The 63,426-nt window shown below is 45.9% G+C and overlaps 2 protein-coding genes across 2 annotated transcripts; one reads left to right on the top strand and one right to left on the bottom strand.

Annotated features, from left to right (window-relative positions):
• The first annotated feature begins 22,502 nt into the window (after window positions 1-22,502).
• LOC116968853 (keratin, type II cytoskeletal 8-like) lies at window positions 22,503-37,034 on the top strand. Its single transcript, XM_033015824.1, has 9 exons — window positions 22,503-22,816; window positions 23,311-23,519; window positions 26,231-26,291; window positions 26,383-26,478; window positions 28,431-28,595; window positions 29,893-30,018; window positions 32,223-32,443; window positions 35,192-35,247; window positions 36,254-37,034. Exons 1-9 carry the CDS (start codon window positions 22,589-22,591, stop codon window positions 36,397-36,399), a joined length of 1,308 nt encoding a protein of 435 aa, XP_032871715.1. The 5' UTR covers window positions 22,503-22,588; the 3' UTR covers window positions 36,400-37,034.
• Window positions 37,035-48,242: 11,208 nt separating this feature from the next.
• Window positions 48,243-55,838, bottom strand: LOC116968854 (keratin, type II cytoskeletal 8-like). Its single transcript, XM_033015825.1, has 11 exons — window positions 55,706-55,838; window positions 55,626-55,660; window positions 55,273-55,529; window positions 54,945-55,153; window positions 54,519-54,579; window positions 54,340-54,435; window positions 54,087-54,251; window positions 53,861-53,983; window positions 53,186-53,406; window positions 52,524-52,573; window positions 48,243-48,522 (listed from the first exon to the last, which is right to left on the bottom strand). Exons 1-11 carry the CDS (start codon window positions 55,768-55,770, stop codon window positions 48,359-48,361), a joined length of 1,446 nt encoding a protein of 481 aa, XP_032871716.1. The 5' UTR covers window positions 55,771-55,838; the 3' UTR covers window positions 48,243-48,358.
• Window positions 55,839-63,426: the final 7,588 nt, after the last annotated feature.

The raw sequence follows: 63,426 nt of genomic DNA on the forward strand, positions 1-63,426 counted from the left end.
TAAAATCACGAGGGAGAAGAGATTGGGTAAAAACACGAGGGGTTTGAATAGGGGCCACCACCCTCGGGGGCAGAGAGTTTCACGGAGTCATTACTCTCTGTGAGAATAACTTCCTATACAATTCATCCTCTCATCTTGTGTCTAAGTCCTCGTGTTTGGAATTCTCCCACAAGGGGAAACCTCTCAACATCCCACCCAGTCACATCTCCTCAGGATCTGCGGCGTTTCCACTAGAACACCCCTCATTCCGCTCAATTCTGCGGCGCAGGCTCGAAGGGCCGAATGGCCTCCTCCTGCACCTATTTTCTATTTTCTATGTTAAATCTAGCGGATACAGATCTAATTTCTTCAGCCACTTGTGATGGGACCACCCTCTCGACACAGGACAGGCACAAAATGCCGGAGTAACTCAGCGGGACAGGCAGCATCTCTGGAGAGAAGGAATGGGTGACGTCATGAGGAAAAGGTCATCACCGACGAAGGGTCTCGACCAGAAACGTCACCCATTCCCTCCCTCAAGAGCTGCTGCCTGTCCCGCTGAGTTACTCCAGCACTTTGTGTCTATCTTCAGCAACAGACTGGTCCCACCAAGATGCAGCACAGAACGCCACAGAAGATCCTTCTTCCCTGTCAAACTGTACAATTCCTCCCCCTTCTGTCGTGGGGTAGACTGACCCCCAATCCTTTCCACTCGTCACTTTAATTTCATGTTTCATGTATGGGGGTATGGAGAGAAGGCAGGTACGGGATACTGAGTTGGATGATCAGCCATGATCATATTGAATGGCGGTGCAGGCTCGAAGGGCCGAATGGCCTACTCCTGCACCTATTTTCTATGTATCTATGTATCTATGTATCTCGTTGTGCTTACGACTGTTGACAGACCAATTTCCCTCCTGGGATAAATAAATTTCCATCGTATCGTATGAAATCCCAAATGTTTTGCTCTTCTTTGGAAAAATGCCTGGCCTAGCAATAGACAATAGACAATAGGTGCAGGAGTAGGCCATTTGCCCCTTCGAGCCAGCACCGCCATTCACTGTGATCATGGCTGATCATCCACAATCAGTACCCCGTTCCTGCCTTCTCCCCATATCCCCTGACTCTGCTATCTTGAAGAGCTCTATCTAACTCACTCTTGAAAGCATCCAGAGAATTGGCCTCCACTGCCTTCTGTGGCAGAGAATTCCACAGATTCACAACTCCCTGGGTGAAAAAGGATTTCCCCTCATCTCCGTTCAAAATGGCCGACCTCTTATTCTTAAACTGTGTGGCCCCTGGTTCTGGACTCCCCAACACTGGGAACATGTTTCCTGCCTTTAGCGTGTCCAAGCCCTTAATAATCTTATATGTTTCAATATAAGAGGGCGGTGGAGGCCGGTTCGCGGGATGCTTTCAAGAGAGAGCTAGATAGGGCTCTTAAAGATAGCGGAGTCAGGGGATATGGGGAGAAGGCAGGAACGGGGTACTGATTGGGGATGATCAGCCATGATCACATTGAATGGCGGTGCTGGCTCGAAGGGCCAAATGGCCTACTCCTGCACCTATTGTCTATTGTCTATATAAGATATGCTCTCATCCTTCTAAATTCCAGTGTGTACAAGCCTGTAGAAGGATGAGAGGGCATCTCATTGAAACATATAAGATTGTTAAGGGTTTGGACACGCTAGAGGCAGGAAACATGTTCCCGATGTTGGGGGAGTCCAGAACCAGGGGCCACACACACAGTCTGATGGCCTTTCCTAATTCTGACACTTCATCACCCATCCCTTCCCTCCAGAGATGCTGCCTGTCCCGCTGAGCTACTCCAGCATTTTATGTCTATCTTCGATTGAAACCAGCATCTGCAGTTCAGCTGCTGCTGAAGGTGCTCCTCAGGTTGACCAGTGTGTCTTGGAGGGGGGTGGGCTGTATTCGCCAAGATGTTCCGCGTTCTGTTTTGCTTTTTTTCTCTAGTTTAGGGGGTGTTTTGTCTATTCCTTTTTTCTCTTTTTTTTCCTTTTTTTTCTTTTTATCTTTAAATTTTTTTATTTTTTTTAACATATATAAGTTTTCTTTTAAATATTTAACGATCTTTGCATCGAGACCGGGAGGTGTACTTTGATACTGGACTCATATTTAGGTTATACCTGTTATTAATGTAATCCTAGGTAGACAAAAATGCTGGAGAAACTCAGCGGGTGCAGCAGCATCTATGGAGCGAAGGAAATAGGCAACGTTTCGGGCCCAAACTCTGAAGGAAATAGGCAACGTTTCGGGCCCAACCCCTGAAGGAAATAGGCAACGTTTCGGGCCCAAACCCTGAAGGAAATAGGCAACGTTTCGGGCCGAAACCCTGAAGGAAATAGGCAACGTTTTGGGCCGAAACCCTGAAGGAAATAGGCAACGTTTCGGGCCGAAACCCTGAAGGAAATAGGCAACGTTTCGGGCTGAAAACCCTGAAGGAAATAGGCAACGTTTCGGGCCGAAACCCTGAAGGAAATAGGCAACGTTTCGGGCCGAAACCCTGAAGGAAATAGGCAACGTTTCGGGCCGAAACCCTGAAGGAAATAGGCAACGTTTCGAACCGAAACCCTGAAGGAAATAGGCAACGTTTCGGACCGAAACCCTGAAGGAAATAGGCAACGTTTCGGGCCGAAAACCCTGAAGGAAATAGGCAACGTTTTGGGCCGAAACCCTGAAGGAAATAGGCAACGTTTCGGGCCGAGACCCTGAAGGAAATAGGCAACGTTTCGGGCTGAAAACCCTGAAGGAAATAGGCAACGTTTCGGGCCGAAACCTGGAACGGGTTTCGTCCTGAAACGTTGCCTATTTCCTTCACTCCATAGATGCTGCTGCACCCGCTGAGTTTCTCCAGCATTTTTGTCGACCTTCGATTTTCCAGCATCTACAGTTCCTTCTTAAACACATTAATGTAATCCTGATCCCTATCCATCACTATCATTGTTATGTTTCTCATTATTCTTTTTTGTTGTTGTTTTGTTTTTGTTTTTGGGAAAAAAACTAATAAAAATATATATATATTTTTAATACATTTTTATTAGAGGCATTTGCATATCATAATCCAAAGCAGTACATAATTTGTTTAACGGTTACATATTAAATATCCAGGGACCCAGTTACCAAAGTAGCTGGGATCCTCCTATATCGGTTACAATATTAACATTGCCTCTGATTATTTATTTATATTTATAGATAGGAAAAAGAAAGAAAGAAAGAAATGAGAAAAATAGGATGAACTATCAATAATACAACTTGCGAGATAGGCTCGTAGGTCAGAGAACATAACTATTCATCTAGTCCTGGGTTCAGGCTTCAGTCCGGCCTACGTGCCGGTCCGATCTACCCCTTCAAGCAATCTATAAATGGAGACCATATTCTAATGAATAATTCTGGCTTGTCAATTAAGACATATCTACTTTTTTCCAAATGTAAGGTCTCCGACATCTCCATCATCCACATCTTGATTGTGGGGGTTGTTGGGCCTTTCCAAAATGTTAATATCAATTTTCCCCCAATTATTATACTGCAATCAAGGACATTTCTTTGGTTTATTGTGAGTTTTAGGTAATGTTCTGATAGGCCCAATATTATTAATTTGGGGTCGGGATCCATTTGGATATTGACGACTACAGAGATAAAAAGATTTCAAAAGAAAGAAAGATGCTCCGCAGTTTGAGCTTTGATCTGGGGAGGCAGGAAGCTTATTGTTTGCGAGGTGTGTGTGTGCAGCAGAAGGCCTCCTCCAGCAGTAATTACCTGCGATTTGAATGAGAGCAGCAATGCCTCGGAGCGAGGCAGGTGCTACCGGCAGTCCAACCTGTTCATCCACAAACAGCTCCACGATACTGAACAAAAATGCAACCAAACCCTCCTGAGTTAAATGGGCCGTGCCCGTAAAATTACCCTGCGTGCTTTATTAATAACCAGATGTTAATAAACATTATATAATGGAGGCTGGAGGAACTGCAGATCAGTCTGAAGAAGGGTACTGATTGGGGATGATCAGCCATGATCACATTGAATGGGGGTGCTGGCTCAAAGGGCCGAATGGCCTACTCCTGCACCTATTGTCTATTGTGTATTGAATGGCGGTGCTGGCTCAAAGGGCCGAATGGCCTACTCCTGCACCTATTGTCTATTGTCTATTGAAGGGTCTCGACCCGAAACGTCGCCCATTCCTTCTCTCCAGAGATGCTGCCTGTCCCGCTGAGTTACTCCAGCGTTTTGTGTCTATCTTTAGTTTAAACCAGCATCTGCTGTTATTTCTCACACATGCAGATTAGTTTAGTTTAGACATACAGCACGGAAACAGGCCCTTCGGCCCACCGTGTCCGCGCCGACCAACGATCCCCGCACACTAACACTATCCTACGCACACTAGTCACAAGTCAAGTCACATTTATTTATATAGCACATTTAAAAAACAACTCTCGTTGGCCAAAGTGTTTTACATTTGTTATAAGAATAGTATAAACAAACAAACTACATACATATATACATGTAGCCCTCGCTCAGTGGACGTCAGGAAACGCTTGGGAGTATAGATAAGTTTATAGTCTTGACTTAAAGGAGTCGATGGAGGGGGCAGTTCTGATGGGAAGGGGGATGCTGTTCCACAGTCTAGGAGCTGCAACCGCAAAGGCACGGTCGGTCGCCCCTGAGCTTATGCCTAGACCGCGGGATATTCAGCAACCACAAGTCGGCCGACCTGAGGGACCTGGAGGTGGAGTGGTGGGTGAGAAGACTTTTAATGTAGGAGGGGGCAAGCCCATTGAGGGCTTTGTAGACATAGAGGAGGGTCTTGAAATGTATACGGAACCGCACAGGGGGCCAGTGGAGAGAGGCCAGGATCGGGGTGATGTGGACCCTTTTTCGGGTGCCCGTCAGGAGTCTCGCTGCGGCGTTTTGGACCAGTTGCAGGCGGGACAGGGAAGATTGGCTGATGCCAGTGTAAAGAGAGTTGCAGTAATCTAGGCGGGAGGAGATAAATGTGTGGATGATCTTTTCGAGGTCATCAAACTGGAGGAATTGTTTTATTTTAGTTATCATCCGAAGCTGGAAGAAGCTAGCTTTTACCACGGCATTGACTTGTTTGTCGAATTTCAGTGCTGAGTCAAATATCACGCCGAGGTTTTTGACGTGAGGTTTGAGTAATGGAGTAAGGCTTCCAAGGCTGCCTGCTATCATTTTGATTGAGTCCGAGGGGCCGAGAAGGATGACCTCAGACTTACTCTCATTTAGTTGGAGGAAGTTCTGGGCCATCCAGCACTTTATATCCTCGAGGCAGCGGGTAAGGTTAAGTAGGTTTGATTGGTTTTTGGGCTTCAGGGGGAGATAGAGTTATGCACTAGGGACCATTTACAATGACATCATCCAAATTGTCGATGTTTCGGGTCGAGACCCTTCTTCAGACTGAGAGTCAGGGGAGAGGGAGACACAGAGATAAGGATGTGTAAGGTGTGAAAACAAGACATCAAATGGGGTGCAGATCAAGGTAAATGTAGAATAGATCATCGTTAGCGAGGAGCTAACAACAAAGCAAACAGAGATAAAATGTAATCGGGGGACAGTCAGACTGGTCGGAGAACTGGGAATGGGGGTGGGGATGGAGAGAGAGGGAAAGCAAGGGCTATCTGAAGTTAGAGAAGTCAATGTTCATACCACTGGGGTGTAAACTACCCAAGTGAAATATGAGGTGCTGTTCCTCCAATTTGTGCTGGGCCTCACTCCGACAGTGGAGGAGGCCCAGGACAGAAAGGTCAGTGTGGGAATGGGAGCGGGAGTTAAAGTGTTCTAGTTTTGGTGCCTCCTGCCCGACGGTGGCAGTGAGAAGGGGCACGGCCCGGATGGTGGGCATCCTTGATGGTAGATGCCGCCATCTTGAAGCAGCGCCTGATCTCGATGCTCTCCATGGTGGGGAGGTGTGTGTCTGTGATGGACCAGGGCTGGGCCTAGCACTCTCTTCAGCCTCTTGCCTTCCTGTGCGTTGGAATTGCCGTAGCAGGCCGTGATGCACCCGGTCAGGATACTGTCTGAAGAAGGGCCTCGACCAAAAACGTCACCTGTTCTTTTTCTCCGGAGATTAGATTAGATTAGATATAATTTATTGCCACACAGCCAGGCTGGTGGAAATTTGGGTTGTCTGCAGCGATACAATAATAAAGAACACACAACCACAATAAAACTGTAACACAAACATCCACCACAGCATTCATCACTGTGGTGGAAGGCACAAAATTTGGCCAGTCCTCCTCCATTTCCCCCCCGTGGTCAGGACCAGAGTCCAGAGTCAGTCCAGGATCGGCTCTTCCTCACCGGAGACATGCTTTAAGTTGTTGTAGGCCGCAGGCCGGCGGTCGAGATTTAAAGTCCCCGCCGCAGCCAGAAGCACCGTAGACTGCAGGGCCGGCGGTCGAAGCTCCCCTCCAGGGGTGATGGTAAGTCCATGCCGGACCCGCGGTAGAAGTCGGCCGCGGGCCGGCAGTGATGGCTTCTTCTTCCCCCGGGTCCCCCACGAGGGATCCCGGGCTGTAGACGCCGCGCCAGCTGGAGCTCTACAGACCGCACGCGGCTTCAGGCTGCGACTTCAGGCTGCCGGCTGCCCCGGGTCAGCGAAACGGAGCGCTCCCCTCCAGCGAGGGCTCACCCGCTCCACGCCGAGAGTCCACGCTGCGCCCGCCGCTGGAGCCCCGGGCGTGTCTCCGGGAAAGGCCGCGTCGATCCTTGATGTTAAGCCACGGGGGAGGCGACCTGGAAAAACTCGCCTCTCCGTGGAGGAGGCGACCGAAGCGGTTTCCCCCTCACCCCCCCACACCCCCCCACATAAAACACACAAAGAAACATTAAATACACACTTTAAAACATACTAAAAAAATAAAAAAAGGTTGAAAAACTGACGAGCTGCATGACATGGCTGCTGCCAGAGCAGCGCCCCCTACAGAACCTGCCTGACCCACTGTGACCCACAGGATGCTGCCTGACCCACTGTGTTTACTCCAGCATTGTGTGTCTACTTTCTACAGTGGCGTTCTGTAGACGTTCGTGAAAGTATTAGTTGACGTGCGGAATGTCTTTAAACCTCTAAGAAAGTATGTGCTGGGCCTGTGTGCTGACAACTGGATGTTAACACCCAAGAATCCAAAGCTTTCAGATGATCTTCGAAAGGACAAAGTATCTGAGGCAAGAGTTTCACCTGTGGAGTGATACAGCGTGGAAACGGGCCTTTCATCCCAACTTGCCCACGCCGCCCGACATGCCCCATCTACACTAGTCTCACCTGCCTGCGTTTGGCCCACATCCCTCTAAACCTGTCCTATCCTTGTACCTGTCTAAATGTTTCTGAAACATTGTAATAGTCCCTGCTCTCCATGTCTCATTATCCTGGTCAGTCATCAGGTTAACACAGGAACAAGAGAAAGTCATTGTTCAATTATTCTTAAGGGCCTGTCCCACTTGGCGATTATTTTCGGCGACTGCCGGCATCATCGGCTGACGTATCAGGTCACCAAAATATTTGCGGCGTGACGCGGCGTGATCACGTATGACGCACGGTGTTTTTTCAAGTGTCGCAACATTTTTTGTGTCACCGATGGATTTTGAAATGTTCAAAATCTTTTGGCTACACTGATATGATGCCAGCAGTCGCCGAAAAAATCGCCAAGTTGGACAGGCCCTTAAATGATTCCTTTCCTCATGACCTTATTAGCAGACCAGAACTGACATGCTACACCCAAGTCATATCATCCAATTCAAAAATTACTTACAGCTATCAATTAGAAACATAGAAACATAGACAATAGGTGCAGGAGGAAGCCATTCGGCCCTTCGAGCCAGCACCGCCATTCAATATGATCATGGCTGATCATCCCCAATCAGTGCCCCGTTCCTGCCTTCTCCCCATATCCCTTGGCTCCACTAGCCCCTAGAGCTCTATCCAACTCTCTCTTAAATCCATCCAGTGACTTGGCCTCCACTGCCCTCTGTGGCAGGGAATTCCACAAATTCACAACTCTCTGGGTGAAAAAGTTTTTTCTCACCTCAGTCTTAAATGACCTCCCCTTTATTCTAAGACTGTGGCCCCCTGGTTATGGACTCGCCCAACATTGGGAACATTTTTCCTGCATCTAGCTTGGCCAGTCCTTTTATAATTTTATTATCAATTATAATTCACGCCTTGGCGATGACAGTTGATGTCTGCAAATGAATTCTCAGAATTGTTCCGTGAATTCTTTCAGTTATTGATATGCAACGTCTTAGATTGCCATCGACGTGACTGGGTGTCTGGATATAGGGTTCTCAATCAAGGAGCCAGCCGTTTGAGACTGAGATGAGAAGAAATGGTCTCAGGTGGAGGATAGTGAATTCATGAAATTCTCATTGCTATTGAGGGAGTGCAGCGTTGGTTTACAAGGTTAATTCCCGGGGTGGCGGGACTGTCATATGCCGAGAGAATGGAGCGGCTGGGCTTGTACACCTTGGAGTTTAGAAAGATGAGAGGATATCTCATTGAAACATATAAGATTGTTAAGGGTTTGGACACGCTGGAGGCAGGAAACATGTTCCCGATGTTGGGGGAGTCCAGAACCAGGGGCCACACACACAGTTTAAGAATAAAGGGTAAGCCGTTTAGAACGGAGACGAGGAAACACTTTTCCTCACAGAGAGTGGTGAGTCTGTGGAATTCTCTGCCTCAGAGGGCGGTGGAGGCCGGTTCTCTGGATGCTTTCAAGAGAGAGCTAGATAGGGCTCTTAAAGATAGCGGAGTCAGGGGATATGGGGAGAAGGCAGGAACGGGGTACTGATTGAGGATGATCAGCCATGATCACGTTGAATGGTGGTGCTGGCTCGAAGGGCCGAATGGCCTACTCCTGCACCTATTGTCTAATTCTCTACCCTTGTGGGTGGCACATGGCGGTGCAGCTGGTAGTACTGCTGCCTCGTACCTCCAGCAACCCAGGGTCGATGTCGACCTCTGGTGTCTGTCTGTCCGTGTGGAGTTTGCACGTTCTCCCTGTGACCATGTGGCTTTCCCCCGGGTGCTCCAGCTTCCTCCCACATCCCAAAGATTTGGTGGATAGTTGGCCCTCTGTCGCAAGTGAGTGGGTATGTGGTGGAATCTCGGGGGGGGGGGGGTTTAGTTTAGAGGTACAGCATGGAAACAGGCCCTTTGGCCCACTGAGTCCATGCCAGCCATTGATCACCCGTTCACACCAGTTATCCCACTGCGCACCAGGGGCAATTTACAGAGGGCCAATTCATTAACCTACAAACCTGCACGTCCTAGGGATGTGGGAGGAAGCTGGAGGAAACCCACGCAGGTCACGGGGAGAACGTGCAAACTCCGTACAGACAGCGCCCGTAGTCAGGATTGAACCCGGGTCTCTGGAGCTTTGAGGGAGCAACTCTACCCGCTGTGCCACCGTGTCGCCCGGTTCTGCCATTGGGCACTGTGGCACGTTTTGGAACATTTCCCATGATAGGGGGATCACCATTACATTTACAACGTGCTTGCAACTCTGTCCAAGTTGGACCAAAGCTGCATTTTAACATAGAAACATAGAAAATAGGTGCAGGAGTAGGCCATTCGGCCCTTCGAGCCTGCACCTCCATTCGATATGATCATGGCTGATCATCCATCTCAGTATCCCATCCCTGCCTTCTCTCCATACCCCCTGATCCCTTTAGCCACAAGGGCCACATCTAACTCCCTCTTAAATATAGCCAATGAACTGGCCTCAACTACCTTCTGTGGCAGAAAATTCCACAGATTCACCACTCTCTGTGTAAAAAATGATTTTCTCATCTCGGTCCTAAAAGACTTCCCTCTTATCCTTAAACTGTGACCCCTAGTTCTGGACTTCCCCAACATCGGGAATAATCTTCCTGCATCTAGCCTGTCCAACCCCTTAAGAATTTTGTACGTTTCTATAAGATCCCCCCTCAATCTTCTAAATTCTAGCGAGTACAAGCCGAGTCTATCCAATCTTTCTTCATATGAACGTCCTGACATCCCAGGAATCAGTCTGGTTAACAGGACTATATTCAGTTTGGAACCCAGCCAGTTATTAGCTGATGGCTGTAATTTTTTTTCTATTTAAAGAATCATATTGTTCTTCTATTAACATTAACAAAGTTCATTTATTTTCTTAACTAGCCTTAAAATAAATGATTTAAAGTTCATTGGACATTGGAGCAGAATTAGGCCATTCAGCCCATCGAGTCTACTCTGCCATTCAATCATGGCTGATCTATCTTTCCCTCTCAACCCCATTCTCCTGCCTTCTCCCCATAACCTTTGCCTTACTTAGAGTGATACAACATGGAAATCGGCCCAACTTGCCCACACCTGTTTCATTATGTTCTGTCTCTATCTGGACTATACATAATGGTCGCTCAACCTATCCTATCTATGTGCTTGTTTAAGAAGGAACTGCAGATGGTGGAAAATCGAAGGTAGACAAAAATGCTGGATAAACTCAGCGGGTGCGGCAGCATCTATGGAGCGAAGGAAAGAGGCAACGTTTCGGGCCGAAACCCTTCTTCAGTTCTCAAGCATTTTTGTCTATCTCTGTACTTGTCGAATTGTTTTTTAAACGTTGCGATAGTCCCTGCCTCAACTACCTCCTCCGGCAGGTCATTCCACACATCCACAATCCTCTGTGTGAAAAAGTCACCCATCAGGTTCCTACTAGGTCTTTCCCCCCCCAGCCCCTCACCTTAAACCTATATCCTCTGGTTCTTGATTCCCCCACTCTGGGCAAGAGACCCGATCAATTCCTCTACTGATTTGTATACCTCTATATGATCGTCCCTCACCTTCTGGCATTTACTAATCAAAGTCGTGCAGAGTAACCCCCTGGAAGAATGCAAATTAATAATTAGGTGCATATTTGTTTCTTCAGTGAGATGGTAATTTCGACAGAAAGAGATTTGCTTCAGGCATTTAGTGCCTCACCTGTAAAGTGAGTTCCACCCAGACCAGCTATGCATAGATAATAGATAATAGATGCAGCATCTTGTTGTTTTTCTTATCGAGCCATCAAATTTTTGCATTTCATTTCCTTATCCCTGACCAAAATGTAAATATTCAGTCGACACAAGTCCTGTATTAGAAGCAAAATGGAGTTTTGACACTGGCTGTAAATTAGGGCGTATACTGTGTGCAAAATTGGGTCAGCGTAGTAGTCATACAGCATGGAAACAGGCCCTTCGGCCCAACTCGTCCATGCTGTCCAAAGATGCTCCATCCAAGCTCGTCCCATTTGCCCATATCCCTCGAAACATTTCCTATCCATGTATAAATGCTGCTCTAGTCCCTGCTAGTCAACTACCTCCTCTGGCAGCTCGTTCCATACACCCACCACCCTCTGAATGAAAAAGTCGGCCGGCCGACTTGGGGTTACTGACCATCCCGCGGTCCAGGCATAAGCTCAGGGGCGACCGGGCTTTTGCGGTTACAGCACCTAGACTGTGAAACAGCATCCCCCTTCCCATCAGAACTGCCCTCTCCATCGACTCTTTTAAGTCTAGACTTAGAAACATAGAAACGTTGAAAATAGGTGCAGGAGGAAGCCATTCAGCCCTTCGAGCCAGCACCGCCATTCATTGTGATCATGGGTGATCGTCCCCAATCAATAACCCGTGCCTGCCTTCTCCCAATATCCCTTGATTCCACTAGCCCCTAGAGCTCTATCTAACTCTCTCTTAAATCCATCCAGTGACTTGGCCTCCACTGCCCTCTGTGGCAGGGAATTCCACAACTTCACAACTCTCTGGGTGAAAAAGTTTTTTCTCACCTCAGTCTTAAATGGCCTCCCCTTTATTCTAAGACTGTGTGACCCCTGGTTCTGGACTCGCCAACATTGGGAACATTTTTCCTGCATCTAGCTTGTCCAGTCCTTTTAATGATTTTATATGTTTCTATAAGATGCCCCCTCATCCTTCTAAACTCCAGTGAATACAAGGCTTTTCAATCTTAAAACATATTTCTATTCACAAGCGTTTCTTGAGGTCCTCTGAGGGAGCGCTCTATGTAGGTATTTATGTATGTATTGTTAGATCTATGTACCATTGTATGTAGCACTTTCGTATCAGCGCTGATGTAAAGCACTTTGGTCAACGAGAGTTGTTTTAAATGTGCTATAGAAATAAAATTGACTTGACTTGACTTGAAAAAGTTGCCCCTCAGGTTCCTATTAAACCTTTCCCCTCTCACCTTCAACCTATAGTTCTTGATTCCCCGACTCTGGGTAAACGACTGTGAATTTGCTCCATCTATTCCCCTCATAATTTTACACAGCTCTACAAGATCACTCCTCATCCTCCTGCGCTCCAAAGAATAAAGTCCCAGCCTGCTCAACCTCTCCCTGAAGCTCAGGCCTCTGATGAGACCCTGGGTCAAGTTGAGGAGGGATTTATTCAGCCAGAATGTGGAATAAATTGCCGCAGAAGGCTGCGGAGGCCAAGCCCTTGGGTATTTTTAAAGCGGAGATTGAAAGGTTCTGGATTGGTCAAAGGATGTCAACGGCTACAGGGAGAAGGCAGGAGAATGGGGTTAGTGTGGATGGGCATCTTGGGTTGGCATAGGCAAGTTCAATGGTGCAATGGTACTTTATGTCTCACATGTACTGAGGTAGCGTGGACATGTAACACTGTACATAAGCAGACACAAAACGTTGGAGTAACTCAGCGGGACAGGCAGCATCTCTGGAGAGAATCGATGGGTGATGTTTCGGGTCGAGACCCTTCTTCAGACTGGTTAGGGATGGTCACCCAGTCCTTCTCTCCAGAGATGCTGCCTGTCCCGCTGAGTTACTCCGGCTTTTTGTGTCTATCTTCGGTTTAAACCCGCATCTGCAGTTCCTTCCTGCACAATACAGAAGTACTTAGATATAGCTTAGATAAGCATCTCAGGTACAGTACAAGTGTAAAGCAGCAGCACGCTGAGCCAGTGTACAGAGACGGCAGTTTGACGCCATTTTCAAGTCCCAGTTGCTGTAGGTGTAGTTCTTAACCTGGCCACGAAGGCCTGTTGTCCTGGCGGTGTCGCGGGACCAGCCTGGCCAAGCGTGGCCATTGGGATAGTCGGATAGTTGGGCCGAAGAGCCAGTTTCCGTGCTGTATGACTCTATGACACTATGTCTGGGCGTCCATTTTGTGGAGCGCCTGCACTCTGTCCACGGCAGCCACCTCGAGCTCTCGACTGCACGTTATTTTAACTCGCCTTTTCCCTCCCGCGCCTGTTCCTGGCTTTCACCATCGCTATGGAGAGGCCGAGCGAAAATTGGAAGAACAGTATCTCATGTGTAGGAAAGAACTGCAGGTGCCCGGTTTAAACCGAAGATAGACACAAAAAGCTGGAGTAACTCAGCGGGACAGGCAGCATCTCTGGAGAGAAGGACCGGGTGATGTTTTGGGTCGAGACCCTTCTTCAGACAATAGTATTCTCTCATATTCCCCTTGGGTCAGCTTACAACCCAATGCTATGGACACTGACCTTCCAATTCAAGAGAAGAACTGCACACAAAGCCCAGCCGGCGGGTCAGCTGAGGAGTTTTGGCCCGGGGGCTGCGCGCAAAGTCCAGCGCCCCATCCGACACGAACCGATGATCGGCCACGAGAAGGAGGGGTGGTGGTGGTGTCGGCGGTAAGCGAAGGTCCGAAGGTCGTACAGCTGGCCGGGCTGCCGACCGACCATGGGCGAGGCGCTGCTGCTGCTGCTGCTGCTGCTGCTGCTGCTGCACTCCATGGGCTGCACTACATCGGGATGGGTGAGGCGCGGCCGGACACGGCGCTCCAATCCGAGAGTCCCCTCGACCCGAGTAGTAGCAGTCAAATACGGGATAAGGGCGGTGCCGTATGGGACAAACCAATTTAGCCCAATATACTGGATGTCCCGGCTAATACGGGACAGTTGGCAACCCTAGCATAGAGGACTCAAGAACCGGCGGACATAGATTTAAGGTGAGGGGGGCAAGATTTAAAGGGAACCTGAGGGGCAACGTTTTCACTCAGTGGGTGGAGGGTACATGGAACGAGCTGCCAGAGGAAGTAGTTACTATAACAACATTTAAAAGATACATGGATAGGAAAGATTTATAGGGATATGGGGTAAACGTAGACAAATGCGCGCACCACCCTGGCCACGCTCTCATTTCACCCCTGCCATCCCGGAGAAGGTGCAGGAGCCTGAAAACTGTAACGTCCAGGTTCAGGAACAGCATCTTCTCTACAGCCATCAGGCTATTGGACACTACAACCTCTTAATAAAGCTCAGAACTACATAGACTATTATTGTTTTTAGTGCACTATTATTCATTGCTTGTTTGTTTTTTATGTGTACGTATGTATCAGTATATCTATCTCTCTCTCCATATATATATGTGTGTGTGTGTGTGTAAGAAAGAACTCCAGATGCTGGTTTAAATCGAAGATGGACACAAAATGCTGGAATAACTCAACGGGTGAGGCAGCATCTCTGGAGAGAAGGAATGGGCGGCGTTTCGGGTCAAGACGTGTGCGTGTGTGTTGTGTGTGCGTGTGTGCGTGTGTGTGTGTGTGATGCGTGTGTGTTGTGTGTGTGTGTGTGTGTGCGTGTGTGTGTGTGTGTGTGTGTGATGCGTGTGTGTTGTGTGTGTGCGTGTGTGTTGTGTGTGTGTGTGTGTGTGTGTGTGTGTGTGTGTGTGTGTGTGATGCGTGTGTGTTTGTGTGTTGTGTGTGTGTGTATGTGAGTGTGTGTGTGTGTGTATGTGTGTGTGTGTGTGTGGTGTGTGTGTGTGTGTGTGTGTGTTTGTGTGTGTGGTGGTGTGTGTGTGTGTTGTGTGTGTGTGGGTGTGTGTGCGTGTGTGTGTATGTGTGTGTGTGTGTGTTGTGTGTGTTGTGTGTGTGTTGTGTGTGGTTGTGTTGTGTGGTGTGTGTGTGTGAGTGTGTGTGTTGGTGTGTGTGTGTGTGTGGTGTTTTTGTGGTGTGTTTGTTGTGTGTTGTGTGGTGGTGTGTATGTGTTTGTGGTGTGTGTGTGTGTGGTTTGTGTGTGTGTGTGTTGTGTGTGTGTGTGTGTGTGTGGTGTGTGTGTGTGTGTGTGGTGGTGTGTGTGTGTGGTTGTGTGTGTGTGGTGTTTGGTGTGTGTGTGTGTGTGTGTGTGTGTGTGTGTGTGTGTGTGTGTGTGTGTGTCCAGGATTACGTCCGCACCCGGGTGGTACTAGAAAGGGACTACGCGCTGTCCATGGGCACCCTGGGGGATTTCGGGACCGTTGGGCACTGAGCGGGTTTGAATGTATCCAGGACAAGGATTGTGAAACAGTTGTTTAGTAGTATATTTGTTTTGTCTTGTACCATTGTTCTGTTTTGTTTTATTGTGTTGTATATATTATTTTAATATTTGAATCAATATTTTTGATTAAGAAAAAAAAGGTGGGGCCCATTGACTGTGTTTTGTGCAGGAAGGAACTGCAGATGCTGGTTTAAACCGAAGATGGACACAAAATGCTAGAGTAACTCAGCGGGACAGGCAGAATCTCTGGAGAGAAGGGATAGGTGATGTTTCGGGTCAAGACCCAAGAAGGGAAAGATATTGAGCTGGGCGTTTGGGGAGAAGTTACTTGCCCTCCATCAGAGTAGCAGTGAGAGATTCCCATTTACCCTGGGAGAGCAGGCAGGGCCTTTGATTTAACGTGTCATTGGAAATATGGGTCCTCTGACAATGGAGCACTCCTTGGATTGTGCACCATGGGCCTTGAAAGATAGATTCAGAAACCCTCATCTAGACTAGGTTGGCCCATGCACCAGGGGAAGTCAAGTCAAGTGAGTCAAGTCAAGTGAGTTTATTGTCATGTGTCCCTGTATAGGACAATGAAATTCTTGCTTTACTTAGCACACAGAACATAGTAGGCATTTACTACAAAACAGTGTGTCCATATACCATAATATAAAGGTCTGAAGAAGGGTTTCGGCCCGAAATGTTGCCTTTTCCCTTCGCCCCATAGATGCTGCTGCACCCGCTGAGCTTTTTTGTGTACCTTCGATTTTCCAGCATCTGCAGTTCCTTCTTAAATACCATAATATAAATATATACACACACATGAATAAATAAACTGATAAAGTGCAAATAACAGAAAATGGGTTCATAATAATCAGAGTTTTGTCCGAGCCAGGTTTAATAGCCTGATGGCTGTGGGGAAGTAGCTATTCCTGAACCTGGTTGTTGCAGTCTTCAGGCTCCTGTACCTGTAAGATGTTCTAACCACAAGGTGAAACTACAAGGTTGTTTTGACACTCCTTATAGTTTGGCAACCAGCCACCTCAAGATGATCCTGCCTTGGTGTGCAGACTGGAGACATATTTTCAGATGTATATAAGGGTACCACACCCTCTCAGTAACTTGGTCAAAACCAGTTTGCACAGTTGAATTCAATGGTTGAAAAAATGTGGGAGGCATATCTACATCGAAACAATTAAAAAATCATGCTTGATTGGATTCTATCTCCGTGCTATCAGCAAAATCACTTTGCACATGGCGCTTGCAAACCTGCCCAGGCGGTTGGACTACACACCTGTCTGCTTTGTTCCCAGAATGAGCTTTGAAGAAAATATTTTCCATTGACTCGTCTGATTACCTTAAAAATGAAAAGCATTTGCTGAATCGCTTGTAAAAACAGGAGTAAGTATTGCAGCAGTCTGCGAGCAATATGTGAGCATGGTACCTCAGGGCAACGCGTAGATTTTCAATTCGAAATTACGCTATTGTATACACACTCACAGGGTGCTGGGGATATGGTTACGAGCTGTCAGAAGAGGTAGTTGAGGCAGCTACTATAACAATGTTTGAGGTGACACTTGGACACGTACATGGATAGGCAATAGACAATAGGTGCAGGAGTAGGCCATCCGGCCCTTCGAGCCAGCACCGCCATTCAATGTGATCACGGCTGATCATCCCCAATCAGTACCCCGTTCCTGCCTTCTCCCCATATCCCCTGACTCCGCTATCTTTAAGAGCCCTATCTAGCTCTCTCTTGAAAGCATCCAGAGAACCTGCCTCCACCGCCCTCTGAGGCAGAGAATTCCACAGACTCACCACTCTGTGAGAAAAAGTGTTTCCTCGTCTCCGTTCTAAATGGCTTACTCCCCATTCTTAAACTGTGGCCCCTGGTTCTGGACTCCCCCAACATCGGGAACATGTTTCCAACCTCTAGTGTGTCCAAGTCCTTAACAATCTTATATATTTCAATGAGATGCCCTCTCATCCTTCTAAACTCCAGAGTATACAAGCCCAGCTGTTCCATTCTCCGATAATAAAACATTAGGAAAGTTTTAGAGAGATATAGGACAAATGCGGGCAAATTGGATGAGTTTAGATGGGGCGTCATGGGCGGCATGGACGTGTTGGGCCGAATGGCCTGTTTCTGTGCTGTATTACTCTGTATTGAGGAAGTTTAGAAGGATGAAGGGGCGGAACCTCATTGAAACTTACCGAATAATGAAAGGCATGGATTGAGTGGATGTGGAGAAGATGTTTCCACTAGTGAGAGACTCTAGGACCAGAGGGCACAGCCTCAGAACAAAAGGACGTTCTGTCAGAAAGGAGATGAGGAGAAATTTCTTTAGTCAGAGGGTGGTGAATCTGTGGAACTCATCACCACAGAAACCTGTGGAGGCCAAGTCAATGGGTAAAGCGGAGATTGACAGGTTCTTGATTTGCAAGGGTGTCAAAAGTTATGGGGAGAAGGCAGGAGAATGGGGTTGAGAGGAAAAGATAGATCAGCCATGATTAAATGGTGGTGTAGACATGATGGACCGAATGGCCTAATTCTGCTCCTATTTCTTATGAACTTATGAATTGAATTTGGGAAATCGGCAAGACTGGTGGTGGACTCTCCGATAATAAAACAATATGAAAATTGTGGCAATGGCAATGGAGGAGGCCCAGGACAGAAAGGTCGGATTCAGAATGGGAGGGGGAGTTGAAGTGCTGGGCAACCGGGAGATCAGGTTGGTTCTCGACCCGTAACGTCGCCTATTCCTTCTCTTCATAGATGCTGCCTCACCCGCTGAGTTCCTCCAGCAGTTTTTGTCTACCTTCGATCTTTCCAGCATCTGCAGTTCCTTCTTAAACAGCTCAGAATGTCATGTCTTCTCCACACTCAGGCTGCCATTTTGTTTTCCAAGAGAGAAATGTTAAGATATTGCTCACGAGAAGCATTGATTTTAGACTTGAAAGTAAGAGCCGCACATTTGAAGCCATTACTATATGTTTGTATCAATGGTGTAGACATTTGTTGTCCCTTTTTGTCACTCGATGTGCAGCAATGGAATCAAGAGGCCCCAGACGTACCTCAAAACTAGGCCTCATTTGAAGAAACAGGTCGCTCATTAAGAGGATTGAATTTTGGACCATGTACCTCAATGAGTAGGAGGCAACACAGTGGCAGAGCTAATCACTGCCTCACAGCACGAGACTCGGGTTGAAACTGGTTGCCAATATTACCCCGCTGCACAAGAAGGGAGCAAGTCAAGTCAAGTCAGGTTTATTGGTTACATACACATACGAGATGTGCAGTGAAATGAAAAGTGGCAATGCTCGCGGACTTTGTGCAAAAAGACAAACAAACAAATAACCAAACAAACTACATACAGAATGGAACAGAATCACATATTCTTTTACATATTAAATATTGTGGGCGGAAGGAAAAAGGGAAAAAAAACAGCAATTTTTTTTTAAAAGCAGTAGAATGGTTCAGTAGAGTTAGTCCCTGGTGAGATAGGAGTTTACAGTCCTAATGGCCTCTGGGAAGAAACTCCTTCTCAACCTCTCCGTTCTCACCGCATGGCAACGGAGGCGTTTGCATGACCGTAGCAGCTGGAACAGTCCGTTGCAGGGGTGGAAGGGGTCTCTCATGATCTTGTTGGCTCTGGAGTTGCACCTCCTCATGTATAGTTCCTGCAGAGGGGCGAGTGAAGTTCCCATAGTGCGTTCGGCCGAACGCACTACTCTCTGCAGAGCCTTCTTGTCCTGGGCAGAGCAATTCCCAAACCAGATGGTAATATTTCCGGACAAGATGCTTTCCACAGCCGCTGAGTAGAAGCACTGGAGGATCCTCAGAGACACTCTGAATTTCCTCAATTGCCTGAAGTGGCAAAGGCACTGTCTTGCCTTACTCACGAGTGCTGCAGTGTGTGATGTCCATGTCATATCCTCAGAAATGTGGACTCCCAAGTATTTAAAGCAGCTCACCCTATCCACAGTATACCCATTCATCCTCAATGGATGTACGTCCTCGGATGATGGCAAAGCAGAATAGTGGGAACTATAGGCCGGTTAGTCTGACTTTAGTGGTTGGTAAGATTCACTAGAGTCCATTATAAAGGATGAGGTTACGGAGTACTTGAAGTTCACGATAAAATAGGCCAAAGTCAGCATGGCTTTGTGAAGGGGAGGTCTTGCCTGACAAATTTGCCAGAATTCTTTGAAGAAGTAGATAGCAGGACAGACAAAGGAGATTCAGTCGATGTAGATTTTCAGAAAGCCTTTGATAAGGTGCCTCGTGGGATGCTGCTAAGGAAGATGAGAGCCCACGGTATCAAAGGGCAGATACTAACTAGCATGGATAGCAGGTTGGCTGGATGGCAGAAGACAAAGAGTGGCAATAAAGGGGTTTTTTTTCTGGTTGGCTGCCAGTGCCTAGCGGAGTTCCGCAGGGCTCGGTGCTGGGGCCGCTACTCTTCACGTTGTATATTAATGATTTGGACGAGGGGATTGAAGGCTTTGTGGCCAAGTTCGCAGATTATACGAAACTAGGTGGAGGGGCGGGTAGTGTAGAGAAAGCAGAGACTCTACAGAAGGACTTGGATAAGTTGGGAGAGTGGGCAGAGAAATGGCAGATGGAATATAGTGTTGCAAACTATGGAGCTATGCATTTTGGTAGCAGGAATAAAGGTGTAGACTATCTTCTAAATAGGGAGAAAATCCAGAAATCAGAGGAGCAAAGGGACTTGGGAGCGCTGGTGCAGGATTCCCAAAACGTTAAACTGCAAGTCGATCGGTCATGAAGAAAGCAAACTCAAACTCAAAAACAGGAAGGCAGATTACTATCTAAATGGTGTCAAGTTGGGAAAAGGGGAAGTACAACGGCATCTGGGGGTCCTTGTTCATCAGTCTATGAAAGTAAGCATGTAGGTACAGCAGGCAGTGAAGAAAGCGAATGGCATGTTGGCCTTTACAACAAGAGAAGTCAAGTATAGGAGCAAAGAGGTCCTTCTGCAGTTGTACAGGGCCCTAGTGAGACTACACCTGGAGTATTGTGTGCAGTTTTGGTCCCCTAATTTGAGGAAGGACATTCTTGCTATTAAGGGAGTGCAGCGTAGGTTTACAAGGTTAATTCCCGGGATGGCGGGACTGTCATATGCTGAGAGAATAGAGCGGCTGGGCTTGTACACTCTGGAGTTTAGAAGGATGAGAGGATATCTTATTGAAACATATAAGATTGTTAAGGGTTTGGACACGTTAGAGGCAGGAAACATGTTCCCGATGTTGAGGGAGTCCAGAACCAGGCGCCACAGTTTAAGTATAAGGGGTAAGCCATTTAGAACGGAGACGAGGAAACACTTTTTCTCACAGAGAGTTGTGAGTCTGTGGAATTCTCTGCCTCAGAGGGTGGTGGAGGCTGGTTCTCTGGATACTTTCAAGAGAGAGCTAGATAAGGCTCTTAAAGACAGCGTAGTCAGGGGATATGGGGAGAAGGCAGGAACGGGGTACTGATTGAGGATGATCAGCCATGATAACATTGAATGGCGGTGCTGGCTCGAAGGGCCGAATGGCCTACTCCTGCACCTATTGTCTATTGTAGCCCCACTCCCAGAGTAGCATGGGTCACGCAGGACATATCAATGGCTGCTCCAGATAGTCATAGTGTCATACGGTGTTGAAACAGGCCCTTCAGCCTAACTTGCTCACATCGACCAACATGCCCCATCTACACTAGTCCCACCTGCCTGCATTTTGCCAATATTCCCATCCTATCCATGTACCCGTCCAAATGTTTTTTGAATGTTGTTATCGTACCAGCCGCAACTACCTCCTCCGGCAGCTCGTTCCATTCACCCACCACCACCCTGTGTGTAAAACACTTGACCTTCAGGTTCCTATTAAATCTTTCTCCCCTCACCTTAAACTTAACTGTATGTCCTCTGGTTCATGATTCCCCAACTCTGGGTAAAAGACAGTGCATTAACCCTATCTATTCTTCTCATGATTTAATACACCTTTAAAAGATCACCCCTCATCCTCCTGCTCTCCAAGGAATAAAGTCCTAGCCTGCTCAACTTCTCCCTATAGCTGCGGCCCTCGAGTCTTGGCTACATCCTCGTAAATTCAGATACCTGAAATTCTCGACCTCTGAGGATTTCCAGGTGTCTCTTTAGCGCTGCTAAATTGGGAATGTTTCGGCCATTTTCTCCCCATGTGTGGCACGGTGGCGCAGCGGTAGAGTTGCTGCCTCACAGCGCCAGAAACCCGGGGTTCGATCCTGACTTACGGGTGCTGTCTGTACGGAGTTTGCACGTTCTCCCCGCGACCTGCGTGGGTTTTCTCCGGGAGCCCCGGTTTCCTCCCACACTGCAAAGACGTGCAGGTTAGTCGGTAATTGGCTCTGGTGAAATTACCTCAAGTGTGTAGGACAGGGGGATCGCTGGTTGGCGCAGACTTGGTGGGTCAAAGGGCCTGTTTCCGCGCTGTATCTCTAAAGTCTTAACAGTTGTAATGACTGGAAGAGCCAGCAACATTATGGGGGACCCCTACCACCCCAGCAACGGACTGTTCCAGCTGCTACGGTCAGGCAAACGCCTCCGCTGTCACGCTGCGAAAACAGAGAGGATGAGACGGAGTTTCTTCCCACAGGCCATCAGGACTGTAAACTCTCACCAGGGACTAATTTCCTGTTGTGTTGTGTCTTTTGTAAAACAATTCTTTTCGAGCATGTAAATACTAATTCTGTTCGATTCTGTTCTGTCGTTTTTTGCACAATCCGCAGGCATTTTCACCGCACATCATTTCACTGCGCATCTTGTATGTTGATGTGACTTGAGTTGCAATGACAACCATTACTTAATGTTTAAGAAGGAACTGCAGATGCTGGGAGGGTCTCGACCCGAAACGTCACCTATTCCTTCGCTCCATAGATGCTGCCTCACCCGCTGAGTTTCTCCAGCATTTTTGTCTACCATTACTTGAATGATGCTCTTCCCCACTGAGCGACTGACATAAAAAGTACTAAATAATTGGTGCGTGGGTGTCAAATGAAATTAGTGGAGGTATTACAATTAGAAAATAGTTTCCAACTAAACAATAAGTGGTGAGTAATTGTAAGTTTAATATTGGTATGTGACCACCAAGAATTTTGCCTTGCCTGTAGTATGCTTGTGGCATAACTACATTCCACACTCCCAAAAAGATCTTCTTGACAAACGTGCAATGCAACTTGAAACAGGTTTTCTGTCTATATAAGTGACATACACACTTGTCAACCTTAACCAGATCTGGCAAATCTTGTCGGTTTTCAGCTGACTTGCTCCACCACCTCCAGTGAACGACAAAATGCAGGCTGCAAACAAGAGCGAGGTCTCTAGCACCCAACGGACGACCTATACCCGTACATCCTCTGATTCTGGTCGTGTCAGTAGTCCAAGTACCACAACTTCAAAGCCCACATTCACTACTAGCGTGATAACTCAGGATGTCGACCCCATCATCCATGAGATTCGGCGAGAGGAACGAGACCAGATTAAGTCACTGAATAACCGTTTTGCCGGCTTCATCACCAAGGTAATAAAATATTTTAAAATATTTTTTCTAAACGCTTGCCTGTAAAATGCGCTGAACCAGTTCATCCTGTAATTTTTAAGCAATGTCTACTCTCGGGGGAAAGTTTATGCCTGGCTTAAATTCATTGAGAGTGGTGAGTCTGTGGAATTCTCTGCCTCAGAGGCCGGTTCTCTGGATGCTTTCAAGAGAGAGCTAGATAGGGCTCTTAAAAATAGCGGCGTCAGGAGATATGGGGAGAAGGCAGGAACGGGCTACTGATTGGGGATGATCAGCCATGATCACATTGAATGGCGGTGCTGGCTCGAAGGGCCGAATGGCCTACTCCTGCACCTATTGTCTATTGTCTATTGGAGATGTGGATTTTTTTCTTCCAATATTACCAGTGCTTTATTGTCTGATTGTTTTGATGTTTTTTGACAACCCCCTCCTCTAACTAACGGGGAACCCCCACCCCACCTGACCACACATCTCCGCTGTCTTTCCAACCCTTCCAGGTTCGTAACCTTGAGCAACAAAACAAAGTCTTGGAGACAAAATGGACTCTGTTGCAGCAGCAGGGAGGTTACAGTTCCAGCAACGAGGATATGTACAAGGCATATATCAATGCCCTCAGCCGACAACTCGATGGCTTTCATCAGGATAAATCGCGGTTGGATGGCGAGCTGGAACAGATGCACAGGGGAGTGACCGGCCTCAAGATACAGTATGTACCAAACACAGTGTTGCTTTTAAAATGTCCCTTTCAAATGTCTGCTCTAAGTGACAAGTGCAACCCATAGAACCATCGAAAAAGAGAATCCTGTAGTTGTAAGCTGTATAAGCTGCCATGATCATATTGAATGGCGGTGCTGGCTCGAAGGGCCGAATGGCCTCCTCCTGCACCTATTGTCTATTGTATTGTCAATGGCTCGATTGTAATCATGTATTGTCTTTCCCGCTGACTGGTTAGCACGCAACAAAAGCTTTTCACTGTACACGTGACAATAAACTCAACTCAACTTAACTAATTGGCTCTTTGCTTAAGCAATCTCAATTTCTCTCTTCACAGCCTTCTGCTTTCACTATTTTTCTACTTTTTATTAGACAGAAATACCTCTTCTCAATTATTCTTGTACCAAAGCTGTCCCTTGATCCAGCAACTCTCTGCATAGATGCACTCAAAGAAGACTTTGGCTTAGTGTGATCTTCTCCTCCAATCCAATGGTCCAGTTGTCAACTGTACCATCTTATAAACATAGAAACATAGACAATAGGTGCAGGAGTAGGCCATTCGGCCCTTTGAGCCAGCACCGCCATTCAATATGATCATGGCTGATCATCCAACTCAGTATCCTGTACCTGCCTTCTCTCCATGCCCCCTGATCCTTTTAGCCACAAGGGCCACATCTAACTCCCTCTAAAGACCAAGGTTTGGAACCAGAGGCACAAGAGGCTGCAAATGCTGGAATCTGGAGCGAAAGAGACAAAGTGCCGGAGGAACTTGGCGGGTCAGGCAGCATCTTTAGCCTGTAGGGGGAAGTGGACAGACGGTCTGAAGAAGGGCCCTGACCTGAATCGTTGTCTGTCCATTTCCCTTCACAGATGCTGCCTGACTCCTGGTGAATTTCTACAGCATTTTGCTTTTTTGCTCAACATTTGAACCCCAAGTCATTCTCTGATCAGCACATGAGAGCATGGTCTTTTTCAAACAACAGATGTAACTTGATGTTTGCATCGAGGGGAAGGGGTTTTGTCACTTAGCAAACCGTGCAATGTGCACTCAAGCATGCCCCGTCAATGGGTGTGGGGTTATCACTGGGTAAACTTTCTGCCTTTCAAACCTGCCATGGTGTAAATGTAACCTGATGGAAAAATCACATTTAGAAAACCTATGTTTGTCGTGTTAGCAAATGACGAATCATCCATCCATTAACTTGGCATACCAGTTAAACTGGTCCCTGTTCATGGCAGGAAATAGTGATATTATTAGAACTGAGAATTGCTGTAAAAAGATCTGGGAGTGACAGTTACACCCACACAAGATCATTTTGAAATATGGCTCACCCCACTTCTTTGAAACAAGGTTTTGTCTGTGGAAGTGTTTTTTGGAAAGAAAGGACACTTTGTTCAAAGGAAAATATGAAAGTAACATTGCCATACCTACCCGGGCAATTCCATCTGTTCCGAATGTGAAGATGAGATGCGGCAAGAATAGTTGTGACTCAAACACAAAAACTTTCAACAGATACACTCCCTGCTCCCATTGTTCTTCCCAAAACAAAAGAAAGTATCTGTTGTGAATTTTTCTCCTCCCTTAAGACTGGCAGACTAAATACATCCGGGTTCTATTTACTGTCCAGTTTTACATATGGTTTTTATGTTTAAACAAAGATCTCTTTCGCCTCTCAAAGGTATCGACAATAATGAGCACGCTGAAACATACTGCACAATGCAAGCTTTTGTGATGCAAGTTTCAGAAATTATTATCAATATTCTGTCCTCAGAGGTGATCCACAGTATACTGGAATCCCAAATGCCTTCATTACTGATGACTGCAGTAGACTTCATCCAAATGTGTGTAATAGCTGTAAATAAAAACATAATATCATAGAGTCCCTCTATGTTAACACATATACAGGTAGGTACAATGGTGTGTAATATTCCATGAAATATGTTTTATTGGTTTAAAGATAAACCTCTATGTTCCTCCCAATTTGTTCACATTGCCAATCGTCCGATTCGTAAAAGAAATAGTGATCCACCATCGATTTTTCCGGCAACTGGCGGTCTGGCACCTCCTTTAATCCCACGGATAAAATTCCAAGAGTGCACTTGAAATCCCCCTCCCCGGAAGCCATGAATGAATGACTGAATGAATGAATACTGTATTGTCAGATGTGACAAGTCACAGTGAAATTCTTTGCTTGCATCCCCAAGGTATGTAAATAGTCACCACATAAAGGACGCTGACAACGTTACAAAGTACCCCCACGCCAGGTCCTCCTTTGTTCTCCCCCCTACCCCTCACTCCAGATCCACCTTTGTTTCCCCCCACTCCTCCTCCACGGCAGTCCTACTGTGTGCAACTATTATATGCAACTAGTATACATGTCTTACAATTCTTTTGGCATTTCCATAACTTTCTGTTAGCTCTTCCACTAGTTTGCCTACACATTTTAATAAAGAAATATGCAATGGATTCGTGCTATTTGAGATATTACGCATTTTGTCACTGAAAATAGCATTGATTTAGATTTGTTGTTATTAAAATTCATATCATGTACCTATATTTTCTTCCCTCAGTACTCAGTCCTGGTCGTTCAAATTCCTATAACAATTCAGGCGCCATTAAAAAACTGTTCCTCAAGTATATGTGTATTGGATTTGTTGGTCATATTTTTAGAGTAATAAAAAATGCTTTCTCTTCTGTAAAAGGTATGAAGATGAGATGAATAATCGTGCTGGAATGGAAAATGATTTTGTTACTCTGAAGAAGGTATATTCTTCATTGAATATTTTTATATATATTAAAAAATAATCTTTCCGCTATTGTGCTGAAGAATTTAAAACTGATTTTTCTTGTTCAGACGGTTGATGAATCGTATCTGACAAAACATCAACTTGTGGATAAACTCGATGGACTCATCAGTGAACTTGACTTCTTGAAACAGGTCTATGATGAGGTAAAATTATTATTGTTTTTTTTTTTTTTTAATAATTTTATTTATTAGAAGCACAGTACATTACAATCGTACAAGCCAAATATATCTTATTACATGTATTGTACCACTTCATTTTTTAAGCTTTAAAAAGAGAGAGAAATAAAGAAAGAAAGTGAGAGAAAGTCGTGTTAGTGTGAAAGAGTGATCAAAAAGAAAGACCCATTAAGCAAAGAGTTAGGGGAAAAAAGTTAAGAAATAGGCCATAGAAAAGAAACAAAAGAAAAAAAAAAAAAGCTCTATTATGAAGACTGCGCAAAAAGGGATATACCAACTTCGTATTTTTCATCATTCCCCCTTACCAGATCCTGACACCATTTCTTTTTAAAGTACTGTTGCACCTTATCCTTGTAGTAAGTCGATAAATGCAGACCACGTCTTTTGGAAGTGGTCTGATTTGCCTGCAAGAAGGAGTCTCATATCTTCCAGGTGTAATGTTTCAAACATATTTGAAATCCACATATTTAATGTTGGTATAGGAGCGTTTTTCCAGAATTTAAGTATAAGCTTTTTTCATGATGAGGTAAAATTATGGTCAAATGTTTTGCTGGCAATATATTATAAAGGTGATTCAAACATATACAGGAGATGGGATTGCCCATCCTCATTAAATCACTAATAATGTTTTCTCCAAAGACATATCATCCAACTTTTCTTACCAACTATAGTACCCAGGGGACACAATATGATTTCTGATATCATAAAATATGAGACGCAAGAGGCTGTAGCTGCAGGAAACTTCAGCAGAACACTGGAGGAACTCAGCGGGTCAGGCAGCTTCTGTGGAGGGAGTGGGCTGGATGTTTCAGATTGGGGGCCCTTCATCAGTTTGAAGAACGGTCCCCGCCCGCAATGCTGTCTGTCCATTTTCCTCCTCAGAGGCTTCTCCATAAAATAATGAAACTTCACCCTAAAGGTAGACAAAAATGCTGGAGAAACTCAGCGGGTGAGGCAGCATCTATGGAGCGAAGGAAATAGACAACGTTTCGGGTTGAAACCCTTCTTCAGACTAAAGTTACCATGGTTAAACTTTGAGTACCTCTGTCAATGCCTCCTTTATACGCCAAGGCTAAGATATCTTCCCCAAGATCAATCACTCTCTGAATTGTATATAGAATTGGCAATCACAGTTTTATGCCTGGAATTCACAGGATGCAAAGGTCTATTCATTTGCCAGATAGATAATACAGAGTGCAACAAGCAAATATATATTTCTCCCCGAGGCTTAATGACATTATCAATTTGGTTGAAAACAAGCAAGCAGAAATGTTTTTGAAGCTATTTTAGTGTACAGATTCCCAGGAAGACTACTGTTGTGTGACTACCTATTGCACACAGGAAGCCATTAGGCCTTGGCAACCTACAGTATGAGCAGAGCAATGGGCAAAAGGACAGGGGATTCAGTGGGGGGGTGTAAGTGATGTGCAGATAGGATAAGTTGGAGGAGGGGAAAGAAACAGGGTGATAGAAGGCTGGGGGGTATAACGGGAAGGGTATGTGTGAGAGAACAAGGAGTAAAAAAGGTACAAATAAGGTGTGGGTCACCTGAAATAGGACAATTCATGTTTGTGCCATGAGGTTAGAGACTAACCAGGTGGAATACGAGGCATTATTCCTCTAGTTTGCGTTTGGCCTCACCCTAATGTTGGTGGAGCCTGACGACAGACAAGTCAATGTGGAAATTAAAATGGTTGACAACCATGCGATCCCGGTGGCCTTCGCGGCAGAGCGCAGGTGCTTGGCAAAGCGAATGGCCTAGCCTGCGTTTGATCTCACTCATGTGGCCTGCTCTACATTGAGGGCACCGAATGCAATAGACGAGGTTGGGGGAGGTGCAGGTGAATGTCTGCCGCGCCGATTTCAGTTCTTGTATTCAATGTCCTAATGAATATATTTTTCTTTCAATGCTACCCAAGGAAATCCATGAACTGCATTCTCAAATCAAGGATATTGCTGTCACTGTTGAACTTGATAATAGCCAAGATGTGGACTTTCAGGAAATTGTCACTCAAGTGAAGACTCAGTACGAATTGTTGGCATTGAAGGGCCGTGACGAGGCTCAGGCTATGTACAAATCCAAGGTACAAAAACGCATCTCTGGTCATTTAAAGAGTGAAGAGTGTTTTATTGACATCCTGTATGTCCCAAAACAGAACAATGAAATTCTTACTTGCAGAAGTGCTCCAGATATAGAAACATAGTGTTCAGTAGACACCATAATCTATATATAACTAAAACTCTCATCTTGTATGTTTGTTTGTTCTGTAAATGCCCGGAATACAGCTAAAACAGTACACGATCGCGCAACAAATTGAGGCCCACCTTACTCACCATTCACCTGGGTTGTGCAGGAGCAGGCTTCGTTCGAATTTACAAAGTATTTCCTCTCATCAACTTGAATTAACTTTCAACCCCCCCGGGCCCGCTGCGTTCCCACTTGCCGGCCCCGATAGCCGCGCTTGCGCAGTTGGGGGTTGCCGGGCCTGCCGCCATTTTGACTCGCGTCACAAAGGGGATCTCTGGCGTCACAACAGGGACCCGTCAGCCACGACTGCCCAGTTGGGGGAGGATTGTCGGGCAGGGATCTATTGCATTGAGGGAGGGGGACTCAACGGGTCCACGTTTGGTGGAGTAAGTAACCAAAAGTTAAATATTTAAAAAAACATAAATATGGCGCAAAGACAAAAATAATAGCCTGATGGCTGTAGGGAAGAAGCTGCTCCTGAACCTGCACTCTACAGTTTTCAGACTCCTGTACCTTCTTCCCAATGGCAGGAGTGAAATGAGAGCGTGACCAGGGTGGTGTGGGTCTCTGATGATGCTGGCCACCGTCTTGAGGTAGCGACTCCTATAGATCCCTTCGATGGTGGGGAGGTCAGTACCCGTGATGGACAGGGCAGTGTTCAACCCCTTTTTGCACTCTCCTTTAAGAAAGCAATCAGTAATCGAGTGACTGCGATTGTGGGAGAGTAAATAGCATTCAGCCTTTTTCTCCCCCATTTTTCTTTTCTCAAGATGTGGGCATCATTGATAAGCCTGGCATTCATTTCTAATTACCGCCCAAGAAAGTCTTGTAGAGCCTACTCTTTAAATTGCTGCAGTCCTTGTGGGGAAAGTATTTTGGGAGTACCGTTGCAACAAGGGCTTCAAAGATTTTGATACAGTGACCATCAAGGGAGCGAAGATATATTTCCAAGTCAGGGTGGTGTGTGTGGGAGGGAGTGGTGCTCCTACTGTCCTCCTTCCTTCACAGTCTCCACCTCGCTAGTTTGGAAGTTGCTATCAAATAGAGCTTCGTTAGTTGTGACAGGTCAGATAGTCCATTGTGCTTCTCTGCTGTTTCACATTCTTCCCTTCTCTGATATTGCACCCGTTCAGTTCAATCAACTCTCACAGTCTGCTGTTAAGTATGATGACGAGCTGCGCTTCCTCAAGAATGACATCACAGAAACAAGCAGGAGAATCACGAAAATGAACTCTGAGGCAGATTCGCTGAAGAACCAGGTAATGACCTGAACATGAACTACCACCAACCATTTTCTTTCCCTTTTTCCCCTCAATTGTTTTTCTTGCATTCCAGAAGGCATGGCCCTCATCATAGTACCTCATCCGAGAGCAAGCACCCCATGGCTTTGTCACCAAGCTGTGACTTCCTCTTGTGAAGGAAGGAATTGCAGATTCTAGTTTACACCAAAGATAGACACAAAATGCTGGAGTGACTCCAGCAGGCGGCATGGTGGCACAGCGGTGGAGTTGCTGCCTTACAGACAATGAGACTCAACAAGCTGTAACTCGTTTTCACCCAGCCAACAGCTAACAATGGCCTGTTTCCGTAATCATCGTTACTTTTTTGCATATCTTTCATTCAATTGTTTCATTATTTCTATATCTCTCTACATCACCGTCTGTCTCTCTCGTCCGTCGTCCGTCCCCCCACCCCCCCCCCCCCCCCCACCCCCCCCGCTGAGTCACTCCAGCTTTTTGTGGCTATCTTGAGTATCTGCTCCACTGTGCCACATTAATATTAGTCCTAAGAACCAGAAAAGGTTAGTTGGGACAAATCTCACTCAACTGATTCAATGTCCCACTGAGCCACAGCTGGAATAATGAGTTTTGGAAGATTATCCTTTAACTTCCGTGACAGCCTACATGGTGAGATCAAGTCAAATCAAGTTGGGGGTTTTTTTGTCACAAGCACCAGTACAGTGTGATGAAAGTCTTGCTTCATATTGGTTGTCCAAAAGCCCAATGCCCAGCTAACTGAAACCCTTTGTGCACAAAGAGATGGTCATATGTCATATTAACTGAACCCCAGGAGAGATATGTCTCATTCGACCCTCACCAGTGGTCAAGAATAGTTCTTGGCTGCTGGGTACTGTGTCTTTCTAAGGATGTGTGGCATTTGTTAAGATTTTTCAGCATTCTTTTCAGTTCTAAAGAAATACTCATTAAAAGAAACCTTCACTCATAAGTTCATAAGTTAAAGGAGCAGAATTAGGCCATTTGGCCCATCAAGTCGACTCCGCTATTCAATCATGGCTAATCTATCTTTCCCTTTCAACCCCATTCTCCTGCCTCTCCCCATAATCCCTGACACCTCCCCGTAATTCAGTGGGACCGGACACATAGAAACAATAGACAATAGGTGCAGGAGGAGGCCATTCGGCCCTTCGAGCCAGCACCGCCATTCATTGTGATCATGGCTGATCATCCCCAATCAATAACCCGTGCCTGCCTTCTCCCCATATCCCTTGATTCCACTCGCCCCTAGAGCTCTATCTAACTCTCTCTTAAATCCATCCAGTGATTTGGCCTCCACTGACCTCTGTGGCAGGGAATTCCACAAATTCACAACTCTCTGGGTGAAAACGTTTTTTCTTGCCTCAGTCTTAAATTGCCTCTCGGGTGACGTTGCGGGTCGAGACCCTTCTTCACCAAACGTCGCCCATTCCTTCTCTCCGGAGATGCTGCCTGTCCCGCTGAGTTACTCCAGCTTTTTGAGTATATCTTTGGTTTGAACCAGCATCTACAGTTCCTGCCTACACACCTCCGCAAAACCCCTCACTCAAAATTATCCTTAACATCTCATGCACCACAGGGACAGTGGCGGACTGGGACTAAAAATATTGGCTGCCAGGAGACAAATGGGGCCCACTTCATCAGGAGCCCACTTGATATAGGGGGTCCACTTCATCAAGGGCCCACTCGCCATCGGGCAAGCTGACACCCTGGCCAGTCCGCCACTGCACAGGGTAACAAATTTGAAGAAATTTGAGGGAATCTCCACTATTCAAGATTCAAGAGAGTTTATTGTCATGTGTCCCTGATAGGACAATGAAATTCTTGCTTTGGTTCAGCACCACAGAATATAGTAGGCATTAACTACAAAACAGATCAGTGTGTCCATATACCATTGTAAAAGAGAACTGGCCCGTACATGGACCACTGACCCAGTTTGGATGAAGTAATTCAACAATGATCAATGATCAAACCTTGAGCCTTTGCATCCTGTTTAGAACAGTAATATATGCCATTTGGTCTGTGACCCTTTGAGCCAGTCAGGGAGTGCAGGGATTTGTTTTAAGTCAAAAAGGTTTATTCAAATGCTGTGTGATTCACTTTTGTGCCTTCTTTTGCCAACAAGTTAATCAATATATAACCAGGAATTTTTTGCTTATCTTTCCATTTTCAAATAAAAATCTATTTAGCGCAATTTGTTGGAAGCAGCCATAGTTGAAGCTGAAGGACGGGGAGAGCTAAATTTGAGAACCACCAGGGCTAAGATTGCAGCAAAAGATGAAGAAATATTCAAGGCAAAGCAGGAAGCAGCCAAGAAAATACGGGAATACCAAGAACTGATGAATGTCAAAATTGCTCTGGATTGTGAGATTGCAACCTACAGGAAAATGCTGGAGGGAGAGGAGATCAGGTACTGGAGTAACTCAATGGGACCGGCCACATAGGTTCAGTGGGAGGGTGCTGTTTGCGCAAAAGATTATGATGAAGTTTGTTGAAATGGTTTCCCTGTCAGGAAACTATATGAACAACCCAGCAAGTTTAGAAATGTTTATGATTTAATTTTTTCCAGTACACATAGACAAGATGCCCAGGCTTTACATAGTGAACATTGATTCATAAAGGAAACAGTCAAAAAGTCGTCACACTCTCTTTGGTATTGGTGAGGAAATTCCCCCTTCCTAATGTGTGGGAAGGAACTGCAGATGTGGGTTTACACCAAAGATAAATACAAAATGCTGGAGTAACTCTGCGGGACTGGCAGCATCTCTGGAGAAAAGGAATGGGTGATCTTTCGGGTCAAGATCCTTCTCGACTCGATACGTCACCCATTCCTTTTCTCCAGAGATGCTGCCTGTCCCACTGAGTTACGTCAGCATTTAGTGTCTATCCTCCTTCCTAAAGTCAGTTGTGGACAAGCATCAGTGTAGACTTCTTCATTTCGTGTGCATCTTATTACAATGTTGACCTCGCTGTCATCGTCCGTCCTGAAAAGGACGCAAGCTTCCGGCGACAATCAGTGGGAGCCATCACTTGTCGCAGTAGATGATGGTGGTAGCAGAATCAGCTCAGGATACTTCCAGTTTCCAGCCCCGCACTGTGGAAGCTTCTGCTATGGGGCCATCAGTGTAGTGAGACCCCTGAAATGCAGTGATGCCAATGCAGTTGGAGACAGATGATGACATTGAAGAATTCTTGTCGACAACAAATCGGAGAGTAAAAAGAACACAGATTTTGAACTTGCTTTGTACATACTTTACAGAACTTAAAATGAAGGTTGGAAACAGCTACATAAGATTACAGTAAAAGATAAACTAACAAACTAATAAGATAGAAATCTTTCTTAATTATTTTAAAAGGGCAAAATTATGAAATAACAGAGGGAACGACGACACAAATAATGTCAGCTTCTTCATCTTGGCATGCACAGCCTAAAGTTGTAAGACAACTTGTTCTGTTTGATCTTCTGTTGGTTGATTGCATTCGTCGAAACAGGGTGGACCACGCGAAGGTTGCAATCTCCCACCCCATTAATGTCAGCAAAGTTGTTAAACAGTTAAGGCCTCACTCAAGCCATTAAAAACGAATTTGACCAACACGTCACACACGTGACCAGATGTCATGAACAATGTAACACGTTAAAAAAATTCTTATTCATTGCTTAATCTTATTCATTGCTATTTTCCTACCCACAGAACCACGGTGCATGTCTGCTAAAGATAGGAACGTTCTAGCTTTTTTAAAATTCACAGAGTTTGTCAAATGCTTCCGTGTGGTGTCACACACGTGGCCAGCCGTATTTGACCTCTGACCCTAAACAAACACTGTCAGCGTACCGTATAACAATTTCACTTGATAAACCGAAAATAAATATATGGATCATATATGCAGTACAAAACAATGTACCCGTAATGCTTTCAGAATTAGAGAAGAAATAATAAAAAAAAATGTCATGACTAAGAATGGGCCATTTATAGAACAAGGCAATAAGTCGGATGACAAAGAACACGGCATAAAGAACAAAGTAAGTGGGATAACATAGCACTAGTGTAAACGGGCAATTGATAGTTGCCGTGGTCTCGGTGGGCAAAGGGCCTGTTTCCATACCGTTTCTTTCAATCAAATCAATAAGGTTTTGTAGCACCAAAAATCATTGTAATCTGTAGTGCATATCATTGGACTGATTTCTGCAGATCACATTTGGGAAAGTGTGCCCTGTTAAAAAAAATCTGCGAATCCTCGGCAGCAATTTCCAAACTTGTACATTTAAATGTGCACATGTACTCCAGAGGTGGTTGTCATTTTCCTTGGGCAACATGTGAATATTGATAATCTCATCATCAAAATAAAACTGCAAAATAAAGGCCTTTTAATAAAGTGCATTTGAACACTTCATGGAGCTGCTTTGAAGCACTCTAGTTCGAAAGACTGGTAGATCAGTTGCAGAGACCAATAGATTTTTGGATTGTTAAGGAATTTAGGGATATGGGGATTGGATGGGAAAGCGAGTTGCATAGAGAATGATCTTCCTGAACTGAAGAGCAAGCTAAAGAAGCGTTGTTGACAACTTTTGTGAATATTACTTATGTTTTTGTATTTTAGTCAGATAAATGATTAAACTGGCAGATAAGTGGCTTAACGGTAGAGTTGTTACCTCACAGCGCCAGAGACCCGGGTTCGATCCACAATACGGAGTCTGTGCGTTGTCTGTGTGATCTCGTGGGTTTTCTCCGGGTGCTCCAGGTTCTAAAGGCTTGCGGGTTTGTGGGTTAATTGGGCTTCAGTAAATTGTTCCTCGTGTGTAGGGTAGAACTACTGTATAGGGTGATCATTTGTCAGTGTGGGCTCGGTGGGGCCAAAGGGACTGTTCCCACGCTGCATCTCTAAACTACACTGAACTAAGCATGAATTTCAAGCAATTTATTTAAACCTGAAGTTATAAGGAACTTCTACAAAATGGACGCATTGAGGATGGCAGTAAAAATTTAGCACTAGTCTGCAAAGCAGATATTTAGTAAGCAGAAGTTTCGGAGACTGCATTGGGGGTGGGTCAAAAAACATCTGTCTGCCAAAAACTCTAAATGCAACATTTAGAACATTTAACTCTAAATGCATAATTTTTCAAGTTCAATTTATTTATATGATAAACTCTGGTTTGCAGGATTGGTCAGCAACTGAAGTCAAATCTTTACCAAAAGTCCACACCAACGATCTCTGGTAAGTTATACTGTCTCATAATGGAATTTAGTTTACTCAGCATCTCAAGACCAACCCAGTATCGGATTAAAGCAGAAACAAGGAAGGATAGCCATGTACTTACCTCTCAGGCTATAGAGTTATTGTTCAAGGTCATGAACTCATTATTCCCGAGGCATAGGAGAGGGAAGAAATCACCCACATTTCCTCTTCCCAGGCTCTTTTCCATCATGCCCAATGGAAGCATAGCAAATGTGGTGGAACAATCACACTGGTTTGCGTCAATTAACCCCGTCCCCTATGGATGAATAGCTGAGGGACGCATTTTGCAACAGTGTAGCTATTTTTATAAATGCACATGCGCATTTTGCAACAGTGCAGCTCTTTTTATAAATGCACTACTGTCTTCAAGAAAGGCTTGGAAGTAGGCCAGATTTGTAAGAATATACCAATGCCTTGGTATTCACAGCACAGACTCAGATGCCAATGGAGGCAGTTCCCAATTTCTTGGACCACAATGGTGTTGAGCGGCTGCTCTGCTCTCTTCCCATTGTGTAAAAAGAGGGAAGAAGAATCAGAGAAGAAAACCTCAGTGATCCCTGATGTCTAACTACAGAGGACATGGCCAAGAGTCTGGGAGGCCATCTTTTCAGTTTCAAGTGCGAGACCAGATCAAGAAAGTAAAAAGCAATATGTAGGGAGGAACTGCAGGTGCTGGTTTAAACCAAAGACAGACACAAAAAGCTGGAGTAACTCTGCGGGTCAGGCAACGTCTCTGGAGAAAAAGAATAGGTGACGTTTCGGGTCGAGAGAAGGGTCTCGACCCGAAACGTCGCCTATACATTTTCTCCAGAGACGCTGCCTGACCCGCTGAGTTACTTATGTTTTTTGTGTCCGTCTTCAAAGTAAAGAGAGGATTTAGTTACATAAGGTAGAAGAGAAACTTCACCATAGAATGAAACCAGAATAGTTTCTCTTTGAACATGCATGATTATGTTCTCAACCTTTTCTACTTTATTTCCTTTAGACGTTACAATTTCCAGAAGTTATTCAAGTGAACAACAGGAATCCTCAATGAATAGAGACAATCAGCAGAATTTCTCCTCTGGTTCAATTGGAAAGAAAGCCATCATGGTGAAAACGGTTCAGTCAACTCAAAGATCATCATCCTGAATGGGGTCTGACAGCTAATAGCTGGTGCAAAAAGATGATGACCACCTATAACATCATTTTTTTTTAAATGAAACAAATGGGAACTGATAACAACAGTAATCCCTTTCAATTATAATAATCAAGACAATTCATTCTTCTCTCCATTTAGTTTGTGTGAGTTATATCTGTGCTTAGGGTCTTTCTGGGCTGAAATTGTTAAATAAACTGTTGCCAATTTTTCCAGCCATAATTAAATTAAATATTCTTCCCCTCAATCATAATGCAAGTCATCATGGTAATAATGTATGTAAAGAATCATGTCAGAAGCAACAAAGTTCAAATGTGCAATATAACTGACCATCAAGTTCTCTGAGCAAAATATTAAAATGCAACAATCTTAGTGTAATTGTATGAAGGGAAGAATGAAAACGTTGATTGAGATTTCACTGCTGGCTGTGGGTTATTCTTTGATAGAATTGATTACGTCAGTCATGATGGCTCCTGATTAATAATAATTAAACATAAACTCTCTATGCTTCATGTTAGATGTTGTGTTGCATCTTTGCTATCGTAGAGTGAGATGTAAAGGCTGTCCTTTGCATTTCAGTTTTGTACTCCCTTCCTTCAATTTATATATAATAAACTTTGCGCCAATAGCTAACGTCCATTGAATGAATCACAAATGTACACATGAAAACAACATGGGGCGGGCACGGTGGTGCAGCGGAAGTGTTGCTGCCTTACAGCACTTGCAGCGCCAGAGACCCGGGTTAGATCCTGACTATGGGTGCTGTCTGTACAGAGTTTGTACATTCTCCCCGTGACCTGCATGGGTTTATTCCGGGTGCTCCGGTTTCCTCCCACTCTCCAAAGACGTACTGGTTTGTAGGGTTAATTGGCTTGGTATAATTGCAAATTGTCAATTAGTGTGTGTAGGATAGTGTTAATGTAACGGGATCGCTGGTCGGTGTGGACTCGGTGGGCTGAAGGGCCTGTTTCCATGCTGTATCTCTAAACGAAACAAGGGTTTCCACAACCCTGCATCACTAGTATTCATTGTTTTGGAACAATGAGATGCTTTGTTTTTCTGACTGGCGCACTAACAATGATGGAAGTCGAAACAAAATTAGGGTTATCAGCTAACAAAATGGTATCAAAAGAAGAGGAGTGAAATGTGAAGGGATATAGGTGGAAGGTGGGACAGAATAGTGGGAGAATTGGGTGTACACCCAGGGAGGGTGAGTTGTTACCTAAAATTGGAGAATTAAATGTTCATACCTTGGGTTGTAAGCCACACAAGTATAATATGAGGTGCTGTTCCTCCAGTTTGCTCTTTGGTTGCATGTGGCCTCACTCTGGCAAAGGAGGAGGCCACGGAAAGGTCAGTGTGGGAATGGGAAGGCGAGTTAAAATGATTAGCAACTGGGAGATCCTGAAGCAAATCCACCAGATCGGCGGAATAAGTAGGTGCCGCATCAATAGATCACTTGCCCACACTTTTGATTAAAGCTGTAGGAGTGTGGTTTAATTTAGTCACACAGAGCAGAAACAAGCCCTTCGGCCCACCGAATCCACACCGACCCCACACACTAACACTTATCCTACACACACGAGGGACAATTTACATTTTTACCGAAGCAAATCAGCTGAACAACCCTGTGAGGAAACCGGAGCACCCAGAGAAAAGCCACACGGTCACGTGGAGAAGGTACAAACTCCAGACAGACAGCACCGTGGTCAGGATCGAACGAGGGTCTCTAGCGCTGCAGCAACTCGACCAGCTGCGCCACCGAGGGAGGAGAAGGTGGTGGATGAGTAAGGAAACCTGCCCGCCATTTGCGTTTTTTGTGAAATTGAGTGGTTTTCAGTTGAGGATGATGAACTCGCCTCTCTGCACGTCCGGCGATGGTTGTTTGCTATAATCTTCTTTATATCTATAAAACTCTCGTGCCATCCGTCCGGCTGCCTTTCTGCCTTTTGATTCGTGCCCGATACTCGCAGATGTCCAATCGGAATGGCCGATGCTCGCAGATGTCCAATCGGAATGGATCCATTTACATGTACGGCTGTCGGCTGCATTTCTTCCTTTGATTCCTTGCCACGCCGGATCCAGACGCTCAATCTCTGACATCTTTTCCATTTCGGTAGAGATTTCGCTTTTCTTTCTAAGTATCCGCTCCTCATTACATTTCGTCGTGTTTAAGTACACGTTTTTAATCACATCCTTCTACCCCCCCCCCCCCACCCCCACCCCCCAGTATTTCACAAATAAACTGGCTTCTCACCCATACAAGCAGCCATTTCAGCTTCCAACACACTTCGAAACAAAGTTGCAAGACAGGAACACTCTGAACTTTTCACTGCTGCAGCAGGCAGGGGAGGTGCAATTGGATTTTTTTTTAAATCCACTGCTGAGGGAGGCAGGGGAGTGCTGGAATCTTACATTTGGGAACGGCTTCAGTTCCATTGGAGGAGACGGGTGCATGGTGGAATATTGGCTTGGGGGATCACACATTGGGGGAGCAAACCCAACGGGTCTGCACAGGGCCGGTGCTAGGAATTGCGGGGCCCAATTAGAAAACTGATGGCGGGGCCCCTACTCTACAAAAGTAAAAATTTATGTATGTTTATATTTCGTGTAGTATGCTCGTCAGGGCCGGCCTTAGGGGGTGCGGGGCCCAATTGGGAACAATTTTGGTGAACTCCAAATTCCCAGCCAAGGTCTGTCAGCATAGTTATTTAGTATATATTATGAAATTGTACATTAAGTGCTATGGATTATACATTGTGTGAACCACTCCTGCTCCCTCCCGTTTGACTGTCAGTAGCTCTGCTGGCTTCCAACATTTACCGTAGCTGCTAATTATGTGATTGGACATAATGCCCTTGGAGACAGCGGCTGATTGGACGAGAGGAGACTACATTCAGCTCAACTACATTCTGTGGCAGTGAATTCCAGAGATTCACCACTCTCTGTGTAAAAAGCGTGTTTCTCATCTCAGTCCTAAAAGATTTCCCCTTTATCCTTAAACTGTGACCCCTTGTTCTGGACTTCCCCAACATTGGGAACAATCTTCCTGCATCTAGCCTGTCCAACCCCTTAAGAATGTTGTATGTTGTACTAGATCCCCCCTCAATCTTCTAAATTCTAGTGAGTACAAGCCAAGTCCATCATTTCTTCATATGAAAGTCCTGACATCCCAGGAACCAGTCTGGTGAACCTTCTCTGTACTCCCTCTACGGCAATAATGTCCTTCCTCAGATCAGGAGCCCAAAACTGTACGCAATATTCCAGGTGTGGTCTCACCAAGATCCTGTACAACTGCAGTAGAACCTCCATGCTCCAATCCTCAAATTCTTTTGCTATGTGTCATGCGTCAGGGTTATGGGGAGAAAGCATGTAGATGGGTTTAAGAGAGGAAGATAGATCAGCCAACGATTCATAGCAAAAGGATTTGAGTTTTATAAGTTTCTATAAGATTCCCCCCCTCAATCTTCTAAATTCTAGAGTGTACAAGCCGAGTCTATCCAGTCTTTCTTCATATGAAATTCCTGATATCCCAGGAATCAGTCTGGAGAACCTTCTCTGTACTCCCTCTAAGGCAAGAATGTCCTTCCTCAGATTAGGAGACCAAAACTGTACGCAATACTCCAGGTGTGGTCTCACCAAGACCATGTACAACTGCAGTACAACCTCCCTGCTCCTATACTCAAATCCCTTTGTTATGAATGCTAACATACCATTTGCTTTCTTCACTGCCTGCTGCACCTGCGTGCCTACTTTCAATGACTAGTGAACCATGACACCCAGGTCTTGTTGCATCTCCCCTTTTCCTAATCGGCCACAATTCAGATAATAGTCTACTTTCCTGTTTTTGCCACCAAAGTGGATAACCTCACATTTATCCACATTATACTGCATCTGCCATGCATTTGCCCACTCACCCAGCCTATCCAAGTCACCTTGCAGCCCTCCTGGTTTAGAGGGGTTTAAACGATTTAGAGATGTTTAGAGGGCTTCAGATGGGTTCAGGTGTGTTTAGAGGGGGTATAGAGGTGTTCAGAGGGTCCCAGAGGGGTTTAGAGATATTATAAGCCCCCCATGAGAAATTGTATTTCTCTGAAATTGAAGATAGACATAAAGCTGGAGTAACTCAGCAGGACAGGCAGCGCAGCGACTTTAGAGAGAAGACCCTTCTTCAGACTAAACTGAACTCTCGTTGGTGAGATTAGTTGTGATTGTCTGAAGAAGGGTCTCGACCAGAAACGCAACCCTCTCCCCAGAGCCCTTGCGCGTCCCGTTGAGCCACCTTCAACTTCAGAGCCAAACAAAAAACACAGAGTGCTGGAGGAACTCAGCGGGCCAGGCGACTGTCTCACCCGCTGGGTTTCTCCAGCATTTTTGTCTACCGCAAAACGTCAATGATTCTGGGAATGCCGAGGCGACAGGGTGAGAGAGCTAGAGAGAGACGAGATGGGGAGCGGGAGAGGGAGAGAGCAAAACACAAAGAGACACAACGTGGGTTGGTAGGTGAATGAATAACCTGCACACCAGGAAGAAGCCCCTTCTCGCGGTCCGGGGCCCTCACTCATGATGGTGAGTTTAAAGAAATTCTCAACGTGTCATCGATCTACATGTAATTGTGTTTTAAACAAGTATTAATGACGCCGCGTGAATTTTATTCAAAGGAACACGACGTCATTAATACTTGTTCAAAACACAATAACATTTACTGAGGAATGCGGATAGATGCATTGATGACATTTTATAACAACGTGTTAAGTACTTGCTGATAAGAAGTGCTAACAGTACTAGTTAACACATCGTTTGTGTCTGATGGCCGTGCAGCGGTTGTTATACACAAAGATCCTATAGTGGAGCTCTGCTAGAAGATCTTTGGTTATACATGTTCGTTTAAAAAAAAATCCGGATGGCGAATTAAAAAAAACTTTAGTTAACAAAAAGAATTCGTATTTCCGTACGAAATACGGAACATTAGTGCGGGGCCCCCCTTAGGCGCGGGGCCCAATTTGGAGCAATCGGTCAAATCGGTTTAAAGCCGGCCCTCGGTCTGCACTTGGTCTAGTAACATTTAAAAGTCATTGGGACGTGGATAGGAAAGGTTAATTCCCCTAGTGGGCCTGCCGCAGGCAGATGGGACTAGCTCAGATGGGGGCCTGTTGGTCAACATGGACGAGTTGGGCCGAAGGGCCTGTTCCGTGCTGCGCGACTCGAGGTTGGCGCGCGCGGGCGGGATTGTGAGACGCGCCATTTTGTTACCGGCCGTCGAGGTGCTGAGGTGAGGTGAGGCGAGACAATAGAATATAAAATACAGTATTTAATTCGTTTGCGGGATAGTTCGAGGAGTTTAAAAGAGTACGGTTACCGTTTCTTCCAACCTGCATAGATGCAGTGGTGAAAGTTCCCGACACCTGTCTTTGAAAGAGGGGAACAATATTTGAAACTGGACGGCCGCTTCCAGTGATCCCCTCCTAAACCAGACCTGCTTCGGCATAAATGAGCCGGCTTTGGGGCAAAAGAGAAGTGTTGGGGGGTAGCGGCCGCTGAGTTTTTCCGTAACATTATGGGCCATGCTTACGACGAGGTGGAAATTCCACCCAAGCGGTGGGCTGTGGGACAGAGCAAAGAATTGCACGCAGCAGGAAAGATGCAATAGACAATAGGTGCAGGAGGAGGCCATTCGGCCCTTCGAGCCTGCACCATTCGCCATTCAATGTGATCATGGCTGATCATCCCCAATCAGTGCCCCGTTCCTGCCTTCTCCCCATATCCCCTGACTCCGCTATTTTTAAGAGCCCTATCGAGCTCTCTCTTGAAAGCATCCAGAGAACCTGCCTCCACCTGAGGCAGAGAATTCCACAGACTCGCCACTCTCTGGGTGAAAAAGTGTTTCCTCATCTCCGTTCTAAATGGCTTACTCCTTATTCTTAAACTGTGTGTGTGGCCCCTGGTTCGGGACTCCCCAACATCGGGAACATGTTTCCTGCCTCTAGCGTGTCTAATCCCTTAATAATCTTATATATAAGATATGTTTCAATAAGATCTCCTCTCATCCTTCTAAATTCCAGTGTATACAAACCCAGCCGCTCCATTCTATCAACATATGACGGTTCCGACATCCTGGGAATTAACCTCGTGAACCTATGCTGCAGTCCCTCAATAACACGAATGTCCTTCCTCAAATTAGGAGACCAAAACTGCACACAATACTCCAGGTGTGGTCTCGCTAGGGCCCTGTACAACTGCAGAATCATGCTCAAATGTTGGATTTTGTGTTTAATTGTCATGTACTGACAACTGATCAATTAAATTCTTAGTAGCAGCTGCATAACAGGCCAGTAACACAATTAAAAACACAACCCTTAATATGTTCGTAGATATAGTAGCACGTGTTTTTCATTACTGAATAACAGATTTGTAAATTGAAAGACGTGTCAGCAAAAATGCAAAATCCAACATTTGAGCATGATTCTGCAGTTGTACAGGGCCCTAGCGAGACCACACCTGGAGTATTGTGTGCAGTTTTGGTCTCCTAATTTGAGGAAGGACATTCGTGTTATTGAGGGACTGCAGCATAGGTTCACGAGGTTAATTCCCAGGATGTCGGAACCGTCATATGTTGATAGAATGGAGCGGCTGGGTTTGTATACACTGGAATTTAGAAGGATGAGAGGAGATCTTATTGAAACATATCTTATATATAAGATTATTAAGGGATTAGACACGCTAGAGGCAGGAAATAATACATAATAAACAAAAACTCAAATTAATAACCACAATACTAGTGTTAAAAAGAGCCTTGAGTCCTCAGTGCAACCCAAGTTAACCAGTTAGTGTTGTGTAATGTTCAATAATAGCCTGATGATTGTTAGAAAGAAGCTATTCTTGAACCTGGTAGACATGGTTTTTGGACTCCTGTACCTTTGTCCAGATGATGCAGATAAGTGCAAAGTGTTGTATTTGGGAAGTTAAACTAAGGCAAGACCTTCATAGTGAAGGGTAGGGCCCGGTAGAGCAGAGGGGTCAAGGAGTACAGGTACATAGTTCCCTGAAAGTGGTGTCACAATTAGGCTGTGGGCCGAGCATCAAAAATGTGTCTAGAAATCGGTTTCCGTGACCCAAGTCAACAAACTATATGAAATTTTCCACAGATTTAGATGAAATATAATTGAGAAGGAAGTCATAACTCGTCATTGCCAAACGTTACACATTAATTGATTAAACTAATTAGAAAATGAGATCGGGAAAATAAGTGCCATCTAGTGGCCAGTGCCCGTATTACATCATGGGCAGCCTATTTCCGTGTTGCAGTCCATTTAAACTATATTATTATACCAATATATATATATATATATATATATATATATATATATATATATATATATATATATATATATATTGGTATTATATATATATATATTCATATTTGGACTCATATTTGTAATCATATTTTGTGTGGACAGGCTCTTAAGAGTGGAGGGGCAGAAGCTGTAGAAAAAAAAATCTCATTACTTAGGTCTGCATGGACTTCAATTCATAAAATGTCAATCTCTTCTTAATGTCAATGAGACTGACACTGTAATTTACTGCCATAGATAAGACTTCAAGTTCAAGTGCAGGAGCAGAGGGTGCAGAATAGCTAGAGAAAGAAACATCTCATAGTACCTAGGGTTGCATGGACTTCAATTCATAAAGTGTCAACCTCTATTTAATGTCAATGGGACTTACACTGTAATTTACTACAATTGATAAGTTATTTCAAGAGGCTACAGAAAAAGATATCTCATAGTCATTAAGTCTGCATGGACGACAATTCATAACATTTCAACCTCTTCTTAATGTTAATAAATTTTGTTAGTTAATAATAATTAATAAATTAATTAATAATTGTTAATTAATAATGTTGATTAATCTTAATAAAATGCCACCTCCAGTTTAAATTCCATTTGGAATATTTTGGAGGACCAAGAAACCAAGAAGAATGTTAATGAGAATAACAATAGGTTACTACCATAGAAAAACTAGTTCAAGTTCACATATCACCAATTCATTTCTACAGAAATATTAACCATTTCTGACCATTTCTCACTGCAATGGAAGCCTATAGAGTGCGATCGATATCCCTCCGTTTTTCTCCCGTTGTCGGTGCCTGAAAACGGCCGCTACAGACGGCACTATGTACAGTCTCTCCCTCCCCCCCCCCTCCCCCCGCCCGCGGAGATGATCCGCGGCTCTGCGTTCGCGAATCGGCCGCTTATTAATTGAGACCGCGGCTTCACTATACCGCGAGTACCGCTCCCCGCGATCGGAGCACTTTTTCCCGGTAAGTTATCGCAGGCAGCTCCGAGATTAGCTGTTAAAGACTTATTACTCTACAACAGGCTGGCATTAGTGACAATGTTTAATTGACTGTGTTATGGATAAATATAGTTTAGGGCCTCAACTTCATGAATGAATGAATGATTGAATGAATTTATTCACATTATAAAAGGATGCAATTAAATTAATTAAAATCCATACAGATAGATTTTCATAAATTCAGACTTTAGATCTTGCCTTTCAGTTAGAGTTGATTCCTGGCTGTCTTAATCTTTGTGTTGGAGCACTTCAGCAGCGACTTGCTTTCAAGGCTTTCTTCCACTTCCATCCACTTAGCAGCACTTTCTTCAGCCTTTTTAATGCTTTTCTCACTAAATTCAATTACCTTGCTGCAAGTTTCCACGACATTTATTCCACAGAACAACAAATCGGAATCTCCAGTAAAACAGGCATCTGTGAAGCCCCCTCAGCCATTTTGTGTGCTAGCCTGAAACAAAGCGCGTGATTGGCCAACTGGCAGACAACGCAATGGTAAACGTGCTTTGATTGGACTAAAAATTACCCGACATTTTTCCGTTTTTTCTCTAATTTAATAAAAATGTGCAAGTCTTGTTCATGACGAGTTTCAGGGGTGATTTATATGATTTTTTTACACAATATGTGAAAATTTCATGTAGTTTGGTGACTTGGGTCACGAAACTGCAGAATAAAGCTCCTCGGCCCACAGCCTAAATAGGGTGAATATTGTAGGTTTTTGGTACATTGACCAGTATGGTCATTGCCTGTGATAGACACAAAAAGCTGGAGTAACTCAGCGGGACAGGCAGCATCTCTGGAGAGAAGAAATAGGTGATGTTTCGGTTCGAGACCCTTCTTCAGACTGGCGGGTGGTATGTTTCTTCTGCATAAACAGGACCTCAGTGTTCCCAATGCATGGCCTCGAGAAATCCCCAATGCTCGTCAGAAATAGAATCTTTAAGCCTCTGTCATTCATCAATTCTATGTTATTTACTACATTGACTACACGACTTATTTACTACATTTTCGGTGGGCGGCGCGGCTTTCGTCAGCAGCGGCCTCTGCAGTCCGTCTGCGTTTTTATTATTTTATGTCTTATGTTTTTATGTAGTTTTTGTTATTTTTGTTGGGGTATGTGTGTGGGGGGGTGGGGGTGGTGTGGGGGGGGGTAACTTTTAAATCTCTCCCTGCACGGGAGACCCGACCTTTTCTTTGTCGGGTCTCCGTTGTCGTTGGGGCTGCAACGAGGAGCGGCCTCCAACAGGAAGACCGGGGGCTGTGGTGCCGACTACTCACCTCACCGTCGCGGAGCTGGCCGAGTCCAGAGCGGGTGGAGCTGTGGTGGACGCTGCTGCCACTCGACCCCCGGGGATTCGGTGGCTGCAACTGCGGGTTTGGCGGTCGGCGGCACCGGGAGCCCGCGGGTCCCTGGAGGGAGACCGCTTTTCAGGGCTTCCGCAACGGTGACTTCTCCCACCCGAGTTGCGGGGTTGAAGAGCACCTGAGCGGGGCTTTACAGCACCGCCCCGCGCAGCTTGGAATGGCTGCGGGACTGCGAGCGCGCGCCGGGGGCTCTAACACCAAGACCCGGTGCGCGGCTTTGCATCACCTGGCGTGGCTTTAATGGCCACGGGACAATCGCCATCGCCCGCCGGGGGCTTTGACTTTGACTTTGACTCTGACATCGGGGGGGAGAGTGCAGTGGAGAGATAAGTTTTTTGGCCTACCATCACAGCAATGTGATGGATGTTTATGTAAATTATGTTGTGTCTTGGGTCTATTTGTTTGTAATGTATGGCTGCAGAAACGACATTTCGTTTGGACCTCAAGGGGTCCAAATGACAATAAATTGAATTGTATTGTATTGAATTTAAATTCATTAGTAACTTTGAAGATGTGGTCGGGGGGGGGGGGGGGGGGGCAGGGGGATGTGTGTGTGTGTGGGGGGTTGATGGGCGGGGTTGTGTGTGGGCAGGGGTTGGTGTGGGGGTGGGAGGGGGTGTTTGGGCGGGGGGGGGGGGGGGGGGGGGGGTGTGGGGTGGAAGGGATAACTTCATGGCTTAGCAATTTTGGTCCTCTTTTTTTCTTTTTTTTTGTTCCTGTTTTACTCGTACATTACACATTGTGTCTGGAAGGGGAACCATGTTTTTTTAACGTCGGAATTGGAATATGGGATTGATACGGGTGTATTTTGGTGTTTGTAGTAGGTTTTAACCTTGATTCCTCAAGTCATCTGGGAAGACTCAATCCCTTTGCTCTTAAGTATCCAATATGGTGACAAATGTGTAAAGAAAATTCCTGAAATTATTGAAACAAATGAAATAGATGTGCTTATAATATGCTTATTCTGAGATTCAAACTCATAAATTGAGGCACATTGCAAAGATGAGTGACAGTCTAAAATTGGGAGCCTAAAAGATACAGAAAAACTAATTTTAGCTTTGAATAATTTTCAATTCCTCAATGATTTTGCACATTTAGTCATTTAAGTACATTTTTTCCTCAGAAGATGGCTTGCAATTTTAATTAATAATTAAAATTCAGGGAAAGTGAGCCAGAAGAGTTACTAAGTAGAAACAAGTGAGGTTCAAAGCATGATAGAAAAATATTGGGAAAGAAACAAAAAGGCACATGGAAAATAAAGAAGACAACAATTTGTAATTGATGAGAATGCACATTCTGTTTTTATTGTAAAATGATGCAAGCAACAAGGGGATACAAATTCATGAAGTGGATCCATTTGTAACAGTTTTAAGGCCAACAATTCAATTAGTATTTAAGTTTATTCAAAATGCTGCACTACGTAGTTATATCCAGTTGATAGTCTGCCAGAACCAATGTCGCAAAATTTAAAGATTTATTGTTAAATTCCAACGATTTTTTCAGTCATGAATACGAAAACAAGTAACCTTTCGAGCTGTTCAGCAATGTAAAACCGATGGATAAATCCACAAAATGTTAATCTGATATATTGCCACTGATGACACTCTGGAGTTTAGAAGGATGAGAGGATATCTCATTGAAGCATATAAGATTGTTAAGGGCTTGGACACGCTAGAGGCAGGAAACATGTTCCTGATGTTGGGGGAGTCCAGAACCAGGGGCCACAGTTTAAGAATAAGGAGTAAGCCATTTAGAAAGGAGACGAGGAAACACTTTTTCTCACAGAAATGGTGAGTCTGTGGTATTCTCTGTCTCAGAGGGTGGTGGAGGCCGGTTCTCTGGATGCTTTCAAAAGACCTAGATAGGGCTCTTAAAGATAGTGGAGTCAGGTGATATGGGGAGAAGGCAGGAACGGGGTACTGATTGGGGATGATCACATTGAATGGCGGTGCTGCCTCGAAGGGCCAAATGGCCTACTCCTGCACCTATTGTCTATGTCACAAATAAGTAAATTTTTTTTTTTTGTGTGGCGGTTTTCTATCCAACATTGGTCAGTAGATAAGAATATCCTTCCCCAACAGAAGATGTAGGTAGAAAAGGCATTTTATAGTGTCGGTATTTTTTTTAAAATTCCAACGATGCAAAGCTAGAATTAACAGAATTCTACTTTCATATAAAGATTGCAAATGAACAAGAGATATTACTGAAGATTTATAATTCAATGAATTATTTTTGATTTTATGCCACTTTATTGAAAGATGTTGAAATCGTCACACCGTCTGATTCCTCAATCATTTTCACCACTAGCGGCGATTTTACCGAAGAACTGCTGTAGGAAGAGGTTTCCATTCCTCCAAAACCACTCCCATAAGATTGACCAAATCCACCACCACCACCAGCACCTGTATTTAAAAAGAGTTTGAGGCCAATGATTCTTTCATGAAAGTGATCCAATATCCATCATACATTTGCAAAAAATACTTTGTCATTCAAAGAATTGAATCAAATTAAAATCAATGGGAGAGGTATTAGAAATGCCTTCAGCCACTAAACAGTTGTTCATGACATAATTAAACACAACTTCAAGCGTATACTTTATTGCTCCTTGCAAGGAGCAATAATCTTATACATTTGGGATTTCAACAGACGTTTAATGCATTTTAATAACAACAGTAATGAAGGAAATAAGTATTGCAATATTGGAAATGCACTTCTTGGAGTAGGCAGTCTTAGAACAGAACAAAAAGAGCTCCAGATTTAGGAAAAAACACGATTATTCAGAAAAGTACAGTAATTAAGAGGGAAAAAGTGAATTAGCAGCCTTTATTTCCCCTTTACAACAGATCAAATGAGTATTTCTCACATTTTCCACTACATTTTTGTGTTTGTCTGTTGGTTAAAATCTCAAACCAGAAATTCTAAACTCTCCCGCCCACCAGATTCATCTTTACTTTCCCTGCCCTTTCTTTATTTTGAAGACTGTTCCCTTTGACTCCCTGGGCCACACATCCATCGACAACTCATCTCAATGGCGATCCTGGCCTCACCCTATCGGAGTTCCTCCCTTTGCCCTGTTGCTCCCTCCTCCACCCACTCTGCAACAGAAACAAAACATTTTTATTCTCATTCCCAAATCTGATGAAGGATCTTTGACCTGAAAATTCCACTCTGCCTCTTTTTCCACAGATGCTCCTGACCTACTAAATATTTCCAAAACGTTATTATTTTTTTAGGTTCAGATTTCCAGCTTCTGTCATTTTTTTGATTTTCATGGAATTTGTGGGATTTTATTCAAGCCAGCATGATGGGTGGCACTGTGGCGCAGCGGTAGAGTTGCCGCCTAACAGCGCCGGTGACCCGGGTTCAATCCTGACCACGGGTGCTGTCTGTACGTTTTTTTTTTACACAGACGGTGGTGAATCTGTGGAATTCTCTGCCATAGAAGGTAGTTGAGGCCAGTTCATTGGCTATATTTAAGAGGGAGTTAGATGTGGCCCTTGTGGCTAATGGGATCAGGGGGTATGGAGAGAAGGCAGGGATGGGATACTGAGTTGGATGATCAGCCATGATCATATCAAATGGTGGTGCAGGCTCGAATGGCCTACTCCTGCACCTATTTTCTATTCCTCCGATTTAAATCGGAATTCATATTTCTTTATTTTCCTAGCAATTAATCCGATTTTCCAATTTTTCGTGCCCGATTATTCACGTGAATCACTTACTATGTGCACACTGAATGTGCTTTATTATGCATGACTGATTTACTACAGTCGGCCGATTCGATCGGCCTGATATCTCTGTGCGCGTCCCACTGGCCTGGAATAGGGGTCTCCAAACTATGGCCCGTGGGCCACATCCGGCCCGCCAGGAGATTTTATCTGGCTCGCAGCAAGCTCTTAACACGTTCCGTGCGGCGGGCTATTTAGCAAGTTCTGTGGTAGCGCAGCTTTTGAGATACAGCATGGAAACAAGCTCTTCGATCCATCAAAGCGATGCCTGTATGCGCTTGCACTATCCTACACACGCGGGACAAATTTGATTAACCTGCAAACGTGGAGTGTGCGAGGAAACCGGAGCACCCGGAGAAAACCCACGCAGGTACAAACTGCGTATGGATAGCACCCGTAGTCAGGATGGAACCCGGGTCTCTGGCGCCGTGAGGTAGTGACTTTACTGCTGCACCACCGTGCCACTGCTCCTGTGTTGCAAATGCAAGTTGTGCATGGTGACATGGGGTGGGGAGTGGAGCGAGGGTGAGGGGGGGGGGGAGCTAGTTGGCAGCAGGGTCAGCCAGGGTCGGTGTGTAGCGCTCCCCCCCGCCCCCCCTTTAAACAGCTCCCACTCCGGGGCACCACACTGACCTGGACCCTTTGACCGGGTCTCCGCCAGGGGAATCCTGCCCTCGCTCTCTCTTCTTCCCTCCTCTCCTCCTAACCCCCCCCCCCCTCTCTCTCCCTCCCCCCTCTCTCTCTCTCTCCAGCCCTGGAGAGATCGGCGGATCGGTAGCCGGCTGTGTGTATATGCCCGATGGGTGAGCGTTATGCGTGCGTGGGTCTTTGTTAATATGCTTGAGGGGTGATCACAGTGCATGTGTGTGAGAGGGAGAGATAGAGTGAGAGAGCCTGTAAGTGTGAGTCCGTGTGTTTGTCTGTGTGAGTCTGTGACAATTCCTCGCCGGAGAAGAGCTCCGACCGCCGGCATGCAACATCTGGTACCCGCGGTCTCCGGTAAGGAGGAGTCCGATTGGGTGCTCCTGGGGGAGGGGGCTCGACCTGTCCCGACGTCGGCGTTCCGACCAGAGGGCTTGAACATCAGGCCGTCCGTAGCGGCGACTACGGAGGGTCAGGTCCCTGAACACGGGTGAACAAGGGAGGAGGAGGACTGTCTAAACTGTATTGCCTTCCACCACAATGAAGAATGCTGTGGTGGATGTTTGTGTTGAATTATATTGTGTATTGTGTCCATTTTTAATTGTAACTCTACATGGTGAATTACATTTCACTGCACCCTTATGGTGCATGTGTCAAATAAATTTGAGCTTGAATTTGTTTGTGTGTCTGTGTGTGGGTCTATGCCTGTGTTTCTGTATGTGGGAGTCCACGTCTGCTTTTCTATGCGTCAGTGTATGTCACTGTATGATTGTGTGTGTGTGTGTGTGTGTGTATATATGTATGTGAGACATTTTATTTTTTCCTACGACTCGCAAAAATGTGCCAAATTTATAATGTGCCCCCTGAACCACCACAGATGAAGTATTGAAGGACAATGGCACAAGCACATTCTCTATTAGCACAGACTGACATGTTGGGCATGCTCTACAGCCTTGCATTCCATTTCTTTTCCACACCTAACCTTTGTTTCTATTCTCTCTCGAACAGTGAAGAAGGGTCTCGACCCAAAACATCACGTATTCTTTTAGCCCCCAGAGATTATGCCTGACCCGCCGAGTTACTCCAGTATTTTGTGTCTATCTCCAATTAACCCATTGACTGGATGACCTCGACAACTCATCTCAATGGCGATCCTGGCCTCACCCTATCAGAGTTCCTCCCTTTGCCCCCTCCTCCACCCACTCTGCAACAGAAACAAAACATTTTTATTCTCATTCCCAAAACTGATGAAGGATCTTTGACTTGAAACATCCACTCTGACTCTTTTTCCACAGATGCTCCTGACCTACTAAATATTTCCAAAACGTTATTATATTTTAGATTCAGATTTCCAGCTTCTGTTATTTTTTTGATTTTCATGGAATTTGTGGGATTTTATTCTAGGTTATGGAATATATCACTGTGATCCAGGGCATGAATGAGAAATAGGCAGGCTCCAAGAGACTCTTGACAGAGCAGAGGTAAAAGAGCAGGAATTGGAAATGCAGCCACTCCAGGAAATGAGCTGCCTACTGAACGAGTCAGGTAAACTCGAAAGCAGTATTGAAGGACAATGGCACAAGCAATGGTGTCTGTTGTTGCAGACATGAAGGGAACGGACGAGAAGAAATTGCTGGACAGAGCCACAATCACAAGGGGTGTTACTCAGCCACAATTTGGGAGGCAGCATGAGATATGAGGGTTGAAGGCAGAGAAACATGAGACAGGGAGTTTGCCGTCAAGGAGGGAATGTCAGCTGTGAGCTTATTGAGGGGACGAATCATTACAGTGGATGTAAAAGGGAGGAGAGAGCAACAGGGGGAAGTGAACCATTCTCAATATCTATTATGGGGACCAGGAAGTCAACTGAGTAACATTCTCGCAATTATAATTTTAAAACTGAGTACAGCTATAAACAAAATGCATAACAGTGAGAAATTAAGATTTGTGAAAGAATGTGGAGTTGTTTTTGATTTTTGTGTTTTGTTCACTGTAGGTTAAAATATCAAACCAGAAAGTATAACTTCACTCACCACTCTGCGTGCTTTGTTGGATGCTGATAGTTTGTATCCCTTCGGTCAACCTGTTTATGAAAGAAACATTTGTGTTACCAAGATGTTTGCAGGATGTTCAGAGGTTTATTTACTGCAGGTTTACTAAATATTTCCCTCCAAGGAACACCCTCATATGCCCACTGGATCCGTGATGCCCATTTTCATGTTTGAGTGCTGACAGTAAACAGCAGAGGCATTGTTGAGCAATTCGGGGAGATTGTCCCTCAAGTGGGACAAACTGTTTAGCACTCAGGAACAAGATCCCTGGCTCCTTTAACCACACTCTTTGGGGTTTCGGAGTTCAACGGCCCTGTCCAACCACTGGTGGAACTGCCCATCAGTCTGCTAAAGTCGCACAATGCCATCACCCACTGAATCACAGGAGAGCTCTACCATTCTGTGTAGAAGTCAACGTGTGGGTGTTCATTCTGAGAGCAAGTTTAATGTTAATGTCTGAGATGGAAACCCGCCTTTAATGAGTATTCTTTCACTGCCTGAACCTGCACAGAATGCCCTCAAAGACAATAGCAGTTCATGGGAAATGTAATAAAGAGCTAGTACAGATGGCAATCTGCAAGTACGTGGGACTGTGGCATCAATCCAGGGTGGTACCTGGAACTTGTAACTGCCCAATGTCTTACCTCTGTTCCTCTCCCTCCAGTAGCTTCCTGTAGGTGGCAATTTCAATGTCCAGGGCCAACTTGACACTCAGCAGCTCCTCCATTTCACGGGCTCGTATGGTTAGCTCGTTCTTTGCTTTCTGGATGGCTTCCTGCAGTTGCTGAATCCTCAATTTACTGTCTTTGAGAGAGAGTTCGCCACGTTCCTCTGCTTCTGTGCACGCGGCCTCGAGTGCTGCACGCTAAGTAACACAAAGTTAATGTAACACATAAGTCAGACGCAAGTCTAAAGAAGGGTCGCCTATTCCTTCTCTCCATCAATGCTGCCTCACCCGCCGAGTTTCACCAGCATTTTTATCTACCTACAAAAGTTATCATCATCACTTTAGCAGATTAAACCCTGGGGTATCTTGCCAATGCCCCCCCCCCCCCCCCCCCCCCCCCCCCTGCACAAATTGGGAAGGTCCTTGCTGTGCACAGTGTCTTGCATTTTGGCGGAGAAGGGGTGAATATGGTAAGTGTCTTAGTGGAAGGACTGAGAGGTGTAATCATTACTGAGGCTCACAGAAAATGAGGATTGGACCAGGTTGAACTGGTGTTTCAACCATCTCTTGGCCATTTGCTTTAAGCTGGGGAATCTTGCGAGAGTCAATGGGGTGGCACCCAGATCTTGTTTGCTTCCACTTCCCGGCTTACCTGTTTTTTAAGATTTTCAATATCCATAGTTAGTCTACGGATATTACTCATCAGATCATTACACTCTAATTTGATTGATCGCATTTCATCTCCAGTTCCTCCAGATGTGCTCATCTCCTGAATCTGCAAGGGAACACATGTAAACGGTTAGTGAACAGTTCTCCATCCAGCAAAGAAGTCAGAGCCATCGCCGCATCGTGTTTTGAGGGGTAATAAGGATGCAAACCTTCGCCGTTTTCCACGCCTCACATTCCGCGCGGTTACTTTCTGCAATCCGTTTGTATTGGTTCTGGATATCATCAATCATACCCTGCATATCCATTCCTTTACGGGCGCCGATCTGCACGTTGACACAAGTGTTCTGAACCTGTGTTTGCAGCTCATCGATTTCCTAAAGATGAACAGAACAGATTTTTAAACATGAGAGGAGATGGAATTGAACAACAAACGGCCAATCCTTGGACAATTCGCATATTTACCGCTTGAAATATTGCCTTGAGGAATTCCATTTCATCCGTCAAGCTTTCTAGTTTCGCTTCCAGTTCCACCTTGTTCATATAGGATTCATCGACATCCTGGAGAGAGAATAGAGTTTAGAAAATCTCTCCAAGAAACCCACCTGATGTGGTCTTACAGACAGCTCGACAGTAATGCTCACCTTCTTAACCATGACAAACTCGTTTTCCACTTCTGTCCGCTTGTTAATCTCATCTTCGTATCTGAAACGAAACACCCGCTTTACTGACAAGAAAGCTTCACGTCCCTTTCTGCGATTAGAGACCGCAGCACGTAGGAACCCAATGCTCCCTGTCGCCGAGCCGCGGTTTCCTCCCACTCCCAAGTGCCGGCGAGTGCATTGCTCTTTCTGACACCCCCTCCCGTCGCAAGACACCGCGGCTCGCTGACTTACAGAGCGTTGAGAGAGACTCCTCTCTTTCCAGCGCCCAGCTTCAACAGGCGCTTGTCCTCACCGAGAGCTCCCAGAGACTATTGGAGCCGAGAGTGCCGCAGACACTTATCCTGCCCACCATTTGCCGGGATCTGGCCAATTGGTTTCAAACCCGTGAACCGATACGGTACTTACTTGGTCTTAAAGTCCTCAACTAAACCTTGCATTTGCACAAGTTCCATCTCGAACTTCAGCTTCTCCTGCCCAAGGGCTTCCAGTTGCTTCTTGAGGTTTTCAATGTAGGCTTGGAACATGCTATCGATGCTGGACGAGAAAGTTCCCTGCTGCTGCATGAGGTTCAGTTGGACTGTCAGTTGAGTATTTCTCTCTTCGAGTGCGCGAACCTGCGGGTGGGACATGAACGCAAAGTTACATTCGACCTGAGTTGGCAACAAATTGAGAAGAATCATTTGCACCGTGCGGTAGGACCAAACGTGAGTGACGGGAGCGCTGTTTGACTTACTGTGCCTATGAAATCGGCAAACTGGTTGTTGAGTGAAGTGATCTGTCTCGTCTCGTTCACCCGGACTACTTGCTGGGTGGTGTCGTTTGCTGGTATGGATGCGTTGAGATCAATGCAGGTCTGTTGTCCCACTCCACGATGCGCTTGGGACATTTGCCTGACAGACCCCAGTGAGTATTGGCTTAGAGCTCTCCTTTGTTGCATCCCGCCGCTGAACCCGCCGCCGCTGCTGCTGCGCATGAAGCTGCCGCTGCCGCCGCTGCGCTTTATGCTGAAGCTGCTGCCGCCGCCGCCGCTGCTGCGGAAGCTGCCGCCGCCGCCGCCGCCGAAGCGCAGGCCGCTGCTGCTGCTGCTGCTGCCGCCGCCGATGCGTATGCTGCCGCCGCCGCCGCTGATGCTGCTGCTGCCGCGCATGCCGCCGATGCCGCAGCCGATGCCGCCGCCGCCGATGCTGCTGCTGCTACTGAAAGTGCTGATCTTCTTCGTATTGAAGCTCATGATGAAATGGGAGCGCTGTGCTGGAGCGATCAGAGTGCCGTGCCGAGACGCTGGTGCAGCTGAGAGTGGCTTTGAGCTGCTTTTATGAGCTGCGCGGATGTGGGCTTGGTCGGGGTGTCAGATGACAGGGATGGCAATTGGAAGAGTTGAGATTGAGGTGGAGCCAGCCACCACCCTCTGCCATGGGTTCCAACCTGCCTCAGGTCAAGCTGGCGTCAGCAGAATAAGTGGATCCTGGAAGCCACAGTGCTGAGTGGTGAAATGATGGGAAACAAAAATAAGTGGAAAATATACCCCTGTGATTGCAGACCACCTTGGGTCATCGTGAAAATGTGTAAATAGCTCTATGAACGTAATATATAGAGAGAAATTACTTGAAATACTCAGCAGGCTTGACAGCATCCTGGAGAGAGAGAGTTTAGAAAATCTCTCCAAGAAACCCACCTGATGTGGTCCTACAGACAGAACTAACACTTCAGGTTGGCGACTGCATCAAATTTGAATCCACGACACAATTCCCAGCACAATTCCTTGCCTGTTGAGGATTCCCACCATTTTCTGTCTTTATTTCTGATTTCCAATAATTGTTTTTTTCTGTGTGAATGCAAAACTTTATTTTGATTGAGTGGTACAACACAAGGAATCTCATTTGAGATAAGCCCAGTGTGTGGGAGAATGCACTTCAAGAACAACAAGTTGGTGTGAGTGGGGATAAAGAAGATGGAGCTCCTACCTTTGTGGGAGCTATTTTTGCAGCACTGTGATCATCCATTCCATTTATACGTACTTAATATTGTATGTGATCACCGATGCTTCTCCCCATACTCTGCCGTCACCATCACTCTTGCTTTTTCCAGCTACTTTCTTCACTGATTCAAATTGACCTGAGAGGTATTGCTAGGGTTGCCAACTTTCTCACTCCCAAATAAGGGCAAAAGGTGGTGGCCGCCGCGGTGTGGCTATGGTGCTCACCCGGGATGAGGTGGAACCGTGTTAGCCTTTCCATGGGAGGAAGCGACGAGGGAGGGACTTGTGAGAAGTCTATCAGGACGCTAGATGGACATCGAACGGCAACAGTTCTGATGAGCCGGTTGATAACATCTCAGAGCCGCTACCTGCTGTGACAATTCGCCATGTGTTCGCTCCTGCTGGGGCTGGCTAGCACTCGGGAGATTTAAGGGGCGTCGGTGTTCAGGGAATTGGTGAGCACGCCGGTGGTGGGAGTGGGGTGAGCGGTTGAGAAACTCCAAAGAGATTTCATAATTAAAACGTGGAAATTAAAAACACTCCCAGAGACAGAGGACTGAATAGGAGAGAGAGGGGGGGGGGGGGGGGGGGGGGAACTAAGCCGGAGAATGAAAACCCACAAGCGCCCGGCGGTCCAAACCTGGACACTCTGTTGATGGTAGGTTAGGTGTATTAAATGCATTTTCGACTTATCGGAACCTAACCATATCGTAAGTTGAGGAGCACCTGGTAGTAGCAGGTCCCGTATGGGACAAACCAATTTAGCCCAATATATGGGATGTCCCGGCTAATACGGGACAGTTGGCAACCCTAGGTATTGCATTGCCAAGCTTCCATTTGCTGAAGCTCCTGCAGACCTCAGCTACACCTATTGTATCCCACACTGTCCTTTTTGCCTCTTGTCCTTATGCTCTTAGGAGCATTAGGAATAGGATCAGGAGTTGACCATGTGGGCACCTCAAGCCTGTTCATCATTCTATAAGTTCATAGCTGCGTCATCTTGGCCTCCGCTCCTTTTTTCCAACCTGCTTCCTGTAACTCGTGTTGGCATGTGCTGTGAAAGGGCTTTTCTAAATGGTGAGTAATTAGAAATATTCAGATATAGTTGGAAAGATTTAAATATTTCAGAAAATTAAAAATTGCTCTGTAAATATACTTAATTCACATAGGAGGTTTACTTTGTAAATGAATGAAAACATCAATAACAGTTTTTCTTGAAGGTGGGCAGTACAATTCAGATGATTGATGTCCTGCCAGGTTCACTAACTATATCAAGATGAAGAGTGATTTTCTTCATATACATCGGATATGAACCGGAATAAGAAAACGATTTCTTGCTGCAGCTTTACTGGTACATTAGATGCAACAACAAAATTAAATGTACAACAAATTGTCATTTAACTGTAAATTCGGCCATGATAGTGCAAAAACCAAAGTGTGTAGAGCAACCATAGTAGTACAAAGTCCATAAGTCTTTGGTCTTGTGGTAAGATTGCACATATATCCACAATGCCGCATATTATATTTGGTCCGTCCCTCAGTTCAGCATCTGATTACCAATGTGTTCTAACCTTTTGGGCTGACCAGTTTATCCCAAGAATCTGTTCCATCAGCTATTTAGTCTACCAACCATGCAAATATATGTTATTTTCAATACGCCAAGCTCTTATTTCATGTGACAAACTTTTAATCTTGATTGAGGTTGACTTGCCGAATCTACTTGTCTCTGGGTTCTCAAGATGCCAAAGTGGAACATAGGTTCTGCTGCAGGTGAGGCAGGAGGGTTGGGCGGGTTGGCAGTTTGTGCGGGGGCGAGCTCCTTCCGTTGCTTGTGGAGGGCTTTTTATTCTCGATGCGTGGCCTTGAAGTCCTCAACACACTGGGTGGTTGCCTCGCCAACACTCTGTCTGAGCCTTCTCCGTTGTTTCTTCAGTATGTGTTAATGCTTCGTTTTATGTGGGGAGTAGATAAACCATTTTTAAAATCTCTTGCCTTGACGGAGATGCAATTTTGTTCCGTATCGTATCCCTGTCCGCACTGCGGCCTAGCATCGAAGAGCTGGATACCTCTGCTGGAGACCGACTTCGGGAGCTCCAACCACGGGAGCCTGCAGGACTTAACATCGTGGAGCTGGCAATCCCTTTGACGTGGGAGCCTTGACTGCCGGCTACGGGAGCTTCGATCGCCGGCTACAGTGGCTTCGACCGCCCCGACGTGGGAGCTTCGATCGCCCCGACGCGGGAGCTTCGACCGCCCCGACTACGGGAGCTTCGATTGCCGGTTGCTGGAGCTTCGATTGCCCGGATAGATGGTTCGACTGCCCCGACCGCGGGAGAATAAAGAGGAAGAAGATTAGACTTCATTGCCTTCCATCACAGTGAGGAATGTGGGGAATCTGCTGTGGTGGATGTTTATGTTAACTTTTATGTAGTTGTGTGTCTAACTGATAATCTTTTCCCACTAAGTAGCTTAGAAAATATAGGCCTGGGCATACAATCAATGTGGTTTGCCCAATATAACCAATTGAGTATAACTAGGGCGGCTCTGCTGAGGAAGATGGCCTCAGTGAGAACATTGACATAGGCTACTAGTCTATCAAAGTCAAAGTAGCCTTTATTGTCATTCAGACCTTGCGGTCTGAACGAAATTTTGTTGCCTTGCAGTCCTACATATAGTACAAAATGACAAAAACACACAATAAACACAAATTAACATCCTTCTGGCAAATTTGGCATAATTGTGGAGGCAGAATTGATGTTATATTTCAGTTCCTTACGATGCCTATTGTAGTTGGTCCAGGACTTGGCAGCATGTCGGATGAAACTGTCCAGCAGAGCATGGTTTTTCATGTCCAATTTGAGGCCTTGACCTTCAAAAACCTCAATCGATCAAAGGTTATGCTGGTACACCGAAACGGGTGGTGAATTTCATCTTTGATATCTGCCTTTGCTGAAAGGTGGCTCATATGATTTAGGAAATGGTCGTTTCCAGAGGGAAAGAGCCAGGAAGCGAGCATCCTTCCTAGCCAACCCCTTCGGCTTCACCAAACAACTGCCAGGGCAGAAGCACAATGGGCGTTTGGCTTGCTCTAAGGAGGAAATCGACCGGCACATCCAGATGACCTACAGTCAGGCAGCAGGAGCTGGGCCATTATGATGGATAAAACCACCTCCACCAAGCAAGGAGTTTGATAATAGAGAGCCACTCCTGAAAGCGGTCCAGGACATTGTGAAGCGAGCACCATCTGGCTCAGCCCCTGGCCCGAGCCGAGTCCCCTACAGGGTCTACAAGAACTGCCCCTTGTTACTGAAATGGTTGTGGAAGATCCTGAAAGTCATCTGGAGGAGAGGGAAAGTGGTGCAGCAGTGGCGATTTGCTGAAGGAGTCTGGATCCCAAAGGAAGAAGATTCCAAGAAGATCGATCAGTTCAGGATCATCTCCTTGCTAGGCGTTGAAGGCAAGATCTTCTTCAGCATAGTGGCGAGGTGGCTGACCAACTTCCTCTCCAGCAATGGCTACATCGACAGCTCAGTGCAAAAGGGAGGCTTGTCTGGAATGCCGGGGTGTCTAGAGCACATGGGAGTGGAGCATCATGTGCCGGGCCAAGTGGCAGATCTCATCCTGGACTATTACAACCAGTTCAGCATGAGAGTCTCATCAGGGTCAGTAACATCAGAGTGGCACAGACTGGAGGTTGGAATCATCACAGGCTGTACCATCTCTGTGATCCTTTTTGCCTTGGCGATGAACATGATCGTCAAGTCTGCTGAGCCAGAATGCCCGGGCCCTCGGACCAAGTCAGGAGTGCACCAACTACCAATCAGAGCCTTCATGGACGACCTGACTGTCACCACTGAGTCAGTGCCAGGAGGCAGGTGGATCCTGCAGGGGTTGGATAAACTGATTGGATGGGCAAGGATGAGGTTTAAGCCAGGAAAATCAAGGTCACTGGTGCTGAAGAAGGGCAAAGTCATGGACAGGTTCCGCTTCAACATCGAAGGGACACCAATCCCAACTGTCTCCGAAAGGCCAGTGAAGAGTCTTGGTAAGGTGTTTAACAGCAGCCTGAAGGATACAGCATCTGTCCAGGCAACCTGTCAGGAGCTGGAGAGTTGGTTGAGAGCAGTGGACCGGTTAGGGCTTCCCGGCAAGTTCAAGGCATGGATTTACCAGCATGGTATCCTGCCAAGGATACTCTGGCCACCGCTTGTCTAAGAAGTCCCAATATCCATCGTAGAGAGATTGGAGAGGAAAGAAAGCAGCTTTCTCAGGAGCTGGCTGGGACTGCCCAGGAGCCTTAGCAACATCGCCCTTTACGGAAATAACACCAAGCTCCAGCTGCCCCTGAAGTCCCTGGAGGAGGAGTTCAAGGTGACTCGGGCCAGAGAGGTGATGCTGTACAGGGACTCCAGCGACCCCAAGGTGGCTCAAGCAGGGGTGGAGGTGAAAACTGGGAGGAAGTGGAGAGCTGGCGAAGCCGTGCTGCAAGCGGAGTCTCAGATACGCCACAGAGTCCTGGTGGGAGCAGTGACTCGGGGAAGAGCAGGCCTGGGAATCTTCCCATCTCCCCAGTTTGACAAGGCCAAGGGGAAGGAGAGGCGCAGGCTGGTCCAGGAGGAAGTGAGGGCAGTGGTGGAGGAGGAGAGGTCAACCAGAGCAGTTGGATTGAGGCAGCAGGGAGCCTGGACAAGGTGGGAGCAGGCCATGGAACAAAAAGTCACATGGACTGAGCTCTGGCAAGCTGAACCACAGCGCATCAAGTTCCTGGTCCAGGCAGTGTATGATGTCCTGCCCAGCCCATCGAACCTCTTCATCTGGGGCAAAGCGGAATCTCCAGATTGCCTGCAATGTTCAGGCAAGGGGACGTTGGAACACATCCTGAGCTGCTGCCCAAAGGCTCTTGGGCAGGGCCGGTACACATGGCGTCACGACCAGGTTCTCAAACCCATTGCAGAAGCCATCAGCATGGGAATCAGCAGCTGCAGCCGAGCACGGCCCACCACCCAGATGATCACCTTCGTGAAGGCTGGATGCAGCTGCCAAGAACCACAGCAGCCAGGAATCCGTCAGGAATCCTGGTGACTGCGCAGGACTGGCAGCTTTCCGTAGACCTGGTGAAACAGCTGAAGTTTCCACAGCACATTGCCACGACCACCCTGAGGCCAGATATCCTCCTGGTCTCAAAGGCAACCAAAAACATCGTCTTGTTGGAACTGACAGTGCCGTGGGAGGACCTTCTGGAGGAGGCCCACGAGAGGAAGTTGACCAAGTATGAAGAGCTGGTCATAGACTGCCGTACGCAGGGCTGGAAGGCAAGGTGTATGCCCATCGAGGTTGGCCGCAGAGGTTTTGCAGGGCAATCGCTCTACAAAGCCTGAGTCCACTGGGCATCAACGGAGTGGCGAGGAGAAGAGCCATCAAGAACACCACAGAGGCAGCGGAGAAGGCCTCGAGATGGCTCTAGATCAGGAGAGAAGGTCCATGGGGAGGAGCGAATGCCACCTGAACACGTCGTGGTCTGATCAACCACGGCTGGGTCGCCTGGGTGAGGGTGTCTGATGTTGAAAGACCCGAAACACCCAATGACCCCAGGTTACATCACTGATGACGTGTTCAGGAGCATCAAGAGATGTGTTTTTATCAATGGAGGCAGAATTGATGGTATATTTCAGTTCCTTAAGATGCCTATCGTAGTTGGTCCAGGACTTGGCAGCATGTCGGATGAAACGGTTATTATTAGCCAGCAGAGCATGGTTTCTTTATGTCCAATTTGAGGCCTTGACTTTCAAAAACATCAATTGATCAAAGGTTATGCTGGTACACCGAAACGGGTGGTGAACTTCATCTTTGTTATCTGCCTTTGCTGAAAAGTGGCTCATATGTATTGGGAAATGGTCGTTTCCAGAGTCTCACCCTGAACTTTTATTGTTGGAAGGTATTGTACTCTCAGAAATATAGACCTGTAGTTTCCAGGAGAGGCAAATTAACAGAAAAATAACAGGGGCAACAAGGACAGGAATGCTCTGGAAAAGGTCTCTCCAGCCCATTCAGGTGATGAGAAACAATGATGCTGAGTTTGGGCTTGGTGCAAAGTAAAGGGCCTGTCCCACTTTCCAGAGTTATTCGCGAATTCTCATGAGTTTTCCCCTTGATTCAAACTCACAGAATGTTCGTAACGGGTCCGTGGATATATCGTAGCGGCTCGTTATGCCAGCCGTAGGTACTCGGGGCTATTTGTTTACCCGTGGACAATTTTTATCAGCCTGGAAAAAACGTCCCGACTTACCTGATGCCCCATGTACCTACGGCTAGCATAACGGACCGCTACGATATATCCACGGACTCCTACGGACTCGTTACAAACATTTTGCGAGTTTGAATCAAGGGGAAAACTCAGGAGAATTTGTGAATAACTCGGGAAAGTGGGACAGGCCCTTTAGTGGAGTGCTGCACACATAGAGGGTTAATGAGTGAGGGGAGTGGAGATTAAGTACCAGAACTCAACTGAAGTTTCTAAGATGAATAAATGACAGTAGGGAAGAGAGAAAGAAGCAATTTCTTCTGATGTGGGAGTCCAGAGAAGGGGTTTAAAATGTTAAAGTTCATGTCATCTGCTCGAGGGTGATGTCAGGATGCATTTCTTTACACAAAAGCCAGCTTTCGTGTAAAGAAGTTACACAAAAGCAATTTGGAATGTTTTCTCCACCCACAACAGGGTATTAGGATTGCTTAAACAGATACATTTTGGTTATAATTTTATAAGAGACTAGACCAATTGCAGACCCGTTGGGTCTGTTCCCCCAACGTGCGGTTGTGGGGGTGGGGGATGCGGCATGCAGCGTCACACATACTAACCATCCCCCCCCCCCGGACACACGCTAATTACCCCCCTTGAAATTATATTAATAT

This window comes from Amblyraja radiata, chromosome 46, assembly GCF_010909765.2.
Source record: "Amblyraja radiata isolate CabotCenter1 chromosome 46, sAmbRad1.1.pri, whole genome shotgun sequence".
Lineage (NCBI taxonomy): Eukaryota > Metazoa > Chordata > Chondrichthyes > Rajiformes > Rajidae > Amblyraja > Amblyraja radiata.

What these genes read in the sequence shown, in the direction of transcription:
- LOC116968853 (XM_033015824.1), top strand. Translation starts at nt 22,589, where the DNA reads ATGCAGGCTGCAAACAAGAGCGAGGTCTCTAGCACCCAACGGACGACC. An exon ending in TGAAACAGGTCTATGATGAG is followed by an intron (nt 26,479 to 28,430) that starts GTAAAATTATTA and finishes ATGCTACCCAAG; the next exon opens with GAAATCCATGAACTGCATTC. An exon ending in AGGCTATGTACAAATCCAAG is followed by an intron (nt 28,596 to 29,892) that starts GTACAAAAACGC and finishes GCACCCGTTCAG; the next exon opens with TTCAATCAACTCTCACAGTC.
- LOC116968854 (XM_033015825.1), bottom strand. Translation starts at nt 55,770, where the DNA reads ATGAGCTTCAATACGAAGAAGATCAGCACTTTCAGTAGCAGCAGCAGC. An exon ending in TTGCCGATTTCATAGGCACA is followed by an intron (nt 55,154 to 55,272) that starts GTAAGTCAAACA and finishes TCCCACCCGCAG; the next exon opens with GTTCGCGCACTCGAAGAGAG. An exon ending in TCAAGGCAATATTTCAAGCG is followed by an intron (nt 54,252 to 54,339) that starts GTAAATATGCGA and finishes GTTCATCTTTAG; the next exon opens with GAAATCGATGAGCTGCAAAC.